This window comes from Onychostoma macrolepis, chromosome 23 (genome assembly GCF_012432095.1).
Source record: "Onychostoma macrolepis isolate SWU-2019 chromosome 23, ASM1243209v1, whole genome shotgun sequence".
Taxonomy (NCBI): Eukaryota; Metazoa; Chordata; class Actinopteri; order Cypriniformes; family Cyprinidae; genus Onychostoma; species Onychostoma macrolepis.
In genome coordinates this window covers 19,893,282-19,952,084 of record NC_081177.1, presented here as the reverse complement: position 1 = coordinate 19,952,084, position 58,803 = coordinate 19,893,282, and the positions used below count along the sequence as shown (strand labels likewise).

Here is a 58,803-nt window from a genome sequence, read left to right as displayed (position 1 = left end):
AGCTGCTATAAAACTAACAAGCTCTTAACATGGTAAACCACACATTCTTCCCCCTGCTCTGCAGATAACACAGACTATAGGGAAACAAACAACATTTATAACCAGTCATCTGTGAGAACAGCTCACTTCCTGAGAAAAGCGTGTCTAGTGCATTGTGTAGTGAAACCACTAAAGAATTTATACATCTCTCATAGACGGCAGAAATAGGTCATGAACCTCCAGAAAATGAGCATCAGCATTCTGAGTTACAATTTACAATATCCAACCTACACATTAACAGGAAGCAGAGGCCTGTGATGTGAAACAGGAAACATTTTTCAATATATTACAAAGTGAATAATACTAATAATAAAAATGATTGATAATGTTAGCAAAGATACTTGTTTCACCATAAATTTCAAATATATATATATATTAAAATATCATATAAAATAAATAATATGTAAAATTTTGCACAGAGCATTCTTTTTTTTATTTATTTATTTTTATTATTATGCAAACAAACATAGTATTTACAGGTAACAAATCAAATACAAAATAACCAAGGTCAACAAAACATACATGACAGCCAACATGATTTGTGTGAGTGAGTGTGTGTGTGTGTGTGTGTGTGTGTGTGTGTGTGTGTGTGTGTGTGTGTGTGTGTTTGCGTAAGTGTGACTGGGTGTTGGGGGTGGAAGTATATAAATAAAAGAGAGTACAACAGACATGACAATAGCAAAAAAAAAAAAAAATAGTAATGATAACAATAATAATATTAATAATAGCATTAATAACAAAAATTAGAGGATGGAGGATGAGGAAGGTTATAAGTAATAATAGTAATAGTAGCAGCAATAACGATAATAAACGATTCATCCGAGACAGGGGGTGGTTGGGGAATCAGGAGGAGGACAAATAGTAGTAATAATAGTAATAAGTATAATAATAATAATAATGTTAGTAATAGTAATGATGAAATAATAATAGTAATAATAGTAATAAAGCTATGAATAGAGAGATATTGTAAGGCTGCCTCTGGGCCCATAAATTATGCCAAAAATGAACCATCAAGGAGAGGTGCTGCAGGGCACGGGGCCCAAAACTCCACCCCTGGCCGCCACTCACATGCCACGCTTACCCCACATATGTATATGAGTGTATGATGCATTAAAAAAGCGTGACGTGTAGCGTGGAACCAGCCCAGTACAAAGTCCAGGTCCCCATGCTCACGTCTCACTTACCCTGTGTGTGTGTCTGATATACATATATGCATTTTTTTATTTTTATTATTATTATTTTTATTTATTTTTTTTATAATATTTTCCTTTTTTTCTTTTTTTTTCTTTCCTTTAATCTCTCCCTCTCATTATTATTATTATTTCTCTATTCCCCTTACTTTTTTTTACAATAGATGTGTGTATATTGTCTAGTGATGCATTAAAATAAGCAAGGCATGTAGTGCTGGACCCGCCAGAGGCAAGAAAACCCGGGCAAAGCTGGTACAGGTTGGAGGCACAAGGTTCCCGGACCCACAGCACACCCACCAACCACTAAACCAAACCACACAGGGCAGGACCTGAGATGCCACAGCCAACTGAAGCCCAGAGGCATGGAAATAGAAAGAGAGGAAAAAAAAATAAATAAATAAAAATAAAAATAAAAAATAATAATAATAATAAATAAAATAAAAACCACGACAAAAATGAGGAGAACAGAAAGAGAGAAAGAAAGGATAGGGAAAGAAAATAAATAAATAATAATAAATAAAAAAAATAAAAAAATGAACAATTTTAATCTTTCATAAGTTTTAATTTAGTTTGATATTAGCCATTGTTGCTACCTCCTCCTAACCCCCCTCCCACAAATCTTGTGTAGATATTGATGAATGGTGTGTCGTTGTGGAAGGCTTCAGACAAAGAGGGTCAACGGATTCATGATTGATGGAAGTTTATGAGAGATAACAAAGAGGGGTGTAATTCTATTGTATTATTTTGAGTGGAGGTTGACAGGTTTTCCATGGAGATGTACTCTAGTAGTAAGTTTTTCCAAGATGTAATATGTATGGTGTTCCTTGATTTCCAGTTCATGAGGATAGTTTTCTTGGCGATAGTTAGAGCCACTAGAAGTAATTTACTATCTGTATCGTTTGAGTTGATTATGGATATGTCACCTAATATACAGAGTGAGGGAGATAATGGGACGTGACATCCCATAAGATTGGATAGTGACTCAGTAACGTTTTCCCAAAATTCTTTAACTGGGGTGCAATGCCACATGGCGTGAAGATAGGTGTCTGAGGTGTTTTGTGTACAATGTGAGCATGTTTCTGAAGTAAAACCCATTTTAAATAATTTTCGTCCAGTAAGGTGAAATCTATGAAGTACTTTATATTGTATTAGTTGAAGGTTGGCCTGTGATGTGAAACAGGAAACATTTTTCAATATATTACAAAGTGAATAATACTAATAATAAAAGTGATTGATAATGTTAGCAAAGATACTCGTTTCACCATAAATTTCAAATATATATATATATATATATATATATATATATATTAAAATATCATATAAAATAAATAATATGTAAAATTTTGCACAGAGCATTCTTAAAGCATCCTTTTCACATCTCCGAAATGTAGTAAGATTGTGTCATATGCTACATTTCTCTAGCTGTGAAGTTGATCAGTTAGTTCATTGTGTCTCGGATAGCTTACTGTAATGCCCTTTTAGCTGGAGTTTATAAATCCATGCTTAACAAGCTGCAATATGTACAAAACTTGGCCGCCAGGATCCTGACTGGGACCATGAAATATTATTTTCTTTTTTTTCTTTTTTTGAGTCTTTGCACTGCTTCCCAGTCAGGTTCCGTGTTGATTTTATATGATGCTGACAGAGCATTATATTGGCTTCACAATATTTATCCGCATTGTTAATTCCATACACCCCTAATCGCAGATTATGTAATCTAATTTGCTGGCTGTACCTCAAACCCGTCTAAAATCTACAGGCGATGAGGCTTTTTCTGCTCCTACCCTTTGGAAAAATTGTCCTTCTTAACTTAGAGCTCAGACCTATGACATTTTTAAAGCTCAACATTTTTTTTTCTTCGGTTTTTCTCATTCTGTTTGACACATTTCTCAGGCCACTGTTCTCAAAACTGTTAACCAAGTGATTTTGTAATTATCCTAAACAAATTCTGTTTTCATTCAATCGTTCATTCAGCCAACCAAAATTTTTATATATCAACAGATCAAAACACAAATCACAAACACTTATGTATCATTAGTTCAATCACAACAAACAAAACTTTCAAATGCACATGGTATATTTTCAGTTGTTCCCAAACTGATATTGTTTGGTTAATAATAAACACAACACGAAATGCAGTGGACAGGGTTTAAGAGGAGTTTAAATCACAGTTACCCTAACTGACCAAGATGTCATGGTTTCTCCTTTAGAGAAGCTGAGAAACAGATCTAAAGAGTTACTATGCACTTCTATATTTATCAGTATTGTACTATGATTGTTGATAGTCCTCCTGGGACAACTTACGTTTTTTGAATGTCCAAACATTTTTTAGAATTGAAGTTTGAGTACATTCAGGCGAGCAATCGAGTTTATTTTGAATGGAACAAGAGCACTGTTGTGGTCCAGAACAACATCAGTCACAAAGCAAGAGGCCTGTGGAGATGTTGAGACAGCGGCTTGTCAAGCATGGATTCAACATCTAACATGAACAGTGCTGTGAAAATATATTTGCTGCAATGTGGTTGAACTAAAGCAGTTCTGCAAAGAAGAGTGGGCCAAAACAGCAGCATAGCCCTGTGAAAGACTTATAGGGGAAGTTGGTTTTTCACATGGCTGATGTTGGATAATTTTTTGGCTTCAGTGAAATAAATGAATAAGAACTGCATTATGTGTTTACTCAGGTTGCCTCTGTTTTAGGGTTGTAAAACACAAGAAATCAGGATGGGGCACTCTATATATACAGTGCTGTTTTGCTTTATCATAACAAAACTCCCTGTTGAAGAACATCTTTACAAACATGTATTTTTATTAGTGTTTGTGCATTTATCTAAGCATGTTTATAATCAGTAGAGAACATACATGTAGTTTTGACGTTAGCATTTACCTTTAATATATGCTAGGGGAAAAATGCAGTGCATCATTTTGCAGTAAAGTTGAACTGTATTTATGGCTGTATTTATAGAGAAATGTGTCAAATCGATTGAGAAAAACTGTAAAAGCATTTGCTTGTTGATGTTTATTTTTTTATTTTTTTAGTGCTGTTTGTGTGCAGTGCTATGATAAGTCACTTTAAAGGGATGCTTTATAAAATAAAGTTTATTATTATTATTAATATATACTAAATAGTAAATGAACATTAACAAATTATAGTAAATACCACTATTACCATAGACTTCATAATAAAGTCGGCCTAATTCATATTCCTTCTAAAAAAAAAAAAATACTTTCTTTTATTTTCAGTGTTTAAACTTTCTTAATTTTACATTTAAAAATATGAATGAAACGTGGAATCTGCGCTGCGTGCATCAGTCAGAGCAAACCTGCATGGTTTACAGAGGATGCTGCATGCGATCAGCGAGGTAAAGACAGTTGTCACATACGTACGCGCAGCCGTTAGTACGGATGACACTATTGGTCCAGCAGCATAACGCCATGGGGGGCGGATTCTCATTGGGTGACAGTTGCTTAATCCGAGAGCTCAACATTTTTAACATCTCCAGTTAAAGCGTTTATTTATGGATTTACGCTGGGAGAGACAATACACGCGAGCGTGAAACGAAATGACAAGGTCTGTTGGAAATGGAGGAGTCGTCTAAATCCTCAGTAGCGTGAGAATGTGAGTAGCTTTCATGATATTTCCATGTTGAGACAGTGATGAATGAACAGCACCATGCGAGAGTATGATAACTGTGTGTAAAGGGATGCAGTAAAGAAGCACTGGCCAGACAGTATCTCAAACCACAGCCAGCCATAAGGTTGACGACACGCTCTGTCTCGGTAGGTCTGGTTATAGCACTGTACTAAATGCTCAGACATGAAGTGCAGTGCAGACGACAAAGACTCATAAATGAGTCTGGACTGCGTATTTCCTCCACCTGTTTCCAGCATGCCAATGGAGATACATGCTCATATAAACACAAACCACAGGTCGCTTCATGACAAATATCCTTAAACATAGCGTTTTACAGTCACGTTATATAGTTGATAATCGAATAGCGGTGTTTTAATGTGTTATATCACACGAAACCTACAGCAAACTGTCCAATCATTAGCGTGTTTAATCTCCAAAAAAAAAAAAAGGAAAAGCTTCAGTATGGGTGTAAGGAATGACAGTAGGGGTACACAATAGCTAAATTATAGATTAACCGTTCCTCTGAACAGCGTCAATGCAGTTTCCAACATCAGATAGGCTATTTGAGGACAACATTTTGCCATGTCCGAATCTCTAATGAAACGTTCGTTCATTTGAACCGGATCGAGCAAACGGTCTTGTTCACGCCTATAGAACCGCAGAATCGTTTTTTTAAAATGAACTGTTCGAAAAACTCGATTCAGTCTGCCGAGCCGGAATTGCCATCACTAATAATTCTGCTTCCCTAGCTGTTCTCGAGCAACGATGTAACGTGGAAATGTGACGACGAGTTATATTTGTTCATTTGTTATATTAGAATTACGTAATACTCACTCATGCGCCGTGTAACATGACTGGTGGTAATTGGGATTATAGTAAGTAATCACAAATCCACGTGCCTCTGTGGCTCTGCACCAATCAATGAAGGTGCTGAAGGAGTCTTTTTATTATACACAACGAACACAAAACGTTCACCTAATGTTAGAATATTGTCCCCTTTTGCTTATTTTTAGGGAAGCAAATAACGTTTTGTAACCATATAAGTAGGCTAACAAAAACTAAGAATTACCCAATAAATTAGCCATTAATTAACTACTCAATAAACTACATTTCATTTAAAAATATGTGTATGGCAATATATATATATTTTTTATTGTAATATTTTATTTAAAACAGTTTTTAAAACAATTTGGGATGCTTTTCATGGCTTAATTTATATCTTTTTTTTTTGACAGGTGTGTAAACTGTTTAGTATATTAATATTTTTTTATATATGTAGTCAAACAAATTATTTATTATTAGATATATAGAACTATAATTATGAAACATGAGGGTTAAAATTAATTTGCGTAATGAAGGCTAAAAGTTGACCAAAATGTTATATTACTCCCTTTTTACATTCAGAATATTAATGCTGATAAAAAATAGTTCATACGATGACTCTTTATCACAGTCATTCATCCCTCTTTAGGAATAAGCCTTGAAACCATTTAACACTAATGATTAAGGGAAATATGAATCGCCTGACAAATATGATGCATTCATTAGAAATCCATGTTGAATCTTTGTGCTCCACCTCCTCCCACTACCACACCCTCTTCTAGAGGTCGACCGATTCATCGGTTTTGCCGATTATTATACAGTATTATAGTATTATATTATACAGTACGAGAGCAGCCTCTAGAGGCAGAAATCACTGACAGCACGTGTTGTTTATTTTGACACGTGACACTACGCGCTGCACAGAGCGGGAAACTCCAGACTCGCATTTAAATACAGCCGACAGAAAAGCCTACCGCGGAACAGAGCGTCATTCACATAGTTTTCTATTAAATTACATTATATTTGTCCCAAATCGTTGTGAATGTACATAATGACTTCACCCTAGGCTATAAATTATGTATTGTGCATTTTTCAGCAAAACGTTTGTCTTTCTGTGGCTCTAATAAAGTCTGTATGCTTCATGTAGAGAGCTGTAATACAGATCGCGCGTTCTCTTTCCGCTTGCTGTTTTTTTTTTTTTTAACACCGAACTTCAAACTCATTTATGCCACATGTTCATTCTTGAAGCAAACTTATGTCCGTTTAGTTATTAAATAAATTGTTTTAGACCGCCACTTGATTTGAACGCAAAGCGTCTGGTGTGTGTGTGTGTGTGTGTGTGTGTAACTTTTTTTTTTTTTTTTTGGATTAGATAATTATCAAGTGTTAAAAAATAGAAGCAAATAAAGCGTGTGAGTACACATACAATATCCATATGTATGTATTTTTAATGCTATGGCCTTTTAATTATTTAAAGATGGTCATCTTTAAGCATGACTGTTGAAATTAAATGGTAATACTTAACAATAAGAGTAAATATGTAGCATTAGTGAAAACCAGTGGCGGTTTTAGGCATGGGCGAACGGGGCAGTCGCCCGGGGCGGCATTTTTTCATGACACGTGGGGGGCGGCACAAGCACTTGGAAAAACAAAAAAATCATCTGCGCCGCTAAGCGGTTTTCTATTATCTATCATATTATCTATCATATAACTGTGCGGGGAATTGGCAAATTGGCGCCCCTGCTTGTTGAGAAGATACCGAGCACAGAAGCTGTGTGAGAAGTGGAAAAGGGAGGGGGGTGCGGCCGCGGGGGACAGTTCACCTCTCTCAAATTAGTGGGACAAGTGGGCTAAAGTCAGTCACACCCAGGGGCGCGGGAAGTGGGGGTGCTGTAGCACCCCCTGTTTTTTTTATGTGGGCAACTGTTTAATTGTTGGGAATATATATATAAAAAAAAAAAATCGGAGTGTCTATTTAAGTGCAAATAGCTATGTTGCTGGCAGAGGCTATTTACATTAACTCCACCCACAAATGTATGATTGGGATAGTCAAATATGCAAAAGACGGTTACTAGTTGTCAGATTTAGTGGTGCGGATGGTAAAGTTTGCAATACACTTCTTTTGACACGATCGACCGGGGTTCGAATCTGCCTTTTGGCGAACTTTTTTTCTCCCTTTTTAAATTTCAAATCACATCAGAAAAGCATTTATTTTTTAATAAAAATGAAGGAAATAATCAAAACGTTGAACATAAAGTATCGGGTAGGGTTAGGGTAGGTGTAGAGAGGGCTTTTGTCCCAATAAGGTGGCATCCATTTAATAATTAGAAATAAAATAAAAAAATTACACTCAATAAGTTATTGCATACTATTTTATAATGTATTATAATGCAGAAGTGCAGATAATTACCACTATTTTAGCAATAAGTAATGTTTTTCTCTAATAATGTTTTTATTTTATTTTAACATAGAATAAATAGAATCTAAACCTATTTGCACTGTGTAAATAACATATCACTAAAGAATACTGCTATTTTCACTTTGTGGTTTAGTCTTGACTTCTGGTTGTGAGTGACAGTGTTGGGGGATGGGAAATCTGTTGATTGTCGAGTGCCAAATAAACACAGAGTGTTTATTATGTATATAGAGTATATTTATTTAAGTTCTGATAACTTATCTTTTATGTTTTGTGCAGAATTGTGTTTTTCATGTTGAAGGATTTGTGGAATTGAGAAATATAAGCTTGTCTTACACTTATATTGTTATAGTAAAACAGTTTGTGCCAAATTTTTTAGCAAAAAAAAAAAAAATCTTTTTTTTTTTCTCGGATGGGGGATGGGCGCTCATAGGGGGTCTCGCCCGGGGAGTAATTCAATGTAGAACCGCCACTGGTGAAAACTGTAGAACTATTGTTCCTTGTTAGTGTGTTTTCATTTCAACATTCACTATTAGCTACTAATAGGCTACATTTAAAAATTTTAAAGTTTTTTCTTTTAACATTAGCAAACTATGAAGTAACTTTAATGATCAATACAGTAAATAATATTGATATTTTTATTCATTTACAAAGTATGGTTCAGTACTGTTGCTGCTTTTTTTAAAAAATATTAAAGCACTAGCTCTCTTTCAGTATCCATTTTGAAAACTATCGGTTGATTAATCGGTATCGGCCAGTGTGGTCCAAACTAGCTATCGGTATCGGTAAAATCCACAATCGGTCGAACTCTACCCTCTTCTAATCTGTAAGCCAGTTCAGACGCTCTGATTACTTTTAATCAATTTTTTTTTTTTTTTTTTTACCTTTCAGCCTTTTAGTTATTATAAGGCTATCAGATGCTTCACTAACACCACAGTCGTATTCAATTGATAGATTGAAAGATCTTATTAAAATCAATATCTCCCTATCAATAACATTAATTTCATATATGAGAAGATGTGTGGTCCTGTTTCTTGTCTGCTGTTCTTGTTCTGCTTGTGAGGCACTGGTAATAATGTCTGTGTGTTTATACGGTAATATCTGAATGATGTAAAGAGGTTTGGATTTGTGTGGTGATGCTACCGTAAGACACAAAATTGGAAACCCACTGCCTTCTCCACGCTCAGTTCTCTGTACTAACAGGTCATCTGTCATTGACTCTAATACATCGCTACATCTTTGAGTGTATTATTAAAGCCATTAAACAGAATGGTATTTTAAAACTGCGTAAAATTATTATTATTTTTTTTGATAACAAACATTGCCAGTTGAATTAGAACCACAGGTTTATCAGTTTCTATATAGGCACATATTATAATAAGGTTGTCACAATGAAATCTATCATTTAATAGACTTAAACAGACTTTTCAGTAAAATTTACACCATAAAACAGTTCATGAGACTGAAAAAAAAATTTAAATATCAAACCACAGGTTTGGCCAACAAATACTGTAATTTAAATATAGGCTTATTCAGTTAAATCATTAAAATAAGGTTACTTGAAATTAAATGAAAAGTAACTGGAATGCAATACAATATAAAAAAAATAAAAATAAATACAAATTATATCAGCTAGTTGCCAAGGCAACATTTATCATTTTCTTTTAGTTTACCAAAAATAACTAAAATAAACAGTAATAAAAACTACAGTCATGGCCAAAAATATCGGCACCCTTGGTAAATAAATATGATCAAAGAAGGCTGTGAAAATGAATCTGCATTGTTAATCCTTTTGATCTTTTATTAAAAAAATTCACAAAAATCTAACCTTTCATTGGATAATAAGAATTTAAAATGGGGGGAAATATCATTATAAAATAAATGTTTTCCTCTAATACACACTGGACACAATTAACAGCACCCTTTTATTCAATACATTTTGAAACCTCCATTTGCCAAAATAGTATAGGAGTTTTCTCCAATAATGCCTGATGAGGTTAGAGAACACCTGACAAGAGATCAGAGACCATTCCTTCATCCAGAATCACTCCAGACCCTTTAGATTCCCAGCTCCATGTTGGTGCTTCTTCTCTTCAGTTCACCACTCATTTTCTATAGGGTTCAGGTCAGAGGACTGGAATGGCCAGCAGAAGCTTGGTTTTGTGCCCAGTGACCCATTTTTGTGTTGTTTTTGAGGTTTGTGTTTGGATTATTGTACGGTTGGAAGATCCAAACATGGCCCATTATAAGAATTATAACAGAGCCAGTCACTTATTGATTTTTTTATCTGTTGGTATTTGATAGAATCCATGATGCCATGTGTCTAAACAAGATGTCCAGACTCCAGGACCTCCTGCAGAAATATAGGCCCACAAAAAAAAAAAATACAGCAGTATATTTCATTGTACACATGGGGTACTTTTTATCCCTGTGTTCACCAAACCCATCTTGAGTGTTTGCTGCTAAAAAGCTCATTTTTTTGTTTCATCTGACCATAGAAGCCAGTCCCATTTGAAGTTCCAGTCGTGTCTGATAACTGAATATGCTGGAGTTTGTTTTTGGATGAGCTAGGAGAATTTTTCTTGAAACCCTCCCAAACAACATGTTGTCACATATCAAGGTGTAGACAACAGGTAAGTGAAATAACAGGATGATTTATTGACAGGATCGGGAGCAGATCGTGAGGAGCAAATGGCAGGTGACTGAGACTCCCTGACACATGTGGTGATGTAGGTGCTGTTTGACAATTTTTTTTAAGGTTTTCTGACCCCGAGACTCAACTATTTTCTGCAGTTCTCCAGCTGTGGTCCTTGGAGAGTCTTTAGCCACTCAAACTCTCCTTCTCACCATGCATTAGGACGATATAGACACACGTCCTCTTCCAGGCAGTTTCGTAACATTTTATGTTGATTGGAAATTCTTAATTATTGCCCTGATGATGGAAATGGAAATTTTCACTGCTCTAGCTCTTTTCTTAAAGCCACTTCACTAATTTGTGAAGCTCAATTATCTTTTGCTGCACATCAGAAATATATTCTTTGGTTTTTCTCATTGTGATGGGTGATTAAGGGAATTTGGGCTTTGTTTTCCCTCCTATTTATATTTCTGTGAAACAGGAAGCCATGACTGGATAATTTCATGTTCATAATCACCCTGGAGTGCTCAAAATTGTTAATATGAATGGGAATATACTTCAGAGATATTTTACTCATAACAATTTCTAGGGGTGCCAATAATTATGTCCAACGTGTATTTGAGAAAAACATTTATTTCATAATGATATTTCCCCTCATTTTAAATTCTTATTATACAATGAAAGGTTAGATTTTTGTGATTTTTTAAAAAAATAAAAGATCAAAAGGATTAACAATGCAAATTAATTTTCACAGCCTTCTTTGATCATATTTACCAAGGGTGCCGATATTTTTGGCTATAACTGTGTATAGCCGTATTTTTAAATGCTGATAAAATAACAAAAACACAACAAAATGACTAAAATTAAAATGGAAAAAGGAAAGTATACAGTTACAGTACTTTTACATTTAGGCTAGTCATTTAGCAGAGGCTTTTATCCAAAGCGACTTAAAAATGAGGAAAATAGAAGCAATCAAAACCAACAAAAGAGCAATAATAGTAAGTGCTGTGACAAGTATCGGTTTGCCTTATAAATAAATAAAAAGAAGTAGATAGAAAAGGATAAAGAATACTTACTAAAATATTAAATAAAAACACAAAATATTAATAAAAACCATAATAGCATCTCAATGATACTAAAACAACACAACTGTAGAACATTTTTTTTTTTTTAAATGTCTTAAAAAACAAATGGTAGGCTGGGATCTTTGTCTGGGACTTTAAAAGTATCTTCAAAAGTATACTTTAGAAACAGAAATAAAGCAGATAAATAAATGCATTTTTCCAAAGTGGACTTTTATGTTACACTTTAGGTCAACGGCTGCCACTGAATGTGGTCGCATGGCAATCCAAGCAAAGTTCGTTTTTACTGTCTTGTTATGGCAGTCTGTTAACCCACATTTTCCTGTGCCAGAGGCGAAACCTGGAGTGCAGAGAAACTGATTGGCTGCTTCTGTAGGTCATTCATTCCACTTGGTTACACCTATGCACAGACAAGTTTACAGCTAAATGATGAGACAAGCCCCTGGAGATATGGGACACTTAGTCTGCATGCATGCTTCTAAAAGCACAACATATACAACACACATGCAGTAAATGATATGGCTGTAAATTATCTATCCATTCATCCAACCAAACAGGTTCAGGTCAGGAGATACAGTAGCATATTGTGTGATGACTTGGCATAGTTTTGTAGCTTAAGATAGTTTAACGTGGTTTGTCTGTTTGCATGCGACTTTCTCAGTGGTCAATGCATGAATTAAACTTTGTCCTTATCTATGCAGGATAGAGTAAGATCAGCTGTCGCTATTGGGTCAGAGACTTCCCTTGTCTGCTTCCATCACATCACTAGGTCTGGACTGCATCCCACAAGGCCATGCAGCAAAACCCTGGTAATGCAAGTCTCAGTGAAAGATAGAAAGATTATCTTTTATATACAGGCATGTATTTGAATGCAGGTATTATTTAGATTACTTCCTTGTTCAATGGAATAAAACTCCAACTGGTTACTGTAAAATTGCCTCATAAAGCTAGTTTGCTTTAACTGTTATCTCCCAACTGATATTGAGTTTTGTATTGTGCCTCAGCATAGGCTGTTTTATAGCTTTCCAGCCAGTGATAGAGCAGGATAACAGAAAAGCAGGGCTCTGATTGGTTGACCTGCTTTGCCATAATTCGAGAGAGGTGAACGTTGTAGGAAGCTTTATTTGCTGACGGAAACATGCTTGCACTTTCAGTTTTCAGGTTTGTGATTATCATATTCTTTATTCGTTCTGTTTTTAAATGTTGTCTGAGATGATCAAGTTTAAATGTTTTCTTGCACTATACTGTACTGTCTACTGTAGATTTCTATCTATCTATCTATCTATCTATCTATCTATCTATCTATCTATCTATCTATCTATCTATCTATGCGGACGGAATCTAGTTATAAAAACATAATTTACTGTATAACGCGGAATGTCATTGAATGTGTAAAAATTTGGATGAATAAATCAAAAGTAGGTCATTACACTTAAATCAAATCGCGATATGAACTAGTATCTGTAAATGTTAAGCTGAAAAAATACCATTTAAATATGAATCCTGCGTGTCTCGTTATGAATGAATGCACAGACGCGCAGTTTCGTTTACTACACACATACTGAAGCGCGCAGTGTTTTCAGCGTCTGCCGTCATGCCAAATGAGGTTATAAATATATGAACAACAGTCAGTGTCTGCTCTATTACAATTTTTATTTTATTTTTTTTAAATAGCCTACCCAAAACAGCGGGATTACAAAATGGAAATATAGACTATAAAGATATTTAAACTGTCTCTGCCCTTATGTCCATGACATCGACTCACTGCGGAGAATAAATACAAGATGGGAGGAAAATGTATATTTCTTTCCCTCGCCGTTTTATCATTGGGTGATCATCATACTGTATATAAAATTTCGGGATTCAGGGAGCCTCTATTATGCATTGCAACTGCTTTTGAATGCACAATCGCATTCGTGTTTATACTATGGAGCGGCAGTATTTACCACACATTTTACAAGATTAGATGTTTGTCAGTTTTGCTCATGATCTGCAAATCTTGTTGTTTCTGATTGCACTTTAACCCAAAGAGGGAAATCCATATCAAATCCCAGAAGGGAAAATCAAAACAAAATAAAGTTAAAACTTGTTTTGAACAATTTCTTTGTCATCTGCAGATTGATTTTAAGTAGGGGGCAAAAAAAATCGATTTAAATCATAAATCGGATTTTTTGTGAAAAAATCGTGGATTTTTTTTTAGGCCATATCGCCCAGCCCTAGTAGGGAATTTACAAAATATCATCTTGGAACATGATCTTTACTTAATATCCTAATGATTTTTGGCATAAAAGAAAAATCGATAATTTTGACCCATACAATGTATTGTTGGCTAATGCTACAAATATACCCATGCTACTTATGACTGGTTTTGTGGTCCAGGGTCACATAGGCTATTTGTAACACTTTAGATTAGGGAACACTATTCTCTATTCACTATTAACTAGTTGCTTAATAGCATGCACATTACTAGAATATTAGTTGTTTATTTGTACTTATAAAGCACATATTAATGCCTTATTCTGCATGACCATATTTAGATCCCTTAACCCTAACAAATACCTAAACATAACTACTTTACTTACTATCAGTAATCAGCAATTGAGGAGTTTATTGAGAGAAAACGCTTAGTAAATAGTGAGCATGTGTTACCAAAATATTTTTAGAATTGTAAATAAACCTAAGATTGTTGGAGTAAATTTTACAAGAAAATCCATTTAGGTTTTTCTACCTAAACATTTCACTTTTCATTTAATGGATTATGCCGTTTTCGTTTTTCTTTTTAATAGTTTGTGAAAGTTACTAGCAATTGTTTACTAGCAAATTGTGTAAATCCTACACTATTTTTAGTGTACTTAAAATATTTAAAACATATTTGATACAAATGTGCTTGTTCCTGTACTGTAGCTCACACAAGAGAAAAAGTGCTTACAACATCAAAGTCATAGGCTTGATTCCCAAGGAATGCATGAATGAACTGATAAAATGTGTACCTTCAATCCTTGAATACAATGTTTTTGGATAAAAGTGTCTCCCAAATGCATAAATAAAATACAAACGGCTGTTGGAGAATTTTTTTTCTGGTTACATTTTGTATTAAACACTTCCGAGATTAACTGTTCGCACCCAGCACCTAAATCAGCATTATGCAATTTTTAAAAATAGATGTTTGTGTGAATGCTTTACAGATAACACTTCCTTCCCAGAAATCCTAAAAAAGAGTGAAAGTGCCGTTCTCGCGGTCTTGCTTTGTTTCGTTGTTCTTTTCATATTTTCGCAATTCATATCTCACAATATGACCATCCAGCGCAGTACAAAGAAAAGGGAAGGAACCTGCACTCCAGAACAAACACATGTTCCCACCCTGAGACTCTAAGCTCTCGCTGATGTTATCCTTCCCTCCGTTTGATCACACGTTTAAAATTAGAAATGAAAGAGTTCATAGAACACAAGAACAAATAATTAGGCTTTTTTTTATTAATCTCATTGTAACAAAGCATGAACCAAAGCTCTTTTGAAGACAGAGCTGAGAAATGATTCGCTCACACAGCCTCAGCTGCACCACCACCCTTACTCTTAACGCTATAGTAACTCCACAGCTTTTCAACCATGTGTTCATTATTCATAGATCCATGCTAATGAGTCAGAAATGAAAACCAGGATTTGCAACGGCATAGATTCAGTTCCTCAGTTTTTTTATGACAATACTGGTTTGGGGATTTTCATTTTGCTTTTGTTTGTTCATTGTCCTGTTCTCTTTAAGATTTCTTAACTGACTGGAAGAAAACTGTGATCATCACTCTCGTTCTGATGTTTGATTTCGAAGCATGATTTATATGAAGAGCTTGTGCATTTAACAAACTCTGTTTGCATCTCATTATATCAATGTGCAGTGCTCTGTTTCTCTGCTTCTCTGCATGTGGAGAGTGTTATTGGAAACTGTTAAATTAATATAATATAATACCTAGAGAAAGCTGTTAACATTCCCATTCACCTCTACTGCCACGTGATTCATGGGCACTCAGTTCCACATCCAGGTTGTATTTTCACCTAAAACATTTGACAAAACTTAATAATTTTTTTTTGTTTAGCTAATATTAAAAATAATATATGACAAATATTTAAAATATTTAATTAATTTATTATATTATTATTATTATTATATTAACAAATATTTTTTATTTATTTATTTATTTATTTTTTTGTGGTAGGGCACATTAGAGTGTTAGCAAGGCAAATGAAAACCTGAATTGACTGAGACGGCAGAAATTGTAATTCTTCCTCCTTGGTTTGCTAGATAAATACATTCATGAAGTGTTAAGTGTCAAGAGTTAAGAAGAGACTTCTGAGGTGCTGATCATCACATGTCAGGTAGTGGGCAGGACTGTGCTGCTTCGGTGATAGATGTGAAGGAGTGAGAGGCTGGGGTAACTCCCCATTTTGGGGCTGTCTTGCTTGCTTCTAGTCTCTTTTGCTGCCTGTACTCTCTGATTATCTGCACAATCAAAATCTCAGACCGTTTTAGACCAATGAAGTATCTGAGGAACCGAGGTAGGCAAAGTTACTATTCTTTCTGTGTGACAACTGTAATGTAGTTCTTGGCTGTAATGTGTCATGTTTTTATCTTTTGTAACATTTAGATCCTAAGTTTCATTTCTAGGGAATGCATGTACTCATAAAATGTACAGTGTAACTTTATTGCACTGGAACTTGCTTTAGATTAAAGTGTCTGCCAAGTCAAGTGCAATAATAGCAAAGCATTTGTATTTGTTTTGCATGGGTGCAATTCCATAACTTTGTTCAAATAATGATTGTAAATTATTTTACAATGCCAATGCATGAATCACAAAGCTGCTGGTAATTGTGTGTCAAAAATCAAATGTGAGCAGAGATGTTTGGCCAGGTTAATTTGCACGTACAAGGAACTTAAGTTTAGTTAATGAGTTTTTCGCAAGATCGAAGCACAATGTATACTATAACCAACACACAAGTCTGTATCTAAAATGGACTATAGTTTGAAGTAAGTGCATATAAATTAATTACTCAATTTTATAAACATTAATTGTATGTATGTCTGCATGAAGTGAAAGTCTTTAAGGAAGCAGCTTATTAATTTAAGAAGACATTCAAGTTTGAAAATGTCTTAATGGCCTTACCGCAGGTAAAACTTGCCTAAAATTGTACACCTTACATTTGTATGCCTGAGCTCTTAATAGCACTGTTGCATTCTCAAAGTTGTTCCTTTTTCAAGTGAACATATGAGCCAAGCATAGATTTCCTACAATGATACTGAATTAGTTAAATAAGATATTTATCCCTTCCTAATTCTTCCATTTGAAACACCTTGAAGGCAAATTTGAGCTTGTGGTGTCATTCCACATACTTTATCACATTACAAGACTTTCAGTATAGCACACATGTGTACTGAATAAATGCAGCGTTGTTTTAACCCCTGCATGTGCGTAACTTCTGTGTGTGCAGAACATAAATTGAAACATAATTTTGAATATTCAAAATCTCCTAACGGTCCTGTGGGTTACCGTAGGTCAGCCGCACTCTGGAGGAGGTGACGTAAATGCTCTGCCACAGAGAGCACAGTGTGAGTCTTAACATGCGAGGTGTCTTTCCCAAAAGAGTGTTTTGTGGACCGTAGGTGGCATGCAGAACTAATCCCTGCTCATTAGAGTTTTTGGGGTCTGTTTGAAAGTCACAGTTGACTTCACTGGATAAAGACAAATTATTTTATGCCTTTTAATTGACACACTGTCATAAAGGGTGCATATTAGTACTTTAGAGTAATAAAATGTACCCTTAGAGCACTGTAAAAAATTTCAGACCTCCCCAACTCAAAATGTTCTAGTGACTGATTACATCTAAATTTTTCCATTGGCCCAATTGGATTTCTGCTAACTGAATTTTATCAATTGTGACAACAGTCTGTTAACATTGTCTCAATGAGAAATAATATGTTGAGCCAATTGGGAAAAAAGAAGTCTACCAAACCATGTTATAGTAGTAGCATACATTTTTTTGATTTACCTAATTTAAAAATGTATATTGGTAAATGTATAGTGCTAAAGCAGCCTTACTAAATTGTTTATTCCCTGTTGTCCCAAAAGAAAAGAAAAAAATTAAAATTAAATGATGATACACTAAACACTTCCACATTTTAATACTTTTTAATGAAATATACAACAATATTGTGAAAATACCTTAAAATTATAAATACATTGAAATTTTCTACACAGTATACCTTACAAAATCATGCATTTTAATTCTCATTAGATACACAAAGCTGATGAATTGCACCTTATACATTAATACATTCACAAACCATGCAAAAAATGTCAAACACCATAAAATAATAATAATTTTATTAATAATGGTAATAATTTATCTGAGGTTACTTCAATCAGTGTTTAGGTTAATGTCACTGAATATTACCATTCTCACAAAACAGGTACTCTGAGCTCATGAAACTGCATCTTAAGTATTTAAACATTAAACATCAAATACCAAATACATTCACATATTAAAAATGTCAAAAACACCATCAAATTTAAGTCATGGGGAGGTTACTTCACCCAGTGTTTAGAATAATTTCACATGAACTCTACCATTCTCACAAGAGGTACTTTGAGCTGTATCAACTGCATCTTACACTTCAAATGTTTGCCAAAAAAAAAAAAAAAGAAAACTCATAAGAGGTACTTTGAGGTTAAAATTCTGTCATTAATTACCCTCATGTCGTTCCACATCAATAAGACCGTTGTTTCATCAAACATTTCATCAAAAATATCTAAATTTTATTTTCTGAAGATGAACAAATGTCTTACGGGTTTGGAACGACATGAGGGTAAGTAATTAATTAATTAAATTTTTGGGTAAACCCTTTAAGTCCTTGTTCTACTCCAGGATGAGTGCATACAATAATCCAAAAAAGTACAATAAATGCATTTACGAAGTCCCCTAAGTTGTCAAGCACCACCTCCTCTTCCAGGACAACGGAGACATTCAGCACACTTGACAGGGCCCTTGAAGTGCAACTGCATACTATTTCAAGAATTCCCATTTTCATTATAGTTGTGCGGTTCTCCAATGGCTCTGTACTCTGTAAAAAAAAGTATAAAATAGCAATGTCAATACTAAGTCTATATTAGAATTAGCAGCCTACATTACACCAAGCCATGTCTCATGGCAACAGTCAATAAAGCAACTCCTCTCAAATTACATATAAGAGCTAATAGTATTTGACACTAATATGGAATTAACATATATCTAATAAGAACTACTGTTAAATAATCACTGTGAAATTCGTAGTGGTTCCTTTTCTACACCAAATGGTGCCTCGTGAGTTCAGACCTAGCAATGGTCTTTTACACTAATGGGAACAAAAAAATAGTTATAGCAGAAATGTATTTCTCGTGTCTCATACATTTCATATACACTTCATCATGTAACATTAATGTATTCATGCACTATGTAAGTTAGGCGTGTTTTGTTTGGGTTTTGCGATATACAGGATAATGTCAAATCCCACATCGTTAAAACAACAATTACAATATTATCACAGAAGATATATATCACACACCCCTTCCGAGAGATCAGTATGGGCTAAACTAAGTTATAAACGCCAACATGACACCATTAAAGGTGTGAATTCACTGTTATTCTGCAAAATATAATGTAGTGCGTGAAACATGACTTAATAAATACAAAACTCATATACTCACCATAACTTTAATGATAGAAAATCCGTCTGTAAATGATGCTCTCTCGCCCTTCGGTATCGGCTCCTCTCTCTCGCTCAGTCACTCTCCCACGCACATTTGGTGAATGTATATTTTTAAATTTAACTAAAGACCTTCAGCTAAAATTACAACAGTGCATTTTAGAATTTAAATTTAGAATTCTGAGAAGAATATAACTTGCAATTCTAAGAAAAAAAGTCAGAATTGTGAGTAGGGGTCGACCGATTATTGGCATGGCCGATTATCGGCGCTGATACTAAGCATATTTATGGTTATCTGTATTGGCCATTTTCAAAACCGATTTGCAGATAAAATTATTTAAAGGCATTTAGAAATACAGAAAGTTTTTGTCAGAGCCCTTGATATTCTTAATTTTTACATTAATTACAATTTTACACCAGCCATATATATATATATATATATATATATATATATATATCGGTTCAAAATATCGGTTATCAGTCTTAATCTGTAATAATCAGCATCGGCCCTGAAAAACACACATTGGTCGAACCCTAATTGTGAGACAAAAGAAGTCAAAATTACATATTTTATTTTTCGTTATTCTGTGGCGGAATAAAAAAAGTTTGATGTGAACTCAAAATAAAGTCAGAATTGCACAATTTAAACTCAAAAAAAGTCAAGAATTGCTAGTTTATTCTGAGATTATATCTTACAAATTCTGATATTTTCTCAGAATTGTGAGCAACAAAAGTCCCAATTTTGAGATCAAAAGTAGCAATTATCTTTTTTCGTGGTGGAAACTGGCTCGAATAGATTTGTTTTTGGAGTTTAATAACTTAAATGATTTATTGTGAATTTACTTAAGGTGGTGACAAACGTATTAATTGTCTCTTTCTCACTCTTCTTTGCAGAATTTTGATTTCCAAAATCTGTATGACTTCAGTTTAAACTGTAAGAAACTCCATTAAGGGATCCTTTTCCCAAAGACTGCCATTGTATCACTCTGCAAAACTACACACAGAATCAGTGTTTCCTGTGGAAAAGTTTTGTTTTCTTACTCTTCACAAAGTCTGTCACAGTGCCCCCTGCTGGGGCCATGCCCCACCTGCTGAACAATGACACTTCCTTCAGCTCCAAGCAAGAGCTCCTGGTCCTACATGACAGTCCATTGGGACCCAGCCTGGACACTCCCAGCCCAGTGGAGTCCCAGGGCTCTGGTCCAGGCAGCCCATCTGGAGATGCCCACACTGTGCTCAACAAGACAGGCAAAAAGGGGATTGACCTCACAGAGCCGCCCACTGGGGTGAAGTTTGTTCCGACAGACTCTGAGAATCTTTGTGGATGGGGAGCACTGACCCCACGGTGTATCCAGACCTTCAACACCCCACGCTGGGTTCTCTTCTTCCTCTGTGTGGCTTCCTTCCTCCAGGGCATGATTATCAATGGTTTCATCAACACCGTCATCACCTCCATCGAGAGACGTTTTGACCTGCGCAGCTACCAGGTCAATCTATTATAAACTGTCATTTGTATACTTAGAGGGGTGTATCGGTACCATACCGCTTATATACATTAGAGATTTTTTTTTAATTTTGCTAGTATTGATTGATATTGAATGTTGAATATTTAAATGTGCATGCTCATTTTCTCTATTTATACATTTAGATTACATTTGCCAGCGTCTAATGTTCACTTAAAGTTAATCTTTATACTGTAGCTGCCAGTACAACACTCTGACATGTAATCCTAAAGGAAAAGTTGACCCAAAAATTTAAATTCTGTCATCATACACTCACCCTTGAGCTGTCCCAAACCTGTATGAAGATCTTTCTTCTATTGAATGAACACAAAAGAAGATATTTTGAAGAATGCTGGTAACCGAACAGTTGGCAGTGACTGGCTATGGCTAAGTCAATGGCTACCACCAACAGTTTTATTATCAACATTGCTCAAAAATGCCTTCTTTTGTGCTGAGCAGAGGAAACAAACTCAGGTTTGGAACAAGTGGATGATGAATAAATGATGACAGTATTTCACTTTCTTGGGGTGAACTGGCCCTTTAAGCAAATTTTAACATAAATATCCAATGTCATGCTGTATATTATGATGTTGTGATGCCTAAATTCACTTTTAACATATAAAATGATTAATTTTAGTTTTCAGTGTTTTATTTTGAACTAATTTAGACAGAATAGTCTAGAATTGCTTATCGGTTATAACATAAATAATTATCTGATATTTGGTATCTGCTAGAATTATAGTATTGTTGCATCTCCATCTAAAATGCGTTCAAAAGACTTGTAATTTTACTCATATTATTTTCTAAGAAATATTACTGTTCACCTGGCCAGTCACAATTTTTAAGGATGTTCAATCAACTTTTGAAAATATTGATTTGACACACATTTTTGTAGAATAATAATTTTATTTAAAAAAAATACAGTAAAAACAGTGAGATTGTAAATATTATTACTATTTAAAAGATCCGTTGTATATTTTAATCTATTTTAAACTACTTTAATTTATTCCTGTGATGGCAAAAGCTGATTTTATTTCATTAATTATTGCTTCAGTCTACATTGTCACATGATCCTTCAGAAATCATTCTAATATGCTGATTTGATGCTCAAGAAACATTTCTTCTTATTATCAATGTTTAATATTAATATCTTTTGGAAAAATGTGATGCTTTTTTTCAAGATTCTTTGATGAATAGAAAGTTTAAAAAACACCATTTATTTAAAATATAAATCTTTTGTAACATTATAAATGTGTGTACTGTCACTTTTGATCAATTTAAACTGAATATTAAACCAGAGAAGCAACCATCTTGCATATCACAATGGTTTATGGGTAATACTAGTCTCACACATTATAGGACAAACAGTATTCAAATTGGGATTTATGTACACCTCAGCGTTATTAACACAATGTGTTGTTTGTGTTGCTGTTGCAGGCGGGACTCATCGCGAGCTCCTATGACATTGCTGCTTGTGTGTGCCTGACATTCGTGAGCTACTTTGGTGGTACTGGTCATAAGCCTCGATGGCTGGGCTGGGGTGTGCTCATCATGGCACTGGGCTCTCTGGTCTTTGCCCTGCCCCATTTCACCACACCACCCTATCAGGTGAGAGTCCCGGAGCGTATGGGACTGTGCTCAGCCAATCACTCCGAGACGTGTGTCGGCGAGGAAGGTGGGCTCTCAGCTTACCGCTACGTCTTTATGCTGGGCCAGTTTCTGCATGGGGTCGGAGCAACCCCATTGTACACCCTCGGGGTCACCTACCTAGATGAGAATGTCAAGTCAAACTACGCACCTGTATATATTGGTGAGTGTGATGACACCATAAAAACATGAAAATATGTACTGTATTAGGCTGATATTAGAAACTTTGTTCTGCTTGGCCATTTTCCCTACTTTTGCATTTATATTACCTTTGACATTATCTAACATTCACTAGCTTAAAGACTGATTAAGTGGTTAATTTTTTATTAAATTAATTTGATTAGTACAATTGTTGATGATAAAAACCCAGAATCCAGAAAAATTATATCAGAATTTGGGAAAAAAAACAAAACAGATTTCCTAGGGCCTTATTGTTGAAATTCAATTGAAGCACTAAAATGGAATTAAATTGGGGCCCTAATATTGGTGCATCCCTTTATTAATAGGACTTGATTTTGTCAGAGGGTTTGTTTGTTTGTTTGTTTGTTTGTTTATGAGTAGCCGATTTCAAAAGTACTCAAGCACTCAGATCTATATTCTAAAATCCTTTTGTGTGATTTGTCTCTTGCGTTACACAGAAAACACTCAAGAACTGATATTTGCCCTCACTGAACCCTGTCAGTTTGTCCCACTCAGGCTTTGACACACCTAGTCATTTTCTTTTGTTGTTATCAGTGAGAGCCACTAGTTTCCACCTCAGACATCAATAAAACCTCCTTCCATTGTTTTTCTCCCCAACGTCCAGTTTTCAAAGGCCACTGAGGACAATCGCTACCCTGTTTGCCCCTCTCCAGACATAGGCACTGGAAATACAAACTGCATCTTGTGTCTTTTGATCAAAAACATGAATCAGTGTTAGAAACCAGACCAGCTTTCATATAACTCAGGGGGCAGAGGAGGGAGCCACAGAGACTTGATATGCTTTCTTCTGTTTTCTCAGGGATCTTCTACACAGCTGCCATTGTAGGACCTGCGGCTGGATACTTGCTCGGTGGATTCTTTCTCAACATCTACACAGAAATCGACCAAACGTAAGTGGCTAATGAGTAAGAAAATAAACATTTCAGCAAATTGATACTCACTTTATTAAAATAAGTAGCTCACACAAAATGAAAAAGTTAATTTTGAGGACATATTTTTCTATAATTCACACGCATTTTTGGATTAATTATTCCTGAAAAGGTTTTCACAAGTGTCCGACTTGTGACTTCCATGATGAAGAATACAGATTAAAATCTGACATAACCCCATAGATATAACAAAAACATGACAATTTGTTTTAAATACTAAACTTTGCACATTCTAAAGCTAAATTTTCTCTCTCTCTATCTCTCTTAGGACAGAGCTGACTCCTGAAAACCCGCTGTGGGTGGGAGCTTGGTGGATTGGTTTCCTGGCAGGAGGAGCGGCAGCTCTGGTTATCGCTCTGCCTATACTGGGTTACCCACGACAGCTACCAGGTGCTACCCACAAGTGCAATTTAAAAGAAATCAAGTGACTGCAGTACAGTATAGTATAAGTGTGAATAACAGTCTCACTTTCTATATTTTGTAGGCTCTCAACGGTATGTGGCCATGCGGGTCTCAGAGGCCCACCAGCTGAAGGATGGCAGTCAGATCACTGCGGCTGATCCTCAGTTTGGCAAAACAGTAAAGGACATGCCCAGGTATGAACATAAAACATTAAAAGCTATACTTGTGTGACTATATACCGCATTTCACTGTCTGTTATCATGTGCTGTACCGCCATGTTTATATTTAGACACTTCGTTGATGGGAAGTAGTCTGGCAAGTTCTGCAAATTCAGATGGTGATGGGTCCCTAGACTATTTTTAAGATCCAGGAAATTAGCACTTTTCACTGACACTTTACTTTTAAAGATCCAACAAACTGCCATGTACGAGTTATTGGGTTGTCGTTTTTCATTTGGTTTACTAGTTTTCGTCTGGCCGCAAGTTTCCACTAGATATCATTAAAACCTTCAGTTGTTTGCCTCTCCTCTGTCCAGTTTTCAAAGGCAACTGAAAGACAATTGCCGCATTTCACCAATTGGTCTTTCAACCCAAATAAAAGGGAAAAAAAGTACAAATCAATGCTGTCAGTTGATGCTGTTGTATATTATCGAGACACGATTAGAGATGTCAACTGAACATCATGTGACGTTTTAACTTAAAATGCTAGATGGAATCATTTAAAATGCATGTTTTACATAGTTTAAAAAGGATTAATGTAGGCACTATGTGAAACAATTAATTTTTGGCCAGCTTTTGGTCTAATCTAATATGAAAATAAGTACACTTTAGCATACTTTTAAAAAGAGTACATAAAATATTTAATTGCATATTAAACAGAGGTGGACAGTAACAAAGTAAATTTACTTGAGTATTGTACTTAAGTACACTTTTTGCGTATCTGTACTTTACTTGAGTATTATTTTTTCTGGAAACTTACGACTTTAACTTCACTACATTTGAAAGACAAATATCGTACTTTTTACTCAACTACATTTATATCAAGGTCCCCAAGTAGAAAGTCGTTATATGTAGCAGTTTTTACAGTGTGTGCATTTTCAGATTCACTGAACCCTTTTTTTCTGCGAAAATCCGGCCTGCGATTTGCCAGGACCATCCTGTGTTGCCAAGTGTTACAGTATTTATAAGCCTGCAGTTTTTCGCCAAGCTTTAAATGGACATTTGGCTAATTTAACACAAATCTGGCAACCTTGGGATCTTCCCCACTAAACAATGTAAACGTAAACTAATGTAAACTAAAAGCGCTCTAAAAAGGCATGTGTTAACTCATTAAAGCCCTTTGGAAAATGAACCATGTTTTTACTATAGTAACCATAACTATGGTATTTGCATTAAAATCACAGTATCCACAAATTTACTATTATCTCACTATAGTAACCATATGATATTTGTAGTAAAACTTCAGTAACCACAAATTTACCACACATACATACACATACACATATAGCACAACCTGATATTGCCAAGTGCAACGTGTTCCTGGGTCAACATATTTTGTTTGGAACAACATTTTAATCCAAAAATATAATCTTAACCATATTCCTACACCTAAACCTAACCTTACCCATGAGTAATCCCTAAAATCAGAGGAACTGATAGATTAATTACAGTGATGTACAAGCACCAAACACTGATTTTAATCCTAAACTTCACAAAAATTATAAACTGGTTCTTGAAATCTGATTGGTTAATCACAATGTTGTTCCAGGGTCAACAAAGATGTTGACCCAGGAACACATTGCACTTGGCAATATCAGGTTTGGCTACACATATATATATATATATATATATATATATATATATATATATATATATATATATATATAAACTTAGGCCTACAGGTAAATTGCTGCTTAAAACTGGTCAGGGAAGTATATAAATCTATTATATATATATATATATATATATATATATATATATATATATATATATATATATATATATATATATATATATTAGCAAACAAATGATCAAAAAGTAGGCTAAATGAAAACTTTAGAATCTAAACTGGGAATCAATAAGAATTGAAATCAATAAGCAGAATCAGAATCTGAATGGATAAAATTCAAACAATACCCAACCCACATGCTGTGAAGTTCACTGATTTCTAAGCATTTTATGAACACTGATCAGTTGATGGCAAAATTCAAAAAGACGGTTCTTTGGCGCAACGTGCACACCCATGGCCATACTGACAGAGTATGATCCAGTTTTCTGAAGAGATTAAAGGTTTGTTTTCTTTTCAATGTTTGCTTTGTTTGCCTAAAATGAACCATATCATAGACTTCAATATCTCTTTGAAAAAGAACTTTGTAACTTTTAAACAAATATTAAAGTGAGTTCAATGTAGTTGTAGGAGTGTTAAATAAAAAAAATAAACATGATTTTTTTCATTCAGTTGTTCCATTTCTATAGGTTTGGTAACATAAAAGCTCTTAATTCCAAAGATAACACAAGCTAATCAGTGTATTCAGTAGGTTGCATTAGTGGCATAAGGTATTGTAAATATACAACAATGCGACAGTAAAACAATGCATTTACTTTTTATTTTTGATACTTAAGTACTTTTAGAAACATGTACTTCCGTACTTTTACTTAAGTAAAAATCTGTCTTTACAACTTTCACTTGTAGTGGAGTAGTATTTGACCAGTGGTATCTGTACTTTCACTCAAGTAAGGAAGTTGTGTACTTTATCCGCCTCTGATATTAAACAGTTGTGTTCGTAAGAAAAAAATTCCATCATTAATGCATTTTAACTTTAAACCATCGCTTATGGCCAAAATACCAGTCCATAATCCATAATAATTCTTCCTCTAATAAAAAGTCCATCTCCTGTTGTCCTCTCAAATCAATATCCACCAGTATATCCACCAGAACTGTTTTGGACTATTTGTGCTTGTAATCAGTGCTTGATCTGTACATATTCATGATTCATATCCTGAGAAAGCAATAATGTGGATGCACCAGAAGCAACCGGAAGTTAAACAACGTCTTCTTGTATTTGTTTAGTACAAATGCACAGCTTTAAATAGATTTTGGGTGAACTGTTAAACTGCACTGCCAAATGCACAAAAGATAATTAAAAATATAATGAGTTAAAACGAACACTTTTACTTAAGAGTGCTAAGTAGCGGTCAATGTATTTTGTGCAAATACATTTAATGATTGAATTTCTTTTCTTTTTTTTCTTTTTTTACAAGGAATTACATTGTAAAATTCAGAAAGTTGTGAGTTGTTTGCAAAAAAATCATTGAAATGACTGAATAAGCCTTTTTCTCTCTTTTTCTCTATAGGTCAATGCTGCTTCTTTTGAGAAACCCTACCTTCATCTTTCTGTGTCTCGCTGGTGCCACAGAAGCCACGCTCATAGCTGGAATGTCCACGTTTGGCCCCAAATTTCTAGAGTCTCAGTTTAGTCTGAGTGCTTCAGAGGCAGCAACCTGGTTTGGTAAGAATCATACGTCAATCAAACTCAATGCCACACTCTATTGCTCAAATTACTCTTAGCGTATAAAAAACAACTACACTGAGTTGTTTTTAACTCCATCTTCTCATTCCAGGTTATATGGTGGTACCAGCTGGTGGAGGAGGCACCTTCCTGGGTGGCTTCATTGTAAAGAAGCTGAACCTGCGCTGCCGTGGGATTATTCGTTTCTGCATGCTGTGCGCAGTGGTCAGTCTGACGGCTATCTTCATCTTTTTGGTACACTGTCCTAATGTGCCCATGGCAGGAGTAACTGCCCCATACCACAATAACTTCACACACAACCACTACAGTGCCCCCTTCCTGCAGAAGAGAGAGATCCATAACAACAGGTATGAAACTGTTTAAATTCATCACTGTTAGATACAGGACCAGATTTAGTAACAGCTTGCACTTGCACAAACCGTCTTTTGGCATTAAAATAGTACTGTCAGGATTTACTAAAGATGCGCAGTGAAGAATCAGCACTGAAAAGGCGTGGACACAAGGTTGTTTTTGCGCCTGACCTTATTGAATTTGCATTTGTGGGAGTTTCCCTTTCAGATGCAAAATTTATGGGAGGAGAGTATTAAAATGATTCATGCAATGCGATTTACTAACGTTTGTGCTCGTCAAATTACCAAATTACTGGTATTTGCGCCATTATTTAATGCCCAAAAAAGCATATCTTAAAGCAGGCGGTAATTTGTTCTGCTCTTAGTAGATTGCGCTGGTCGTTATGGAAATTATCTAGTTGCGTCTTTGTTCTGTAATGTGCTCATTATTAGTAAATCACCTGCAGAATTTTCCCCTTCCATCGGCGTTTTTATGGAATTGTGCTCTAAAGCTAATTTGCCCTGTTTAGTAAATCTGGCCCTAAATCTTTGGAAGTTTGTTATCTGTTTTTTTATCACTACCATCAACCCCAGTGACATTCTGTTGCTGCGCAGGCCTGGGAGAATGAATCAGCAGAAAATTGGGGCACTACCAATGCATTCTCAACTTTATTCAGGAAGATAGGTCATATTTATACAAACAACAACAGTCAATCAATGTACAGTAATCAGGAGTTAAAAGCAGTGCTGGGTAGGTTACTTACAATTTGTATTCCGTTACTGATTCCAAATTACATGACAAATATTGTAGTCTGTAACAATCCATTACATTACACATTTTAGGTAATATAATCACACTACTTTTAGATAACTTTAGAGCTAGCTCATTTATCACATTGATTTAAATAGGATAATCTTGTATCATATTGATATAAAAATACAAAAAGAAAGAAAACATATTCCATTTATTATAATTAACAATATGAAGTACATTAAACATTAGGTCAAGGTTTCCTAAACTGGGGCTCGTAAAGGAACTTCAGGGGGTTTGTGAGTTTAAAGAAAAGCAAATAATTAATTAAATCATAAAAAATGTCAAATTAAAATATATCATTATAAAATAACAACAATAAAAATATACTATAAAGATTAAATATTTAATTTATTTACCATTAACTAACGTCAGAGAACTGTGAACATGCAAATGTGTTACTTAACTGAAATGAACTTATCTTAAAATCTCAGGGGGACCATAAGTAAACGCATTAAGTGAAAGAGGTTTGGCTGACAAGCTAATGGTTTAAATTAATACCCAGAGCAGGAACAAAGAGATTGACTGACAATGTGTTATTGATTGGTTGAGGTGAAATTCAAAACTAAAATGATTTTCTCTCCCTCTCAGCTTCTCAGATCTGGGCAACCTGACCGCAAGCTGTAACATTGGCTGTCACTGTGTTAAGGAGTTGTTTAACCCCGTGTGTGGTGCAGATGGAGTGATGTATTTCTCTCCCTGCCATGCTGGCTGTAGCTCCCTCAACCACACATATAACCTCAGAGGCAGACAGGTACACAGACCCCATGTTCTACACTTTCTCAGTGTCACGTACACTCTTTTAACAACAAAATCAGTCAGTTGACTCTGGCGTAACTGCATACATTTTGTCAGGTAATTGAATTTAAGGGGTCATATCACAAGGAACCATTTTTATCTTTTGGAATCAAATTTATGAGCTTGTACTATGAAGGCATATTGTAAATTTCAGAACATGATACTACACATAAGTTTTAAAACTAAGATGCATAAATGTTTTCGATTATGTGTTGTATTGGTGCAAAAAAAAGTTAACTTTTATAAGAGGTCTCAGAAAAAAATGTGAATCTACAGTATATCTTATTCTTGACTATGAATTTGTCCGTATTGGTGTGTGTTTATGTATATTCATAGGTGTTCTCTGGATGCAGCTGTGTGGTAGGGAACATATCATGGGGAGAACAAGGTTTTGCTGAAGAAGGGAGGTGTGTGTCGTCCTGCAATCACATGCCAGCCTTCCTCACCTTCCTCTTCGTCATCATCTTCTTCACTTTCCTCTGCAGCATCCCTGCACTTACTGCCACACTCAGGTATGACCATTGCATGTACACTATGGTTCAAAAGTTTGGTATCAGAAAATGTTGCTTTTATTTAGCAAAATTTAATTTAATGCTTTTATTTAGCAAGGATTAAACTGATCTTCACTGACAGTAAAGACATTTATAATGTTAGAAAAGATTTCTATTTCAAATAAGTGTTGTTCTTTTGAAGTTCCTATTCAGAAAAAAAAAAAAAAAGAAATTCATAAAACGACCTGGTAGTGTAGATTAAAATGCAAAATCATGAGGTTATAAGACAACAATGTAGCATACTGCTGTTTCAAATCAAAATTGTATTGCAGAATAATACCTACTCTTTTCAATAATAATAATAATAATAAAAAGTGTACTGTTTAAGTAGTAAGCTACTGTAGTATGCCATTCCAAACATACAGAAGATAGTAGGATCTTTTATGGCTGACTTTATAATACAGGTGTTTGTCTGTATAGGCTAATGCAATTGTCTGTCTCCTCCTGCAGGTGTGTTCCCGACAGTCAGAGATCGTTTGGACTTGGAATTCAGTGGATTGTAGTCAGGACTCTTGGTGGCATCCCAGGCCCTATAGCGTTCGGCTCTGTGATTGACATCTCCTGCCTGCTGTGGGAGGAGCAGTGTGGGGAATACGGCTCCTGTTATCTGTACCACAACTCAGCCATGAGCCAGTACTCGCTCATCGCAGGCATCATCTACAAGGTAGAGAAAAACACACTTGAAAATGTCTGAAAATTGTGCAAAAATGTTCCCTGAGAAACCCATGCTGACTCATTCCACATTTAATACACTTTAGCTTGTATGAAACTCTTGAAACTAACTTCTCAATTTACCACAGGAGGCCATTTATTTTGCAGCTCTAAATGGCCTCCAGTGGTGTGTTGACAAGTCAGTTGCAAGAGTTTCATAAAAGCTAAAGTGTACATCAAGTCTGAAACTATTAAAGAAAAAGCTTCCATTTTTCTAATTTAATACAAACGACTCTGTTACAAATTATATTATCAGCATAACAATTTGTGTGAAAGTTAATTGGAAGAAATAACATCTGTCATTGTCTTAATATTTGATTTGTTGTCATTTTTTAATAAGAGTGAACTAGAAGAATTGTTTTTTGAATCATTTTCGATAATAATGCTTTTCGCTTGCATTTTTGAAAATTATCAATCTTAAAAATCACACATATGTACACATATACTGTATATTCATTAATAATAAATAATAATAATAAATATGCAGTATATATGTCAATTTTCAGCAGCCCAGTCTTCAGTCACATGATCCTTCAGAAATCATTCTAATTTGCTGATTTGTTGCTCAAGAAACAGTTCTTATTATTATCAGTGTTGCTTAATATTTTTGTGGAAATAATGATACATATTTTCCAGCATTCATTGATGAATGTTCAAATTCAAAAGAAAAGCATTTATTTGAAATGTAGAAATATTTTGTAATATTATAAATGTTACTGACACATAAATATTTAAATTTCAGATATACAGTAAATTAGATTTTTCAACGTGACCACACTTGTAAGACTTAATTCACTTTATTGTGTTCACATCAACCCCATGACAACTTTTTAATGACAAATTCCTTCAGTTTTCACTAATCTAATTTCTGTATTTTTGTTTTTCCTCAGGTTTTAGGCACTATTTTCTTTTTTCTGGCCGCCATGCTCTACAAGCCGCCCCCCGAGTCTCCTCAGAGCAGCTGTGAGAGCACAGATGTGGGAGGGGGAGAGGCCAGAGACCTGCCAATCAAAGACCTCCCTGCTGAAATCATCTCCAACCCGCACGCCAAATTATGACCTCAGTCTACAAATACACCGACACCTCAGCTCAAAGTGTGCGTGTACGCGTCTGTGTGCATGTGTGTGTATAAGGTCAATCACTGTTCACTGTGCCCCATCCTGCCGGCTGTACATCGTTCCCAACGTGCATTTGTGATATGTTCCCATATACTCTCATTGGCCCACCAGTCTCAGAGTCCACCGACCCAGACACGAAGATTACAAGCATTTATGTCACAATAAATGACCAAAGGACAGAGGTGAAATCAGAGCATATACAGTATGTTACATAAACAGAACCTACCAAAAGCCAACATAATCTTAATTTGGCAAGAGATTATTTATGCGTATAAACTGATATTATTTATATAATTTAAATGTCAAATTAGAGCATTTTTGAAAGGAAAAAGCCATAGATGATATAGAAAAAGAGCACTTAATATAAATGTAAAGGAAAGAGTAATATAACTGTGCAGATGTTATAAAGTGTTAAGCTGTTATAAAATATTAAATATAGTGGGTTCAAATGCTGCTCAGTTGTACAAAAAAAAAACAGACAATTAATTACAAACTGTGCCTTTAAAAAGAGTTTTGCATTAGCACAGTTAGAAAGAGATATTACAGAAAAAAGAAAATATGCATTAAAATATTCAACTCACAAACCCTTAAATCTCTCTAAATTGCACTTTAAACTCACTTCACTGATGGAAATATACATCTGAACCATGTACAGTAGTGAACAACATGCCATTAAACCAAGTTTCGTCCTGCAACGCAACGTTACACAGTTCTAGTCCACATTCTGATAGCATCTTAAGCATGTATGACTTGTGATTCATGTATTTGATTTTCATAAATTCTGAATATTTTTTACATTTTAAAATGTGCCAAAATACTGTAGCTCAGGACTGAGCAGGACAGAGGGGCTTCAAGGTGTGAGGTCACAGAGATGCAAATGAGAGATGAAGAAGCAACAGGTTGTATACCAGGTTGAAAAATACCACCCAAGATGGGATATTCCTAAAAAGCACTTCACTTTGAGATTACACTTAAAATGATTCTTGCACTGATTTTCAGCTACATTTAGGATGGTAGATTGTAAAACATAAAAAGATACTTTTTCGGCTGCTCATAAAATAAGCATGCAGCTTTTTTTTCTTTTTTTTGTGTGTAGCAGGATTTTATTTACCGTAATTTTTTTGGAACATAAAAGTACCCCAAGCTGCTTAAATCCAAATATAAGGAGAATAACAAATATCTGCCACATGAACCTAATTTGCTTATATTAAGTGCTACTAAAACATCTCACCAATGATACTTTATGTAGAGGTTTTTATTTATTATTACATGCATTTCTTAGGATTAATTTTCTAATGTTGTATCAGAACTCTGAAGTCTCTTATTATAATTATTATATTTTTCTTTCCCTGATGTGATGGATTTTGATGGATTACATCAACTCTCTGATGACAAACCCTGAATGATAATGATGCACTCGGAAATTGAAGATTTGCACAATGAAACTGAACATGCAACAACAAAGAGTAACATGATGTTTGTATTGAATTTGTGTTGGTTCATGTGTATTTTTTACTCCAATGACTGAAAGAAATGTGTCGTGTGTCACAAAAGGAGTTTGCGAGTGGGCCTGTTATTGTCTTTATTGATATTTGTTTGTTTGTTTTTTTAACCACTGTGTTTCTAAACACTTGTAATTAGTTTGGTACTTTCTTTGTCAAGTCATTTTTTTATGCAGACGTTTCGATAAAAGTTTTAAGCAACGACCCAAATACAAACAAAAGCTAACTGTCATATTTTATTCCTATACATATAACTGTCTATATATGTACACAAACGCACACTGTCTATACAAAGAGACACATGAACAAATTTGCTTATTTGATTAATGACCTAGAAATCTAAGTGCACAGTTTATTTCTTTTTCATTTTGTCAAAACATTGTTTTTAAAATCCAAAAATGTATTTAGTTATTTTGAGTTTTAAATTAAATTTAAATTCTACATTTTTAATACAGCATCAGACATTTGGGCCCCAGCACAAGCGCCATTGTCAGTTAGTCATTAAACAACTTAATTGGGATATAGAATATATATTTTACAGATAATTTCATGTTTTTCAATTAGAATACATCAACTTATTTGAGCCAACCAAATTTAGTTAGATTGGGTCAATTTAAATAATGTACTAAAGCCATGTAAACATTTAGCCACTTTTCACATTAATCAGACTTTACTTTTAGGTTTCTTTTTTTTTCATTCAATTTCATATGCAACATCCAATTAGCTGCTCACTGAGTCAAACAAGATAGCCATAGTCTCTATGTAGCAGTTCAGAAAGCACCACTGTTCAGCACAACCACATAGATTCATAACACATAACACTCCAAAATAACAGCACTAACATGTCTATCCGTTTACTCAGAAACATTTTACTCTCCCTGTCCAGTCCAATGGAAAGCATGTGTTAATGGAGGCCAGTTAGTAGCTTTGCAGGCTTGCCATCAAAAATAATTTAAATAGATGAAGTTGTAAAATAAAGTTTATTGAACATAAAGAAAATAGTTTTTACAAAATCGTTAAGAATGTATTGCTTCAGTTTATCAAGTAAATAGAGCAAAAATCAGTTTTAAGGTAGGCTATTCACGTGCGTCTGGTCATTGTACTGTTTGTTGTTGCCACTAGATGTCACTAGCGATACAGTGTTGTACATTTTTCCCGCCAACTGAAATGACAAGAGGTCATTCTTAGAAAGAGATTTTTAAAATAATAAGAGATAAAGTTCCACAATATGTGACTTGTGCTAACACACAGATAAAGAAGGTTTAACATCATGCTCTGAAGATACGGATTTCTGCTGGAAAATGTCATAGTGAAATGTATCTGGAATTAGCTGTGACTGCACTTCATCTTATCATTAGATTTCCAAATCTACAATAATATCTTCATTTGAGTTGTAAAACATCAAAATGTTCAAGCTAAAGATAAGAATTTAGAGTGGAATATACATTAATACATACAAAAGGTAAATATCTTAAGAGGACAGTGACTGTTTCAGGTGATGTCAAAAAATATGGAGAGGCTTTTGTGGCAGCGGAGAAAAGATAAGAAACAAATGAAAACCCTCAGATGGGAAAGTAAAGGCTAGAATTGAGGTTTACATTCTAATGAATGCATGCCATTATGTGAGGTCATGAAGCAGTGAGAGCGAGGCAGAAGACAGGGAATACACGACACGACTGTTTGTCATGGATCATCGTACTGTAAAATAAGATTAGTTTACCATGAGAATATGTATGCATGAAAGAACCACATGAATCTCTGTGCAGCTAAATAATAAATGACGGTTGTCATTACAGCTCAGCACAAGATTAAATCCAGGTGGATTTCAGTTTCCCTCAGAGTGACTCAAACAACCACAATATCTTCACAATTTCAGGAAACATTGTTGTAATCAGCTCTAAATAAGAGGCTTACCTGAAAGGCACAGGCACTGGCTGGCTCTGTTACATCTATTTCATCTATACGCTTAGCATCGCTGCTCAAGGCAGACATTTAATGAAGATCAATCCATTATCTTAATGCACAGTCAGTGAAACGCTCATCATTAATGATGCAGGCATGGATACTCAGTATTTGCTAATTAATCTTCCCTTGGGGAATTACAATGCAGTCTTAGCCTGAAAAAAAATTAAAATAAAAGTCTGTTTGCAAATCCGTTTGTATGTATATATGTGCATGTATTATTTGATCTTCAATTGTGTCCTTGCACTGAATAAGTATGTTCTATCACTGACAGTCCATTTGATGAATTTTAGAATGTTTGAATTGGGTCAAACTATTTTATTTGCTTAATAACCAGATGCACAATAAAAATGAGCTTGTGAAAGTAGTAGGCACATGCTAGAGATCATGAGAGGTCAAACACAAAGCCAAAATGTCAAACACAAACAGATTAAGGATGTCACCTCCTGTGGTTGTTTTTACTATTTCTATGGCAAAGAACACTACCATGAATTATTTTCAGTTAATTGATTGAACTGCTTTACAAAACGTGTCTAATGATTCATTCACAAATCAGACAGATTCGGTTCTTGAGTTCAACTGACTCAATAATCCGTTTGCAGCAGTTAACAGGCCACTAGAAGCGAAGATTATTGTTGAATTATAATTTAAATATTGGTTTGTTCATTATATTAAGCACATAAAACATGCAATTTAGTGCACAAGTCTCTTATGCTCACAAATTCTGCATTTATTTGATCAAAAATACAGTAAAATTGTGAACTATTATTATATTTAAAATAACTGTTTGCAATTTGAATATATTTTAAAATGTAATTTTATAATTATTAGCTGAATTTTCAACAGCCATTACTCCAGTCTTCAGTGTTACATTATACTAAAGAAATCATTCTGATGTTCAAAAAAACATTTTGTATTATTATCAATGTTAAAAACAGTTGTGCTGCTTAATATTTTTTTATGGAAACCAAGATGCATTTAAAAAAAAAAAACACATTATGTAATAATGTAAACTTTATTGTCTTTTGTCTTTTGATCTAGGTAATGCCCCCTTGCTGATTTAAAGTATTAATTCCTTTAAATATATTTTACTGACTCAAACGTTTTAAAGGTAGTGTATGCAATGTATGCATGAATATATAACACAGGGAGACTCAATAGTACCTCAAATTAGATGCAGAAGAAACGAGAATATAAATTAACAGTAGTTTATGGAAATAACTGAAACATTCCTCACTGGTGTCATGATAGCGCTGAAACATTAGCCTGAAGGCACAGAGTCACATACACAAACACACACTCACACACAATCAGATAAGATCCTTCTGTGTGTTAGGGGATTGAAGCAATATGGTTGGACTGACATCTAACTATCCTAACCTCTTGACCACCTCACAAAATGGAATCTTTTTTTTTTTTTTTTTTTAGATAATTCACTCAGCCATCTGTTTTACCCACTGTGTAAACTGCCCCTGCTGTTGCCGGAGGAGAGCGGAGAGCAGGGGTGATTGAACAGAGATCAGCCCCTCTCCATCAACACGATGAGGCCTTTTAGCCAGCACTTATAGAATGGACTACAGAGTAAATACCAAACAGAGAATTAGCAGACTATTTCCTGTACACAGGCAGGAGGATTTTCCACTTTCCTAGCAGAATTGTTTAAATCTGTCAAGCTGTCACAGGTGAAATCTTGAAAACTCAAACAAGGGATGCAAAATAAAATGAATGAGCACAAATTATTAGAACAATCATCTGTAATTATGACAAAATGTTCTAGTTATGCACAAACTGTTCTAACACTTGTCTCTGCATCTCATATTTCTGTAATTTATTTCAAGTAAACAGAGTTATATAAACAGACAAATACAAATGTCACTCCACACAGAGAGAAAGATGGTCAGATGATGAAATTCAATACAGCTGAAGATAGACATGTACACAAATAAACACCTATTTCATATGGTCACCGTCAAAAGCAGCTTTTGTTATCGGCATCTCTGTGAAGCTGGCTGTGAAGGTCAGGTCTTTCATGTCAATCTCACACAAAACAGCTCATATGTCACTGAGTGATCAAGATTAGAGACCATCAAGACACAAGCTCTTCCCCTCTGACACCAGCTCTCAACACACACACACACACACACACACACACACACACTTTCACACTTATATCAGCATAAGCAAGCAAAGTGAACCAACAGATTTTATATATTTATACATATATATCAAGGGTGTAGGTTTGGAAATTTTAAAATGAGCTGGATATAAATAGAAGCATACAGTACACACAGAAATCCTTTATACTGACATCAAAAAGCAAAGGTCTTCCTTGTCCTTCATTTCTTTCCTTCCTTTCTTCCTTGTAAAATAATCAAATATATCAGTTGTCCATCTTTGAGTAATTTAGAATAATATAATTTATCTTAAAATAATAAAGACAATTGAGATGCAGACGTGACCCTTTGACGGCGATGCACGTGTAGTCCTTCGCTCTGCTCACTCTGTCAAATATTGTATAATCCTGTCAGTAAATTTTGAACCGCTCTGCATTTGACCCATCATGAGTACTTCAACAGTCAAAAACGATCGGAAAAGAGAGATTGAGCAATTTAAATACAAAAAAAGAAAAAATTCAAAGATTCCACCATCTCCAGAGAGGATCTCGACGGTGCTATCGCTAACGGTATCAAGCTAGCACTTAAAGAGCAACAAAGTACTTTGGATTCAGTTGTGGCCTCCACAGTAAGAGATGCAGTAGACTTTTTTTTATTGACCCCAGCATTGCGTGACCTGCGTGCGGACATACAAGCGACCAACAATTCTGTTAAAGAGCTAAGAGCGGAGCTTGAAGCACTAGCTAGCGCGGCGAAGCAGACACGTGACCGGGTCGATTCCATTCAAGCAGCTGCACCTGAGGATAGAAGGACACTCACGGACTTAAGAAATCAGCTGGAGCAACTCACTGAGAAGATGACGGACACTGAGGATAGGTGCAGGAGAAATAACTATAATTGTTGCTAAGGCATATATTAGAGCGATAAAATTACACAATTTACACAAATCTGTATAAAGCCGAAACAGATTTTGATGAACCAATTTGTAAGCAGTATTTAGATCAATTGGAATTGCCTCGGATCTCACAGGTGGATAAAGAATCTTTGAAGGCCCCATTAAGTTTGGAGGAGCTCCACATCTCTCTAAAAAGCCTTCAAAGGGGCAAATCGCCGGGTCTAGATGGTCTTTCCCCTGAATTATATTTAGAAATTTGGGATTTGGTAAGGACACTTATGCAATTTTGCAATTGCACATGGTGTATTTCATAGAGATCAAAAAACATCATCGATATCATTACTTCTTAAAAAAGGGAAAGATCCATTAGATTGCTCCAGCTACAGACCGATATCACTTATCCCATGTGATCTAAAAATCTATGCTAAAGTTTTTGCTTCTAGTTTGGAGAAGGTAATTCATAGTTCGATCAAGGAGGACCAAACCGGTTTTATCAAGGGGCGCAATGCGTCTGAAAATATGCGTCGACTCTTTCATATTCTTGACTTTGCAGACTCTCATCCGAGCCCTTATGCGTTTTTTTCACTTGATGCAGAAAAGGCCTTTGACAGGCTAGAGTGGAACTATATGTGGGCAATTCCTGCAATGTTTCGCTTCGGTGAACATTTCATTTCTATGATTAAGACATTATACCACTCTCACTGTAAAAAATGATATGATGAAAAAGTCATGACAACTTATGTTTTAAAGTTACTTTAACTCATAAAAATAATTTAAGCAATTTCAACTTTTTTATATAAGTTATACTAGATTCAAATTTATTTTTTAAGTCAGTTTAATGTTATTGAAATTCAAGGACACCAATTGAATTCAATGAACTTAATATTTTAAGTTCTAATTTATTGGCACTAACCGGCCAGATCTCTGAATGGATTAATGCGCAAGAGTCAAATTTGTACAGGAAATTCAATATCAGAGTCCTTTCCACCAAGAAAAAACTTATTCAGCAAATCTAGACATTAGACTCATGTTTAATACATAAAGACATCGCAGTACAACATCAAACAAGGAGACACGGGCAGAATAAACAGCGAACTAACTAAATTGCGGAGGAATTTCAAATGAACAACTCGTGAACTTGAAGCTGTCTGTTGGGCGTGAAGAAGCAGCAAGCATATTGACGTGTTGTGTAACATGATTTTGGAGAGATTATTGTTCATTCTAGCAGAGCAGAGTATTAGTTAATTTCTGTCACATTTTTCCGAAGTGTGTTTACTTTTCAAGTTGAACATTTAATAAGGTGGCCGCTCTGCTGTGCTGCATTAGTGCTGCTGTTGTAATGTAACAAGTCCCATTTGAAACATTTGTTTCTCCACCTGTTAAACATAGTTAAAATTGGCGATTTGAGCGATTATAGGTGTATTTTACCGTTAAAGTCCGTATCAGTTGGCTTTGCTGATCAGGCTCGGCATTTTAGCGCCCACTGCAAGTTTATCCTAATGTTAACGTTAGTCATTCAGGCCTCGCCTCGTACGAGTTGGTATTCGTTACGTTACGTAGTAAGTTAAAGTAAGCGTGTTTTTAACATTTTTATCAACCGTGCATACAAACTAGGATAATATAAGTGAGCTATCTAGAGGTAGACGAAGCCAGAGCTGTTTTCTATTACGTTACGCATGAATTAAACGTATAGTTTTGTCAGTAAAATTTACAGTGAGGATCACCATCCATCTTAATGTTTTTAGGCAGCTCAGATCGTTAATGTGTTATGAGGCTGTTGTGTAGAAAATATCGTTGCTTGTGTGTGTTGTTTACAAGTAAATTTAAGTTACATAATTGTTTGTCTCTTTTTACAAGCACACGTTTGTCTGCGAGTGAGACTTGATGAAGGGTAAGTTTTGCATTTCTGTACCAATTAAAGAGTATAAACTATATCTTAAGATAAGTACAAATTTGAACCACTTTAAAGGGATTTTTCTCTACATAATTATTTTTCTCTTTTTACAGGCACACATTGTTTGACTGGGAGTCTGAGACTTGATGAAGGGTAAGTTTTGCATTTCTATAAATAAAGTGTATAAACCAAATCTTATTAAGATGAGCCAATGTTGAATGACTTTAAAGGTTTTTTTCCCCCTACATTTCATATATCATAAAAAGGCTGAGTTCGATTGGTCTCCGGTTATGGGCTGGAAGATGTAGGAGCGAGGAAACATTTGTCGCTGTGATTGGAGCTGCAGATCCACCAGTCAGTGTGGTTTGGCCTGTTAAAGAGATGAGAATTCAAAAATGAAAATTCTGTCATTAATTACTCACTCATGTCGTTCCACACCTGTAAGACCTTCATTGATTCTCAGAGCACAAATGAAAATGAAAATGAAAATCCGATGGCTTTCTGTTCCCCCCATTGGCAGCAACTTAACTACCATGTTCAAGGTCCAGAACGGTAGAAAAGACATCATTAAAGTAATCCATGTGACTCCAGTGGTTTAACCTCAGTTTTATGAAGCAACTCAAGTGTTTTGTTTGAGCAAAAAACATACTTTACCAGTTTATTTACAAAAATATTGATCTGTAACACACACTCACCACGGCGCATACGTGTTCACGCAAGAGTTGACATTGTAGCGTGAACAAGCTTTAGATAATATTGTAAATAAAGTGGTAAATATATATATATTTTTTTTTGCGTAAACAAAGCACTTGCGTTACTTCATAAAATTGAGGTTAAACCACAGGAGTCACATGGATTACTTTAATGTCTTTATACTGTTCTGGACCTTGAATGTGTAAGTTATGTTGCTGCCAATGGAGGGTCAGAAAGCTCTCAGATTTCATCAAAAATATGAAATTTGAAATTATATGAGGGTGAGTAATTGATGACAGAATTTAAATTTTGGGTTGAACTAATAACCATTTAATAACATTGTACATGTAACTCCACACAGTTTTTGTTTTGTCTGCTTCCACCTCATCGCTTTCATTTATAGTCGTCGGAAATCCAAACCGTTACCACACCTCTGATTTGTCTGGTCAACAACAATCTACCCTGTCGCTTCAGCAGCCGTTGCTGTTTAAAATGTGTATCGTGATTTTTGTAACGTCTCAATTGACTTGAATCATCACACATTTGCATCGGTTTTCAGCAGAGTACAAACTTTAAACCAGAGATGTCCAAACTCGGTCCTGGAGGGCTGGTGTCCTGCAGAGTTTAGCTACAACTTGCCACAACTCACCTGCCTTGGGTGCCCAGTAAGACCTTAGTTAACTGATTCAGATGTGCAGGACAGTGACCCTCAGAGCAGGGTTGGACACCCCTGCTTTAAACCATCACTTTTTTGTTATTCAAAATATTGAATGTATTTTTTAATCAAAGTATTTGTGTATATTGAAGTTTATCAGTGTATAGAGTATATAGAATAACCAACTGTTAGTAATTTTTACTTTACCTATTTTCTGATTTTAAAGGCTTATGGTGAGATACTTCATACACTCAAGAAGGGCATGCAAGCTGGCCTCCTAATATGAAGACTACGATGGTGCACTGCAGGACACTTTTCTCCTTTTAAATGATTTTAAAAAAGGACTGTAATGGACATGTTTGTTTCCAAGCTTGTCTCAGTGTTTGTTTTCCCAATTAGGTATGAGTATATTTTCAACTTTGTTTGACAGTTTCTTGGCAGTTTTTTGCTACTTTTGTGCCCTTGTTGTATACAGTACATATACTGGCATTCACACATTAGCATGCACAAGCAGGTTGTTTTAATATTAAAAACCTGTTTGTAAACACTGCAAGAAAAATAAATAAATAAATGTTGTTTCAAACAAATATAGTATTTATTTTTTTTATCTGTGTTTAAAATAAAGTTTCCATTATCATAACTTGAAAATGAATGTTAACTTTTTTTTAACTTTTTAACAGCAAATATTGGAAAGTCAGATGAACTTAAATAAAGCAACTCGGCACTAGGCAAGATTTAAAATCATGAGTTGGTATGACTTGTGCTTTTAAGTTGATATAACTTAAAATTTTAAGGCAGCCACAAAACTTAAGTTTTTAAGTTGAAATGGGTGAAAACTTTTTACAGTGTGAAGCATCAGTCTTGGCTGGTAATATTATTTCCCCCCCATTCCCTTTACAGCGGGGAATGAGGCAGGGATGTCCGCTTTCCCCCTTATTGTTTTGTTTATCTCTTGAACCCTTAGCACAAACCATCAGGAAATCTGAAGTATCAATAAAGATTCATGATCATAATCATAGTATTTCATTGTACGCTGATGATATTATTCTATATTAAGACCACTTTGATGTTTCAGTCTCTAGTATAATTAAGGAATTTGATCATTTTAGTAGCTTATCAGGTGTTACGGACAAAGTTTGTAATCTCTATTTTAAGGGTATTGGTATTTTTTTTCTTTTTCTCTGTTGTACTGATTTGGTTCGTTCTCTTTCCCCGAGGTTGAGCTCCACCCCTGCACACCTGTGGCTTGTTTGGCAAACGACGTTCTGGTCCGAATATAAGGTGGAAGTTGTGGTTGTGTTGGCGGCTCTCGCCGTTTGAACACATGTTCCGCCACAGTCACTACTATGCTCTTTGAGCATGACCCGCACTCGTTAAGAAGCTCCTTTCGTCCAGTCACCGTTGATGATGAGTGCAGCCAGCGAGCTTTGTGCGCGTCTTGTGGTCAGGACACCGCTGAGAAGCGGTGTTTACTCTGTGTTTGATCTATGTTTTGTTTGTTTTAGTTTATTTAATTCCTTATTATATTTGTTGCCGGCTGATTGAATGTGACTCGTGAGCTGTTTGGCCATTAATAAATGGTTAAATTGATGTTTTGCCTCGTGTGTCCTTTTTATGTTACTTAACCCCTTCCTCAACAAGCATTTCATAAATGGGGTTCGTAACATAAAGGGGGGCTCGTCCGGGATCACAATTGTTGTGGTTTCTGAGAGTTTGTTCACTTATTGCAGTGTGAGTGGATTCGGTTGTTCTGATGCATTCTCCAGCTAGAGTAAGCCAACGGCTGTGCCTAGTGCCAGTTCTGACTACGGTTTACTGTTTATTATTTTTTGTTTGTTGTTTTAGTTTGTTATTTTTGGAGGTATTCCGGGAGAGAGAGTAATCTCTTAATCGGTACCCTCTGAAGACTAGCTGAGATGAAGTTAGACTTTTGGGTAGGTAGGTAGGTAGTTAGGGTTGGGTACCGAACTCTGTACTTTTAAGGGTACAGACCGAATTGTGTCGGTACTACCGAGTATCAATTCACATTAAATCATTCGGTACCAAATTTCGGTACCCGAGAACGCATTTGGGCGCATAAGAGAGAGCGACAGAGAGAGAGACAGACATGTCACCCCCGCAACTCTTTAAAACACAACACACAAGGCAAACCGAAATGTTCTGAAGTGTGCTTACATTTCTAGGGTCATATGGTTTCTGCGAAAACGCAGACAGGATGGCGGAGTCCATTCATAAAAACGGAATTTACTCTACAGCGCGGAATGCCACGGAATTCGTCAAGTTTTGGATGAATAAAAGAAGGTCTGTCACTTAATTCGAATCGCAATATGAACTAGTGTATGTGAATATTAAAACGCAAAAAGACGATTTAAATATGAATCCTGCATGTTCCGCTAGCCTCTGTGTATGAATGGCGGAGACGCGGTTTTGTTTAATCAAGTCAAGTAACCTTTATTTATATAGCGCTTTTAACAATACAGATTGTATCAAAGCACTTTACAGTATCAAATTGTAAGATAGAGTGTCAGTAATGTATAATGATAAGATTAAACACTCAATTTTCAGTTAAAGGCATTTCATTATTGAATTCAGAGATGTCATTGTCTAGCTCAGTTTAGTTCAAATAGTATCTGTGCAATCAAATCGGCGATAATCGCTAAAAATTAAGTGTCCCCAACTGAGCAAGCCAGAGGCGACAGTGGCAAGGAACCAAAACTCCTTCTGTGACAGAATGGAGAAAAAAACCTTGGGAGAAACCAGGCTCAGTCGGGGGGCCAGTTCTCCTCTGACTAGACGAAACCTGCAGTTCAAAAATTTCTATTTCTATTTTTTTTTTTTTTTATTATTTTGTTGCAATTTCTAACAATAATAGTATTATGTTGTTAGGTATTTTATTATATTTTAGTTAATTTGTTATATTTTACTACACAAATACTGAAGCACACGTGAACTCACGGTGAACTACATGATGATATGAACACATGAACTTACAGGCTGTCAGAGTCACTTCATGAGAATTTTACCGTTTCATTTGAGAAAACTAGCATCATGTCATACTGTATACACACAGAAACTTCACGGCAACCTGTCAAAATAAAAGTGTGGTTTAACATGTGACAGAAATATATTACTCTTGTATTACTTTTGTACAGTATAATGTTCAACTTTATATATTCTATTTACTGACAAATTTAAATAAAACAATTAAATGATAAAAATAATTATTACAACCACATTAAGGACTTAATTGTAGAAAACAAAAATATTATTAATTATTTTTAAAGGAATATTCACACAATTTTTCTACCATGTATTAATTTTAACAGTAAACCTCTGTTTGTTTGCCAAAAAATAAAAGGGTTTAATTTTCATTTGATTAAAAATAAATAAATGTTTCATGCCTTCATTTGATTATCAGAAAAAATAAAACACAAGAATTTCTGGAAGAAAAAAAATTGTAGGGCCCTATTGTTCAAAATGTTGAAATTGAGAGTTTTGGACTTATTTTTTCACTGAAATAAATGTTTTTGTTATTACACAGAGAGTAAAGTACCGGAAAAAGGTACCGTTGAGTACCGGTGCCGAATTTCAGGTACCGATACCGGTACCGTACCGGTTCAAATGTGAACGGTACCCAACCCTATAGGTAGTACCGGAGTGTGTGTGGATTTTTCCTTATTTTCTCACGGTTTGTTAAGATGGCAACTTTTGATTTAAATCAATTCATAGATCAACCTAGTGTTGAGGGATTATAGGTCTGTCGGAAAAATGATTTATTTCTGATTGCTCAACACTATGAAATTTTTAGTTCTAAAACGCAGCGTAAAGTGGAAATAAAAGCTTGTTTAATGTCTGCTTTGACTGACCAAGGGGTATTTCCTGCTATAGAGGCTGTTCCTATAGAAGTCGTTGAACCAGCGATTGATGCTGCAGGAAGCTCTCCTTCACGAGTGCTGGTCGGTGATCGGATCACTCCAGTGACTGTGGCTGGCGGGGAGGTAGGTCCACTCTTTTCAATGCCTAAGTTCGAACCGCTTTCACTTTCTTCTGAGGCATCACCTGACGAACGTTCGGATTGGCGTGTAAAGATTCGTTTGGCTTGTTTGCAACTGGATAGTCAAGATAAAGCTCAGGCAAGGCAGGATGAGTTAAAACATCAGATTGAAATGTACCGAATTGATGTGGATACAAAAGTGCGACTGCGGAAATTGGAGTTGCAGGTTGCTCAAGATCCACCTAAGCCTACCATTTTTAAATCATCTACTTGTTTGGAGGGTGGTTCTGAGACTGCTGCTGGTCCATCAAATTTGAGTACTGTTCCTAATGATTCTGCTCTGGCTGATAATGGGTTGGTATTTGTGCCGCCCACACATTTTGATGTGGCTAAAAATATTGCTATAGTTCCATCTTTCCGTGAGAAAGAAGTTGAAGCGTATTTTCACGCTTTTGAACGTATTGCGAGCTTGTTAAAGTGGCCAACTGAAGTTTGGGACTTGATGTTACAGTGTAAACTAACAGGTAAGGCGCAGGAAGTATGTGCATCCCTCTCGTTGGAAGAGAGTGTTCAATATGATGCTGTGAAAATTGCGATTCTGCGGGCGTATGAGTTGGTTCCCGAGCATTACCGACAGCGTTTTCGTACCACGAAGAAATCGGCGTCTCAAACTCATGTTGAATTCGCTCAAGAGAAGGGTACTTTGTTTGATGTTGGATAAAAGCATGTAAGGTGACAGACTATAATTCTTTGAAGGAGCTTATGTTGATTGAGGAATTTAAGAACTGTGTTCCCGAAAGCACTGTACTGTATCTGAATGAACAAAAAGTTAGCTTCGTGCAACAAGCGGCTGTATTAGCATATGAGTATACATTAATGCACAAGACGGTGTTTGTTAAGCGTGCGAGTGATACTGGTGGACTGTTAGGAAAGGAAAGTGAGAGTTCCCTTGATTGTAAAAATAAATGGGTTCCTTCCGGTTTTAAATCTCGAAAAGAGTGTAGTTATTGTCATAAAATGGGACATGTTATGGCTGAATGTCGTAGTTTAAAGCGAAAACAAGAGCGACAAGAATTTCTGCCCGCTCCGCCTCGGGGTTCTGTCTTAGTAAAAACTTTTCCTTCGCCTTGTTCCCCTGTCGCTCCTGATCCCTGTTTTCAGCCTTTCGTGTTTGATGGATTTGTATCGTTGAACGATGGGGTCAGTGGTAAACCAGTACGTATTTTGCGTGACACCGGAGGATCCCAGTCTTTTATATTGTTGAACATTTTAGATTTTTGTGGAGACACTGCGTGTGAAACTAGCACGATTGTGCAGGGAATTGAAATGGGGTTTGTAACCGTTCCTCTTCATCGTGTGTGGGTGACTTCTGAATTGGCGTCTGGGTGTTTTGAAGTAGCAGTTCGTCCATCTTTACCTGTGAAAGGCATTGACTTCATCATGGGCAATGATATTGCTGGTGGTAAAGTCATGCCGGCTGTTCAAGTAACTAAGGCTCCGTGTATTGAGGTGCAGAGTGATTTACTCGCTGAAACTTTGCCAGAGGTGTTTTCAAGTAGTGCCGTCACGACTCGAGCTCAAGTAAAACATGGCTTGCAGGAAAATAGTCTTAATGACTCTATTTTCTCAGACATTTTAGGAAGTGATTCAGTTTCTGAGTCAGTGGATGTGGTTAAAGCGACTTCTCTTCCTCCTGTTTGTTTTAACCTTGTTGCTGATAAGTTAATATCGCGTGAAGCTTTGATTGATGCGCAGAAAAATGACCCGACTTTAGAGAAATGTCGTGTGGGTGCTGAGAAGAGTTCATGCTTCCCACGAAATCAACAGCTTTATTGGAAAGATGCAGTGTTAATGCGTAAATGGAGTAGTACACTGAGCATTGCGCAGGCGGATGAGTGGGATGTGGTGCATCAAATTGTTGTCCCTTTGAAGTTCCGGTTCCACATTTGTCAGGTTGGGGGGAAGCCTAACCAGGTGGTGCCACCTGCTCCTCTCTGCCCTATACCTGTTGTGGGCGAGCCGTTTGACCGTGTTCTGGTAGATTGTGTGGGTCCACTCCCTCGTGCAAAGTCGGGTTGTCAATATCTGTTGACGATCATGTGCGTAGCCACTCGGTTTCCAGAGGCGATTCCTTTAAATAATATCACTGCTAAGTCTGTAACAAAAGCCTTCAGTCCTTCAGAACTAGTGTTTGGCCATAATGTTCGGGGCCCTTTGAAAATGTTGAAAGAGGAATTTCTCTGTTCCGATTCTTCCGAGAAAACGAATGTTCTTGATCTTGTTTCTTGTACTCGTGAACGATTTTCTGGTCCCTACATGATTAAAAGCAAGGTAGGCAAGACGAATTTCATAATCCATACTACCGAACTGAGGAGAAAAACTCGTTTATGTCACGTGAATATGTTAAAGCCGTATCTGTTCCGGGCTGATGTGAAGGATGATACTGTTCATGTTTCAGAATGTGACTCAGTGACTGAATTAAATGAGCGCGTTTCGTTGCTTTCTAATGCTTTGCCTACTGAGGACCTGGATGATGGATTGAATGTGCCTATGGAGGTTCTAAGTGGTGGTTGTTTGAAGAACTCTGAGGTCTTATTTAACCCTTCCTTCTCAGCTGTCTTATTTGTCTGAAGAGCAGCAGCGAGATGTAACGAAGTTGCTAGAGAGATTTCCTAACTTATTTAATGATGTTCCCCCTGGTACTTCGGTCATTGCGCATGATATTAATGTCGGTAGCGCAGCACCAATTAAGCAACATGTGTATCATTGTCCGCTAAGTAAGAGAGAGGCAATGAAGCAGGAAGTGGCCTATCTTTTGCAAAATGGCTTCGCTGTCCCAAGTAATAGTCCATGGAGTTCACCGTGTGTTAGTGCCAAAGGCCGATGGGTCCTTTCGTTTTTGCACTGATTTTCGACTGACGCTTTTCCGCTGCCGCGTAACGATGACTGTATTGATAGTCTCAGGGTACATTACGAAATTGGATCTCTTAAAAGGTTATTGACAGGTGCCTTTAACCGAGCGCGCCTCTGAGATCTCTGCATTCGTTACCCCTGATTCGTTTCTCCAGTATACGCGGATGGCGTTCGGTTTGCGGAACGCACCGGCGACATTTCAGCGCTTGATGTCCCTGGTTTTGAGCGGTGTTCCTAATTGTAATGTTTATTTGGATGACGTAGTCATCTATTCGTCTTCATGGGCTGAACACTTATTGGTTTTATATGACGTGTTTCATCATTTATCTGTTGAGTCCCTCACGTTAAATCTCAGAAAGTGTGAATTTGCTAAAGCTGTCGTTACCTACCTGGGTAAACAGGTGGGAAATGGTCAGGTAAGGCCGTTGGACGGGAAAATTGCTGCTGTCCTTAAGTTTCCGGTACCTACTACGAGGCAAGGGCTGCATAGATTTCTTGGAATGGTGGGATACTACCGGTGTTTCTGCAAGAATTTTTCCAGTGTTGTTGCTCCATTGACTAGGTTGTGTAGTCCGAAAATTGATTTTAGTTGGACTAATGACTGTCAACAGGCATTTTTGTCTGCAAAATCTCTTCTTTGCAGTGCTCCTGTTCTCTCTCCTCCGGAAGTGTCCCGTGCGTTCCAGCTGGAGGTGGATGCCAGTGCTATTGGAGCGGGAGCTGTCCTTCTACAGGAGGGTGCTGATGGAGTAGCTCACCCTGTTTCCTACTTCTCTGCTAAGTTTAACCATCACCAGTTAAATTATTCGACCATTGAGAAGCAAACTTTAGCACTCTAACTGGCATTACGACATTTCGATGTTTATGTTGGGGGCAGTATATTTCTTGTTACGGTCTATACGGACCATAATCCGTTAGTCTTTTTGGGTAAAATGTATAATCATAATCAATGCTTGATGAGATGGGCGTTGATGGTGCAGCCGCATAATCTGGAAATTTGTCATAAAAGAGGATCTGAGAATGTGGTGGCCGATGCTTTGTCACAGGGTTAATTTTGTTGGTATTCAGAACCAGTTTATTTCCTCATTCCTTCAAAAGGATGAAAGTGGAAAAAGGAAAACTGCTTCTGTTTTTAGGGGGAGAAGTGTTACGGACAAAGTTTGTAATCTCTATTTTAAGGGTATTGGTATTTTTTTTTCTTTTTCTCTGTTGTACTGATTTGGTTCGTTCCCTTTCCCCGAGGTTGAGCTCCACCCCTGCACACCTGCGGCTTGTTTGGCAAACAATGTTCTGGGCCGAATATAAGGTGGAAGTTGTGGTTGTGTTGGCGGCTCTCGCCGTTTGAACACATGTTCCGCCACAGTCACTACTATGCTCTTTGTGCATGACCCGCACTCGTTAAGAAGCTCCTTTCATCCAGTCACTGTCGATGATGAGTGCAGCCAGGGAGCTTCGTGCGCGTCTTGTGGTCAGGACACCGCTGAGAAGCGGTGTTTACTCTGTGTTTGATCTGTGTGTGTGTGTTGATCTATGTTTTGTTTGTTTTAGTTGATTTAATTCCTTATTATATTTGTTGCCGGCTGATTGAATGTGACTCGTGAGCTGTTTGGCCATTAATAAATGGTTAAATTGATGTTTTGCCTTGCGTGTCCTTTTTATGTTACTTAACCCCTTCCTCAACGAGCATTTCATAAATGGGGTTCGTAACACAGGATACAAAATAAATTGGAGCAAATCTGCTTTAATGCCAATTAACAATGTTAAAGTTAATTCTTCTATTCCCTCATTTATCCCTATTAAGGAATCTTTCATCTATTTGGGCATTACTATACATAAAAACATCCATAAGATTGCCAGAGACCATTTTAATAGTATCCTAGTTAAGGTCAAAAATGACATTCAAAGATGGAAGAATCTTAAAGTCTCTCTTCAAGGAAGAATCTCCACAGTTAAGATGAATTTGTAACCTCGGTTTAACTTTCTTTTCTCTATGCTACCACTTTCTCCCCCTCCAGGTTACTTAAAGGAGATCAAATCCATAATTTCCCAGTTTGCTGATAAATGCCCCAGAATCAAACTTACCACATTACAACATCCTAATCACGCAGGAGGATTGGCTGTACCAAATTTTGAATTATATTATTGGTCGTTCCAGCTTAAGGCTCTTCATAATTGGATTGATCCTCAATCGAAAGTTTCATGGAGAGTGATTGAAGCTGACAAGATTAAACAAACTCCAAGATATTTAGTTTACTGGCACAGGAAGAAAAGGTGATAATTATAAATTTGGTCCGGTTGTGGCTAATTCTATTAAAATGTCTGATAGGAGGACCCTTCAAATTTTACAGTACGCCTTTATGGCACAATTTTAATTTTGTATGCCCAGGGCCTCTGTTCATTTTAGACATTAAGAACTAAATTTTGTTTATCAGCATCTGCATATTTTGTCTTTCTTCAATTACGTTCTGCTCTCAAAGCATATGGAGTTCCTTGGGCATCTCCCATTTCCTCTCATCCTATGCAGGATTGGATTGCACCATCTTCTGGTCGGCCATCTGTTTCCTTAATATATAATAAAATTATTGATTGCATTACAAAACCTCTTTCTATTCAATCTATTTGGAATCGGGAATTATCTGACCTTGATTTGTCTGTCAACTGGGAGAAAGTGTGGTCTAACCTCAGCTTAACATCTAAAAATTTGGCTCATCGTCTTATTCACTTCAAAGTCATTCATAGAGCATACATAACTCCTTACAAAAGATTCAAAATTAAACTACAACAATTACAAAGCAATTATTTTCAAAATGAGTGTTGTTGTATAACCAGCAGGAGAGCAGTCATGTGTGAACTTAATTTGGTAAAAGCACAGTGTGTTACAGTAAAGTTATTAACTATTATGTCCAATAACAGTGATGTTATTGAATATAAAATTAAACATAAAAATCATCCAAAAGCAGTTACTTTCCAAATAAGTGTTGTAGTATAACCAGCAGGAGAGCAGTGATGTGTGAAGTGAATTTGGTAAAAGTACAGTGTGTTACAGAAAGGTTATTAACTATTATGTCCAATAACAGTGAAGTTATTAACTATTTTTCATAATAAAAATTCATAAAAATGTGTAAAAGCAATTATTTTCCAAATGAGTGTTGTAGTATAATCAGTAGGAGAGCAGTGATGTGTGAACTTAATTTGGTGAAAGTACAGTGTGTTACAGTAAAGTTATTAACTATTATGTCCAATAACAGTGATGTTATTGAATATAAAATAAAACATAAAAATGATCCAAAAGCAATTATTTTCAAAATAAATTTTGTAGTATAACCAGCAGGAGAGCAGTGATGTGTGAAGTGAATTTGGTAAAAGTACAGTGTGTTACAGTAAAGTTATTAACTTTTTTTTAAACAATAAATAGTCATAAAAAATATGCCAAAGCAATTATTTTCAAAATAAGTCTTGCAGTATAACCAGCAGGAGAGCAGTGATGTGTAAACTGAATTTTGTGACTCTACAATGTGTTAAAGTAAAGTTATTAACTATTATGTCCAATAACAGTGGAGTTAACTATTTTTCATAATAAGAATTCATGAAATATGTTTAAATGCAATAATTTTCAAAACGAGTATTGTAGTATAACTAGCAGGAGAGCAGTGATGTATGAACTGAAGCTGGTGAAATTACAGTGTGTTACAGTAAAGTTATTTACTTTTTTCATAATAAATAATCATAAAAAATATGCCAAAACAATTATTTTCAAAATAAGTATTTTAGTATAACTAGCAGGAGAGCAGTAATGTGTGATCTGAATTTGGTGAAAGTACAGTGTGTTACAGTAAAGTTATCTACTTTGCATAATAAACAAATCATAAAAAATGTGCAAAAGCAATTATTTTCAAAATAAGTCTTGTAGTATAACCAGCAGGAGAGAATTGATGTGTGATCTGAATTTGGTGAAAGTACAGTGTGTTACAGTAAAGTTTTTTTTTCATAATAAATAATCGTAAAAAATATGCCAAAGCAATTATTTTCAAAATAAGTATTGTAGTATAAGTAGCAGGAGAGCAGTGATGTGTGATCTGAATTTGGTGAAAGTACAGTGTGTTACAGTAAAGTTATTAACTTTTTTCATAATAAATAATCATAAAAAATATGCTGAAGCAATTCTTTTCAAAATAAGTGTTGTAGTATAACCAGCATTAGAGCAGTGGTTTGTGAACTGGATTTGGTGAAAGTACAGTGTGTAACAGTAAAGTTATTAACTATTATGTCCAATAACAGTGAAGTTATTGACTATTTTTCATAATAAGAATTCATATAAAATGTGTAAAAGCAATTATTTTCAAAATGAGTGTTTTAGTATAACCAGCAGGAGAGCAGTGATGTGTGAACTGAATTTTGTGACACTACAGTGTGTTACAGCAAAGTTATTAACTATTATGTCCAATAACAGTGACGTTATTAACTATTTATCATAATAAAAAAATCATAAAATATGTGCAAAAGCAATTATTTTCAAAATAAGTCTTGTAGTATAACCAGCAGGAGAGCAGTGATGTGTGAAGTGAATTTGGTGAAAGTACAGTGTTACAGTAAAGTTATTAACTTTTTTCATAATAAATATTCATAAAAAATATGCCAAAGCAATTATTTTAAAAATAAGTATTGTAGTACAAGCAGCAGGAGAGCAGTGATGTGTGATCTGAATTTGGTGAAAGTACAGTGTGTTACAACAAAATTATTAACATTTTCATAATAAATAATCATAAAAATTATGCCAAAGCAATTATTTTCAAAATAAGTGTTGTAATATAACCAGCATAAGATCAGTGGTGTGTGAACTGAATTTGGTGACACTACAATCTGTTACTGTGAAGTTATTGAGTATTTTATTAGTAACATTTTTTGCGTTTCGCACTTTGCAGACGGTCCCTTAGGATTTGTCTCTCATACGCCAGCGCATTGAGATCAATGTATTTTGTACAGAATGAAGGAAATCTTGCTTTGAGGAAAACATGCTTGTAGCTTGTTTACTACATCACTACGAATGAAAAGAGGCATCATTTGTGTCGTAAAAACATTTTGCTCACGAGTTATTGATCCGGAAAAGTCAAATCTGTGAATATCTTGCCAACTTTCCTGAACTGGACATTGCGGTGGATCAGAGATAAAAAAATAAAAAAAACAATATAAATACCGTTCAGTTTCTTACACAGACCGATCGTTTCGTGTCTTTAAACCTCAATGTATCGCCATGAGCCACAGGGTTTAATTTGGTTTTGTCTGTGTATGTTTTTTTGACTCTCAAAGCCATGGAGCCCATTGACTGCCATTATATGACTGACAGACTGCAACGATTAACAATCTTCTTTTGTTTTCTACTCAAGAAACAAAGTCACCTACATCTTGGATGCCCTGGGGGTAAGCATATAAACATCAAATTTTCATTTTTGGGTGAACTATCCCTTTAAAGCTCTTCATTTGTTTATTCAAAATCTTTCCCCCATAATTAACCCTGTAATTGCTTAGGATATATAATTCATGCACTTGCAACTGGAAAGAAATTAGTGAATTACCTAGAAGCAACATTTAAGGAAACAGGAAGGAAATGTAACAATTGTACCACAGAACAAAATTACAGTTATTCATGTACCTCCTGAAGAATAGTCATTGTGGATTTTCTGAGAAATTGTTCATCAAAACAGGAAATCTATAACAGCAGCACAACGCAATGATGGGGGAATAACATGCCAAGATCTGCCATACAGGCAAGATGTGATCTCAGCATGAGGGAGAGAGCAGAGGAGGGACAAGGAAAGCTGGAAGGCCTCGTCTAATTGGTGTGACTAAAATCACCCTTTCATTTCACGGAAGAGAATGGGAGCTCACTTCCATCTCACCGAGGTTGGCAATCACTACCACAGGAAGCAAAACAACTTAACTACAGGAAAAGTAATATCAGAAGAGGATGCCGATTACTCACAAAGCAGTGAATGTCAAAGGACTCATTAAAAGCTCAGCTGAATAATGTTTGAAGTGTAAAAACTGTGTAGGATGGATAATTTTTAGCCAATATTAAAGCAGGAAACTCTGTGCAGCTCTTTTGTGAAGTAAGTGACAGTGTGGTATTGATTTCTCGCATAGCTTGATGTTTTCCAATACAATCTTAAAATGAAGTCATACTAGAAAGAAAAACACTTATATTCTCATTCCAAAACCATGCAGCTGTCTGTGTTTTGTAATATTGTATTGATTTGTAAAGATGTAAAGCAGAATACCAATCATTTAGTTGTTTGTAACTTCATATCACAAACACACTGATCAACACAAAAATCTCTTATGTCTCTCATTCCTGACTACTTAAGGGTTATGTTAGACCATAAACGCACTGTTCTGTCATCAACAATAGCAAAGATGCGATTAAAATATTGGCATTTGTGTTTATTGTTAATGCCAAAATGCTGAGGTTGTCAATGACTGCAGTTTCAGGAGTGAGTCCTGTATTCACTATGCTAGGGATTCAATACATTGCAATGCCTGCAGTTTGCACAAGGCTAAGACTGCAGACTTGTCTGCGACTTTTTGACAAGCTGTTCCATTGGGCCTTCTGTTTTATATCTTATTGTATTACCTGTTAAACCAATCAAAAGCTCATTAATGCAAATATTTTTAATTAAAACACAATAATAACTTTTCCTTAATTCTGTAAGTAATTTATGGAGAAGCATATGTTCAAAATCAGAAATTCAGAAGTCAGAAATTAACACTTTAAGTCAGCAAAGATGCATTAAATTGGTCAAAAGTGACAGTAAAGACATTTAAAACGTTACGAAAAAATTATATTTCTAATGCTGTTCTTTTGAACTTTCTACACATCTAATAATCCTGAAAACAGTGCAAGTGTTTTGAAAACTGATAATTATAAACGTGTCTTGAGCATCAAATTAGCATATTAGGATGATTTCTGATTATCATCATGTAAAAAATTCAATTTTGGCATTACAGCAATAAATTGCATTTTAAAATATAAAACAGTTTTTTTTAAAGTGTGATACAATTGCACAATATTACTTTTTTTAGTTTATTTTTATCAAATCAATTAATAATGGTTATTGCAAAACAAATTTAAGATAAGCTCCATCCTCCTGTTTTCTTCAGAGCTTTATGGTGCTCAACAGAATAAATTATCTTTCATTCTGACTGACTGACAGGACACAGGTAGTCTGTCATAAAGAGGGGATAAAAGGGAGTGAGAGGGGAGAAGAATCTAATTACAGCAAGCTGCAGATGAATGTCTATGAACATCTTTTGTTAATTTCGCTTTCAAACAAAGGCGAATAAAACAGTTTGTAGGTTACTTGTTGAAAGGCACAAAATGAGAGCTTGTGAGGTAGAAACACTCATGTGATATTGTAAATAACCCTCAGTTATTTGAATTAGTTTCCATGATTTATATATTATTCTTACATTATTTAATTCTGTCCTTTCTTAATATTAGTTATGTGTTTATTATATTTTGGGACGTTATTTTGCACTTTATGTTATTTAACTTTTATTTTGAAAGGCGGCTTGACGGAAGTGCTCAGAGCCCGCCCACTGCACTACAGAAATAGGCCTTTTGTGTACATAGAAAAAGTTCAGCTCATGAAAAATGGGGGCAAAAACAAAACTGTTGCGTTTATAATTTTGTTCAGTGTAAATAAACCACGTACGCAAATGTAAACAGTACACAGTAAGCTTTTTGCAACGTTTTGGATTCTAACTTTGCGGAACATTGGTAAAGCATAGTAAATCGCATATTGATATTTAAAGCAGTTAATCCCGATTCAAACGAGCCTATGCACACTATAAAGCTATGTATAGATCTTAAGATAATGTTTATGGCATGCAAATGATGTGCTATTTGACTGAAGCTGTGACTTCCGGCATCCGGTCACGTCGCAATGATGATTGCTGATGACTGATGACAGTGTTGAAAACGTCATTTCAAAAATGCCGGTAATCCGACCTGGGATATGGTGGGCGGGGACAATACGTAGGGACCAAACGGGCACTGTTTAACAGATGGAGCGCGTTTGGATTGGGTCGTTCGCTCGGATTGACATTGCCTAGCATTTACAGTACACTGTAGAGTAGGAGCGCACAACGCAGAAACATCAAGTTCAGGATTTGTTATTCAATAAGATTATGGATGAAACATTTAGGAATAACGTTAACGCATAGGCATCGGATCGTTATAGATGCTTTCGGGATGTAAAGGGAAATCGCTCGGAGCAGCGCCTGGGAGCGGAAGGAGCGACGGATAAGGTGAGCAGAGCAGAATTTCTGTTTAGCTGTGTCCGAAATCGCTCACTCGTTCACTTATCCCTATATAGTGTAAGGCAGTTGAGTGCACTATATTAGAAAGGAGTGAACTAAATGAAGTGAACGGATTCGGACGGTGACGTGTACACTGCGCGTGAGACTTGGCTGTTGCAAAACATCTTAGATGTACTTTTATATTTCATGTACCTCATTTTAGAAAATAATATTAATAGCAATAACACTTAAAATGACTATTGTAATCAGCTTTGTGGTTTCATTGATGGTATATTATTCATTTGTTCTGTAATATGGTCATAATCATTAAATACTATTAAAATATTGTCAACAAAAATAAACTCACATTAGCACATATTAATAATTGTATGTATTTATTGTTTGTAGTATCTTGAAACTCTCCCGAGCAGCATTTTTGCACTCAAATAAGATGACCGTAGAGCGCCCTCAGGCGACCGTTAATTTGACATCAGAATGAATACACTACCAACTAACATTTTTAAAAATCCACCAAATTCATAATTTTTGCAAATTAAACGGCATCTCTCGTTCAAACTCGCTCGCTCCCGCTCGCTCTAACAGCTCGTCGGTTCTCCGCATTGGATTGTGGGAAATAGTGCTTCAGCGAGTGTACATCGGTTGTACACTTGAAATCAGAATGCATTGTGGGTAAAAAGTAGTGAACGAATGTAGGGAATGAAGTCGTTCACTCAGAATTCGGACAGCACTACAAAATGGCTGACACCCGATATAGTGCACTATATAGTGGATAGGGAGTGGTTTCGGACACAGCTTTTGTCTTTGTGGGGACGGATGTTTGAAGCAGCAAGCGTGCTTCAATCAGTTGAATGTCCGCATTCCCGAGGCGGGAGAAGGCGAGAAGCACAATCGATGGAGGCGTTTGGGCAAATCTGCAGGAGGTCGTTGACAGGCTTCATTTCCTTTGTTATGAGCTGAAAGTGGAGCCGGATTAAGAGGGTCTTTGCAGAGCATTGTTCGCTGGAGGTGAAGTGCTGGAGGCCGTCAGGTTGGGATGCTGTTCATGGGACAGGGCGGGGACAAATGCCGGAAGAATTGTCGCTGGAATGGACCAATGACTGCTGCTTATATACGGTCGTAACGGTGATTGACACGACTGGATGATTAGGCTCCTCTCGAACCTGTGTTTGGGAACTTCATTAAACGTACAAAACTGACGTATTGACAACATCTAAAAATGAATCCTTATGAATATTGAAATCGCGGCATTAATTTTATTATTAGTTGTTTTCAGTTGTCATATCAATTACCTTGTTTCAATTGCATCATTAAATTGTTTACTCATTTAATTAATATGAAATGATAACATTTAGTTTTGTTGTGTGATTTCTGCTGCCAGCTCGGATCACACTTTATATTAAGTGGCCTTAACTACTATGTACTTACATTTAAATTAATAATTTGATACAATGCACTGCATGTGTACATACATGTTCTTACATTGTACTTATATTGTTAATAATACCTTTATGTAATTACATCTGTAATTAATTTCTGTAATTACATTTATAATTACACTGTTGAACAATCCCTTACACCTTAACCCACCCTTAAACCTACCCATACTACTTAACCTGTCCCTAACCTTACCCATATCCCACCTCAGTAGCAGCAGAAGTGTTTTGCAATGCAATATGAATACAATAAGTACATTATACTTATTTTTTGATGTAAGTACATAGTAATTAAGGCCACCTAATATAAAGTGTGACCCCAGCTCATTTCCAATAATAGGCCTACATAATGTTAAACAA

At 35.8% G+C, this 58,803-nt stretch overlaps 1 protein-coding gene across 7 annotated transcripts; it reads left to right on the top strand.

The window, feature by feature from the left end:
* The first annotated feature begins 4,656 nt into the window (after positions 1-4,656).
* On the top strand, positions 4,657-33,184 carry slco4a1 (solute carrier organic anion transporter family, member 4A1). 7 transcript variants are annotated; one of them, XM_058764448.1, is made up of 14 exons: positions 4,657-4,845; positions 12,517-12,624; positions 12,825-12,976; positions 20,439-21,031; positions 22,484-22,856; positions 23,694-23,784; positions 24,092-24,213; positions 24,308-24,419; positions 27,579-27,733; positions 27,846-28,101; positions 29,486-29,648; positions 30,029-30,204; positions 30,694-30,907; positions 31,845-33,184. In XM_058764448.1, the coding sequence occupies exons 4-14, from the start codon at positions 20,624-20,626 to the stop codon at positions 32,010-32,012; spliced, it is 2,238 nt and encodes a 745-aa protein (XP_058620431.1). In that variant the 5' UTR covers positions 4,657-4,845; positions 12,517-12,624; positions 12,825-12,976; positions 20,439-20,623; the 3' UTR covers positions 32,013-33,184. The 7 variants fall into 7 exon arrangements, with proteins under 7 accessions (XP_058620431.1, XP_058620428.1, XP_058620432.1 ...); XM_058764445.1 differs by having other exon boundaries at positions 12,820-12,976; XM_058764450.1 differs by lacking the exon at positions 4,657-4,845 and adding an exon at positions 12,169-12,187 and having other exon boundaries at positions 12,820-12,976.
* Positions 33,185-58,803: the final 25,619 nt, after the last annotated feature.

Excerpts from the sequence above, each read along its gene's own strand:
- slco4a1 (XM_058764446.1), top strand. The coding sequence starts at position 20,624 with ATGCCCCACCTGCTGAACAATGACACTTCCTTCAGCTCCAAGCAAGAG. Across the intron at positions 22,857-23,693 it reads CTACGCACCTGTATATATTG|GGATCTTCTACACAGCTGCC; the intron begins GTGAGTGTGATG and ends CTGTTTTCTCAG. Across the intron at positions 24,420-27,578 it reads ACAGTAAAGGACATGCCCAG|GTCAATGCTGCTTCTTTTGA; the intron begins GTATGAACATAA and ends TTTTCTCTATAG.